Here is a 72,089-nt window from a genome sequence, read left to right as displayed (position 1 = left end):
TATGAGCCCCACATTAGACCACCAGGAATGTTCTATGAGCCCCACATTAGATACCAGGGATGCTCTATGAGCCCCACATTAGACCACCAGGAATGCTCTATGAGCCCCACATTAGACCACCAAGTATGTTCTGTGAGCCCCATATTAGACCACTAGGGATGTTCTATAAACCCAACATTAATCCACCAAATATGGTTTATGAGCCCCACATTAGACCACCAGGGATGTTCTATGAGTCCCACATTAGACCACCAGGGATGTTCTATGAGCCTCACATTAGACCACCAGGGATGTTCTATGAGCCTCACATTAGACCACCAGGGATGTTCTATGTGTGGTGCCCCTACAGCCTCAGGCGCCACAGGGTACTGGACCTCACTTGAGGTGCAATATTCATTGTGGATCAAAAATAAGAAAATAGTGTGCACACACTTAGAATTAGAAGTATGGGGGAGGTGCTAGTGTAAGAGGAACAAATCTCTGAAAAATCATATATAAATATAACACTGCACTCTCAATGGGCAAGAATGAATAAAGATATAACTCTTTTTCTCAATGCTAATAGATTTTTAATAAAGAAGGCAAGATAGCAACAATTAAAAGACACGTGACACTTGCGACAATTTTGTGACAATAACGTTTCGGTCCTCCAGGACCTTGATCACATTAGTCGCTGGGAAAAATGAAAAACACAGAGATCAGTATACACATCAATTTGTACAAACACTTCATGGAAAATACATTTTGTCATTATATACATATTTACAATAATATATACATGGTAAGTCCTTTGCATAAGGGCATATAGATAATCACAATATTTACAGTAAAAGGCACAAGGTTGTCAACAGCACGGAAGAAATTGGAAATTATAAGAGAGAAGAGTAGGCAGAGTGGGAGGAGTAGAGTAGAAAGAGAATGGTAATCTCACCTAAATTACTATGAAAAAAAGTGGAGGGAACAGGAAAAACCTCACCGTATTGCCATTTTTTTTAATTTCTGGTAATTATTCTTTTTCCTTGATAAGGAATCACCCCCTCATGTAGGACTATATTAACATGGCTTTAGTCAATGCGGTGACCTTGTCTCCACCAGACTGACCTCATTTCTATAGTTGAGGACTATTGCTGGGTCTTAGGGCGGCTTTGCACGTTGCGACATCGCACATGCGATGTCGGTGGGGTCAAATCGAAAGTGACGCACATCCGGCGTCACTTTCGACATCGTACTGTGTAAATGCTAGATGATACGATGAATGAGCGCAAAAACGTCGTTATCGTATCATCGTTGCATTCACCGACATTTCCATAATGCCGGTGCCGCGACAGGTACGATGTTGTTCCTCGTTCCTGCGGCAGCACACATCGCTGTTTATGAAGCCGCAGGAGCGAGGAACTTCTCCTTACCTGCCGCCGGCAGCTATGCGGAAGGAAGGAGGTGGGCGGGATGTTTATATCCTGCTCATCTCCGCCCCTCCGCCGCTATTGGCCGCCTGCCGTGTGACGTCGCTATGACGCCGCACGACCCGCCCCCTTAGGAAGGAGGCGGGTCGCCGGCCAGAGCGACGGTCGCAGGGTAGGTGAGTGCATGTGAAGCTGGCGTAGCGATAATTTTCGCTACGCCAGCTATCACACGATATCGTACCTGCGACGGGGGCGGGGACTATCGCGTGCGACATCGCAGCATCGGCTTGCGATGTCGCAACGTGCAAAGCCCGCCTTAATAGAGGCAAAAACATAACCATATATTAACTTTAACATTTCATGTTAACTAAACTATGTCTTCTCACATTAGGATGAACGTCTTTATACATATGCCTATGAGTAAGGAGGCTACTGTCTGTTAATCATTAAAGGAACCCCCAAAAAACACTTTTTTTCATAGTAATTTAGGTGAGATTACCATTCTCTTTCTACTCTACTCCTCCCACTCTCCCTACTCTTCTCTCTTATAATTTTCAATTTCTTCCATGCTGTTGACAACCTTGTGCCTTTTACTGTAAATATTGTGATTATCTATATGCCCTTATGCAAAGGACTTACCATGTATTTATTAATGTAAATATGTATATCAAAATGTATTTTCCATGAAGTGTTTGTACAAATTGATGTGTATACTGATCTCTGTGTTTTTCATTTTCCCAGCGACTAATGTGATCAAGGTCCTGGAGGACCGAAACGTTATTGTCGCAAAATTGTCGCAAGTGTCACATGTCTTTCAATTGTTGCTATCTTGCCTTCTTTATTACAAATCTATTAGCATTGAGAAAAAGAGTTACCGTATTTTTCGCTTTATAGACGCACTTTTTTTACCCCAAAATTGTGGGGAAAATAGGGGTGCGTCTTACAAAGTGAATGTAACTTACCGGGCAGTGATGCAGCGGTGGAGTGAGTCACAGGAGGCTGGTGCTGGTGCTGCCGCTGGAGCGGAGGCGGCCGCCATGGATCCCGCGGCAATCGGCTGTGGTGGCGGCAGCCATGGATCCCCCGGCAATCGGCTCTGGTGGCGGTGGCGGCCGCCATAGATCCCCCTGCAATCGCTGCGGTGGCGGCCGCCATGGATCCCCCGGCAATCGCTGCGGTGGCGGCCGCCATAGCCGAAATCTTTATCTGCGCCTGCGCTGCCTCCAACGCGACTTCCGGAAAATGGCGGAGGTGACGCAGGCGCAGATGGAGATCTCAGAGAAGCGAGATCTCCATCTGCGCATGCGCTGCCTTCCGTAGCCATTTTCCTGAAGTCCATCGCGTCGGAGGCTACGCAGGTGCAGATAGAGATCGCGGCTCTCGAAGATCGCGATCTGCGCATGCGCGGGCTCCATGTTAGATCTCCGCAGCAGACGGAGACTATCATAAGAAAGAGGAGAGAGAGAAGAACGATTCTCCCTCTCCTCGCTAGGGCTGGATGCTGATTGGTGGAGACAACTTCTGCAGAGCTGCCTCCACCAATCAGTGATCTGAGCCTGACAAAGTGTTGTCAGTTGAACGAAGGGTCCTAATAGGTGAGCAAAAAACACTGAAGGGGAACACAACCCCCATCATCAGCCTTCAGAATATACTGTATCAATCGGTGTATTCTGAAGGATGATGGGGGCTGTAGTCCTTTATTGTAAACACTCCAGGGAGGGACTAATATAGTGGCCAAAGTGTAAATGTAACTACAACCCCCTCATATTTCAGAATACAGCCATGTATGGTATACAGTACATGGGTGTATTCCTAAGGATGAGGGGGGTGGTAGTCCCAGATCCCCATAAAAGTGCATCATGCAGGTCCCCCATAGCCGTGTCATCCATGGATCCCACATAACAGTGCATCATCCACAGGTCCCCATAATAGTGCGTCATCCACAGGTCCCCCATAATAGTGCGTCATCCACATGTCCCCCATAATAGTGCGTCATCCACAGGTCCCCCATAGCAGTGCATCATCCACAGGTCCCCCATAGCAGTGCGTCATTCACAGGTCCCCCATAATAGTGCGTCATCCACAGGTCCCCCATAATAGTGCGCCATCCACAGGTCCCCCATAGCAGTGCGTTATCCACAGATCCCCCACAGCAGTGTCATCCACAGGTTCCCCATAGCAGTGCGTCATCCACATGTCCCCCATAATAGTGCGTCATCCACATGTCCCCCATAATAGTGAGTCATCCACATGTCCCCCATAATAGTGCGTCATCCACAGGTCCCCCATAGCAGTGAGTCATCCACAGGTCCCCCATAGCAGTGCGTCATCCACAGGTCCCCCATAATAGTGCGTCATCCACATGTCCCCCATAATAGTGCGTCATCCACAGGTCCCCCATAATACAACAATGCTGCTATTGACTCCTGTTGAGTCTAAATTGTTAAAATAATGTTATTTTAATTTTATTAAAATATTCTAGCACACTATTTGGCTCAATTTTTTTTTTTTAATTTTCCTCCTCCAAAACCTAGGTGCGTCTTATAATCAGGTGCGTCTTATAAAGCGAAAAATACGGTATATCTTTATTCATTCTTGCCCATTGAGAGTGCAGTGTAATTTATTTAATCGTATGAACGTATATCTTACCATCATATAAAAATAAACACCAGACAATAGACAGTGATTGAAAAATATCAAAAGGATAAAAATCAAATTTGAATATCAAGATTTTCTATATATGCAATAGCGTTATCATTTACAATATAGAAATCCTTCTTATCACCATGGTAGGATCTCAGGGGGCACTCCTCAACAATGTGTTGGATAGTTTGACGATCTGCTCCACAGTCACAGGTCGGAGAGTCAAATTTTCCCCACTTATACATAAAATCTGCACAGACGCCAAAGTTTGTTCTGATACGATTTAGAGTAACCCATGTTTTCCTTGGTAGATTGAAGCCTGGTGGAGGGTTTTGTAAATTAGGGAACATTTGGGGATCACCTTCTACTACATTGACCCAAAGTTCTCGCCAGTTCTCCTCTAAATTGAAGTTTTGTTCATGCAAGGTGATTGCAGTTCGGATGGGTGGATGTCTTGATTTCAATCGTTGTATTGTAACATCTCTGATATTTTGGTGTATTGGAAGTTTTTCATTATTCACTACTTTAGTGTACTCTTTAAGTAGGAGCTTTTGTCTTCTTAGATTTGCGGGTGCGATATGACCCAGCACAGGTAACCAGTGAACAGGTGTAGGTCTAATAGCACCAGATATTATACGCAAAGAGTTGTTCAGCTGAGTGTCAATTAAGTTTACATGACAGCTATTTAACCATGCTGGAGCACAGTATTCTGCAGCAGAGTACACCAGGGCAAGAGTAGATGTTCTCAAAACAGATGTTGTAATATTTATATATGATATTCATTGTGGATACGGAGGAGGTCGTCACTGGTAACAACCACAACCACACTCAACCAACACATAACATGGAGGTTATGTTACTGGGACTCGGCTAGGGTAGGTGCTGGGGTGGCCATCACTAGGTATGGGACCTCATATCCACTAGTTCAGGGACCCGGGAGGTGGGGCACCCACACAGGGGAAGGTAGGAGCCACCTCACAGAGACAAGGCAGTTAGCACCGGTCAGCGTCCAAGTCAGGTCGAACTCCGGAACGGACAAGCAAGCAAAGACACAGAAAGTTCGGGGCCCGTGGTCTGAAGCCGGAGGCTCTACTAGGGTTCTTAGGAAAGAAGGGGGATCCCAGGATTCGCGAGGAGTGCAGAAGGCACCCGTGACGGTTTCCACAGCCCAGGAGCTGGGGTGGAGGGAAACCATTGGAAGGAGATGCACAGAAGGAAGGTCTCATGGGGAGCCAGCGATGAAGAAGGAGTAAGAATGCCAAAGTAAGGTCCCTGTAAATAGTTTGATTAGAGGATCGGATAAGTGTTGAACGGACAACTGGGCCATCGGACTTGGAATGACCAGGACACTTGCTTGTAAATAGTTGCACTAGTTGTGCACCCTACCAGAATTAGCCAGACCAGAAAACCTGTCGGTGTGCTGAAGAGGAGAAGAAGGGTCCAGAACACTCTGAACACATCCAGAGCCTACGTAGGGGGTTCAAAGCAGGTTCCTCATACATATATAGTTGCTTCAAAATGTTTGCACTTAAATGTAATTGCACTTGAATGTAATGTGAAAAGTTTTAAATGACAAGTTTTATGCTGAAAATGTTTTATGCAACTTAGACGTTTTATGTGAAGTGAAGGTCTTAAGAGAAAGAGGAATGGTGAATTGCCCAAAAGTGAATGTCTTATGTTAATGATGTATGCATTTACAGTGTCAACCGCTTCCATGTGACAAATGTGAAATTTGTAATGTTTGTAACGTTTAAGAGTCTGTACCTCCCATAAAAGGGAAGAAAAGTTGTTGTTATTATGTAATACCAAATTTTGCAGTTTCCAATATGTCGCTTTGTTTACAGCCCGCGAACGTGCAGTGATTCGCTGTGGGGGTGTGTGGCGCCCCTGCGGCCTTAGGCGCCACAGGGCACTGTACCTCACCCGAGGTGCAGTATTCATCGAGTATACAGAGGAGGTCGTCACCGGTAACAACCACAACCACAATCAACTAACACATAGCATGGGGGTTCCGTCACTGGGACTGGGCTAGGGTAGGTGCTGGAGTGGCCATCACGAGGTATGGGACCTCATGCCCACTAGTTCAGGGACCCGGGAGGTGAGTCACCCACACAGGGGAAGGTAGGAGCCACCTCACAGTGACAAGGAAGTTAGCACCAGACAGCGTCCGAGTCAGGTCAGACTCCAAAACAGATAAGCAAGCAAAGACACAAAGTTCGGGGCCCATGGTCTGGAGCCGGAGGCTCGACCAGGGTTCTTAGGAAAGGAGGGGGATCCCAGGGTTCGCGGAGAGTGCAGAAGGCACCCGTGACCCATTCCACGGCCCAGGAGCTCGGGTGGAGGGAAGCCATTGGAAGGAGACGCACAGAAGGAACTACCGGCCACGATCTCCGAAGTATCTGAAGCCCAGCACAGCGTAGCCCGGTGCTCCAACGGCATTGTGTGACCAGTGAGTAAAAGACCTTGAACTGTTCCACCTGTGTCGTCCAGTTACTGCCGGTGCCATTCCCATCGTGCCAGCGCGCCATAGGCGAGTACTACTACCACCACCATCCTCCCTGGGGCCACAGCTCTGCCTGTGGAGAGCTGAACCAACAGAGCTACATTGTCATCCGCCCCAGCAGAGAAGTCCCGCAGCGGCGGCTAATACTGGCCGCACACCACAGGTGGCGTCAGAAACAACTACCCCCATCGTCCTCATCCCCAGCCTTTTATTGACACCCGGGGTCACGGAGCCAGGCAAGGCCACTGCGGTGTCCCAGGAGAAGCACCGCGGCCCGGTGACGAGTAACCCCCCGACCCCGTGGGCGCGTCATATATCAGCCCCACATTAGATCACCAGGGATGTTTTATGGGCCTCAGACCACCAGGGATGTTCTACGAGCTCCACATTAGAACACCAGGGATGTTTCTATTAGCCCCACATTAGACCACCAGAGAAGTTTTTATTAGCCTCATATGAGAAAACCAAGGATATTTCTATTACCCCACCCCAGAAGACCAGGAATATTTCTATTAGCCCCACGCCGGACTACCAGGGATGTTCTATTAACCATACACCAGAAACCAGTGATGCTTCTATTAGCCCCACACCAGACACCAGGGATCTGTCCATTAGCCCCACACCAGTCACCAGGGATGTTTCCATTATCCCCACACCAGACTCCAGGGATGATTCTATTAGCTCCATACCAGACACCAGGGATGTTCTATTGGCCCCACACCAGACACCAAGGGTGATCTATTAGCCCCACACCAGACTCCAGGGATGATTTATTAGCCCCACACCAGACTCCAGGGATGATTTAATTAGCCCCACACCAGACACCAACGATGATCTATTAACCCCACACCAGTCACCAGGGATATTTCCATTAGCCCCACACCAGACTCCAGGGATGATTCAATTAGCCCCACACCAGACACCAAGGATGATCTATTAGCTCCACACCAGACTCCAAGGATGACTCCATTAGCCTCACACCAGACACCAGGGATATTTCTGTTATCCCCACACCAGACACCAGGGATATCTGTATTATAGTCCCACACCAAACACCAAGGGTGATCTATTATCCCCACACCAGGGATATTTCTATTAGCCCCCCCCCCACCAGACACCAGGGACATTTCTATTAGCCCCCCCCCCAGTCACCAGGGACATTTGTATTAGCCCCACACCAGACACCAGGGATGTTTCCATTATCCCCACACCAGACACCAGGGATGTTTCCATTATCCCCACACCAGACACCAGGGATGTTTCCATTAACCCCACACCAGACACCAGGGACATTTCTATTAGCCCCCCCCCCCCCGACACCAGGGACATTTCTATTAGCCCCACACCAGACACCAGGGATGTTTCCATTAGCCCCACACCAGACGCCAGGGATATTTGTATTAGCCCCACACCAGACACCAGGGATGTTTCCATTAGCCCCACACCAGACACCAGGGATGTTTCCATTAGCCCCACACCAGACACCAGGGATGTTTCCATTAGCCCCACACCAGACACCAGGGATATTTGTATTAGCCCCACACCAGACACCAGGGATGTTTCCATTAGCCCCACACCAGACACCAGGGATGTTTCCATTAGCCCCACACCAGACACCAGGGATATTTGTATTAGCCCCACACCAGACATGTTTCCATTAGCCCCACACCAGACACCAGGGATATTTCCATTATCCCCACACCAGACTCCAGGGATGATTCAATTAGCCCCACACCAGACACCAAGGATGACTCCATTAGCCTCACACCAGACACCAGGGATATTTCTGTTATCCCCACACCAGACACCAGGGATATCTGTATTATAGTCCCACACCAAACACCAAGGGTGATCTATTATCCCCACACCAGGGATATTTCTATTAGCCCCCCCCCCCCCCCCCAGACACCAGGGACATTTGTATTAGCCCCACACCAGACACCAGGGATGTTTCCATTATCCCCACACCAGACACCAGGGATGTTTCCATTATCCCCACACCAGACACCAGGGATGTTTCCATTAACCCCACACCAGACACCAGGGACATTTCTATTAGCCCCACACCAGACACCAGGGATGTTTCCATTAGCCCCACACCAGACGCCAGGGATATTTGTATTAGCCCCACACCAGACACCAGGGATGTTTCCATTAGCCCCACACCCCCCCCAGACGCCAGGGACATTTGTATTAGCCCCACACCAGACACCAGGGATGTTTCCATTATCCCCACACCAGACACCAGGGATGTTTCCATTATCCCCACACCAGACACCAGGGATGTTTCCATTAACCCCACACCAGACACCAGGGACATTTCTATTAGCCCCACACCAGACACCAGGGATGTTTCCATTAGCCCCACACCAGACGCCAGGGATATTTGTATTAGCCCCACACCAGACACCAGGGATGTTTCCATTAGCCCCACACCCCCCCCAGACGCCAGGGACATTTGTATTAGCCCCACACCAGACACCAGGGATGTTTCCATTATCCCCACACCAGACACCAGGAATGTTTCCATTATCCCCACACCAGACACCAGGGATGTTTCCATTAACCCCACACCAGACACCAGGGACATTTCTATTAGCCCCACACCAGACACCAGGGATGTTTCCATTAGCCCCACACCAGACGCCAGGGATATTTGTATTAGCCCCACACCAGACACCAGGGATGTTTCCATTAGCCCCACACCAGACACCAGGGATGTTTCCATTAGCCCCACACCAGACACCAGGGATGTTTCCATTAGCCCCACACCAGACACCAGGGATGTTTCCATTAGCCCCACACCAGACACCAGGGATGTTTCCATTATCCCCACACCAGACACCAGGGATGTTTCCATTAACCCCACACCAGACACCAGGGACATTTCTATTAGCCCCACACCAGACACCAGGGATGTTTCCATTAGCCCCACACCAGACGCCAGGGATATTTGTATTAGCCCCACACCAGACACCAGGGATGTTTCCATTAGCCCCACACCAGACACCAGGGATGTTTCCATTAGCCCCACACCAGACACCAGGGATGTTTCCATTAGCCCCACACCAGACACCAGGGATGTTTCCATTAGCCCCACACCAGACGCCAGGGATATTTGTATTAGCCCCACACCAGACACCAGGGATGTTTCCATTAGCCCCACACCAGACGCCAGGGATATTTGTATTAGCCCCACACCAGACACCAGGGATGTTTCCATTATCCCCACACCAGACACCAGGGATGTTTCCATTAACCCCACACCAGACACCAGGGACATTTCTATTAGCCCCACACCAGACACCAGGGATGTTTCCATTAGCCCCACACCAGACGCCAGGGATATTTGTATTAGCCCCACACCAGACACCAGGGATATTTCTATTAGCCCCCCCCCCCCAGACACCAGGGACATTTGTATTAGCCCCACACCAGACACCAGGGATGTTTCCATTATCCCCACACCAGACACCAGGGATGTTTCCATTATCCCCACACCAGACACCAGGGATGTTTCCATTAACCCCACACCAGACACCAGGGACATTTCTATTAGCCCCACACCAGACACCAGGGATGTTTCCATTAGCCCCACACCAGACGCCAGGGATATTTGTATTAGCCCCACACCAGACACCAGGGATGTTTCCATTAGCCCCACACCAGACACCAGGGATGTTTCCATTAGCCCCACACCAGACACCAGGGATGTTTCCATTAGCCCCACACCAGACACCAGGGATGTTTCCATTAGCCCCACACCAGACACCAGGGATGTTTCCATTAGCCCCACACCAGACACCAGGGATGTTTCCATTAGCCCCACACCAGACGCCAGGGATGTTTCCATTAGCCCCACACCAGACGCCAGGGATATTTGTATTAGCCCCACACCAGACACCAGGGATGTTTCCATTAGCCCCACACCAGACACCAGGGATGTTTCCATTAGCCCCACACCAGACACCAGGGATGTTTCCATTAGCCCCACACCAGACGCCAGGGATATTTGTATTAGCCCCACACCAGACACCAGGGATGTTTCCATTAGCCCCACACCAGACGCCAGGGATATTTGTATTAGCCCCACACCAGACACCAGGGATGTTTCCATTAGCCCCACACCAGACACCAGGGATGTTTCCATTAGCCCCACACCAGACACCAGGGATGTTTCCATTAGCCCCACACCAGACACCAGGGATGTTTCCATTAGCCCCACACCAGACACCAGGGATGTTTCCATTAGCCCCACACCAGACACCAGGGATGTTTCCATTAGCCCCACACCAGACGCCAGGGATATTTGTATTAGCCCCACACCAGACACCAGGGATGTTTCCATTAGCCCCACACCAGACACCAGGGATGTTTCCATTAGCCCCACACCAGACACCAGGGATGTTTCCATTAGCCCCACACCAGACGCCAGGGATATTTGTATTAGCCCCACACCAGACACCAGGGATGTTTCCATTAGCCCCACACCAGACGCCAGGGATATTTGTATTAGCCCCACACCAGACACCAGGGATGTTTCCATTAGCCCCACACCAGACACCAGGGATGTTTCCATTAGCCCCACACCAGACACCAGGGATGTTTCCATTAGCCCCACACCAGACACCAGGGATGTTTCCATTAGCCCCACACCAGACACCAGGGATGTTTCCATTAGCCCCACACCAGACACCAGGGATGTTTCCATTATCCCCACACCAGACACCAGGGATGTTTCCATTAACCCCACACCAGACACCAGGGACATTTCTATTAGCCCCACACCAGACACCAGGGATGTTTCCATTAGCCCCACACCAGACGCCAGGGATATTTGTATTAGCCCCACACCAGACACCAGGGATGTTTCCATTAGCCCCACACCAGACACCAGGGATGTTTCCATTAGCCCCACACCAGACACCAGGGATGTTTCCATTAGCCCCACACCAGACACCAGGGATGTTTCCATTAGCCCCACACCAGACACCAGGGATGTTTCCATTAGCCCCACACCAGACACCAGGGATGTTTCCATTAGCCCCACACCAGACACCAGGGATGTTTCCATTAGCCCCACACCAGACGCCAGGGATGTTTCCATTAGCCCCACACCAGACGCCAGGGATATTTGTATTAGCCCCACACCAGACACCAGGGATGTTTCCATTAGCCCCACACCAGACACCAGGGATGTTTCCATTAGCCCCACACCAGACACCAGGGATGTTTCCATTAGCCCCACACCAGACACCAGGGATGTTTCCATTAGCCCCACACCAGACACCAGGGATGTTTCCATTAGCCCCACACCAGACACCAGGGATGTTTCCATTAGCCCCACACCAGACGCCAGGGATATTTGTATTAGCCCCACACCAGACACCAGGGATGTTTCCATTAGCCCCACACCAGACACCAGGGATGTTTCCATTAGCCCCACACCAGACACCAGGGATGTTTCCATTAGCCCCACACCAGACGCCAGGGATATTTGTATTAGCCCCACACCAGACACCAGGGATGTTTCCATTAGCCCCACACCAGACACCAGGGATGTTTCCATTAGCCCCACACCAGACACCAGGGATGTTTCCATTAGCCCCACACCAGACACCAGGGATGTTTCCATTAGCCCCACACCAGACACCAGGGATGTTTGTATTAGCCCCACACCAGACATGTTTCCATTAGCCCCACACCAGACACCAGGGATATTTGTATTATCCCCACACCAGACACCAGGGATGACTCCATTAGCCCCACAGCAGACACCAGGGATGCTCCGCTAGTGTGAGGATGTCACCTATCTCTGGGATCCCACGAGTGCCTCCTTGCATACTCTCTATCTCACACTCCACTCACTATGACACATGGAGGGGTGTGGTAGTGGGGAGAGACTTCAGCTCTCAGATGGGCGTGACTGCTTGGCTGCCGGCAGCATTTCATTCATGTGCCAGAGCCAGTGAACCGAGCACAGCGGGCGGCAGCGTGTACCGGAGCTCACGGGCGGCCACATCCCCACACCGGACCAGCCCAACGGCAGCGGAGCAGCACCCCGGTACCGGACTATCACCGTGTGCGGACCCCGCCGCTGCCTTCCCGGGATGGAGAAGCAATCTGAGAGCACGTCCTGTGCCGGCTTATTGGGGCAGGAGCAGTCCAAATCCATGGAGAAGGTACTTTACTACCTAATCTCTGTCAGGGGGACTCCCATCATCAGGGGACGGTGGGAGTGATTCCGGCATCACACTGTATAGCCCGCACTACATGTGACTGACTGCTCCCTGTCATTGAGGCAGGTCAAGTTCTTTCCTATGGCTGCCTGTCACAGACACTGTGTACTTTCCAGGGATGCACTAGTTTCCTATGGCCTTTCTGTCAGACTTCTGACGTGGAGACCTGTGGGAACATGGAGGGGCAATGCACAGTGGGTATCGGTGAGGGCACTGCATTCCTCTACATCCCTCCCTATTGTTCATTATTCCAGCATGGCAGAACAATAATGCTGTTTTATTCAAAAAGTATCAAGTCTCTTCCTGGCGCAATTCCCGGACGGTCACTATAGCAACCCCAGGCAGGAATTGTCCACAGTAACTTATCGCCGGCCGGTGACCTTGTGGGGCCAAGGAGGTATAGGAATGTGTGTAGATGGGCAACCACTGGCCAAAGCGGGCACGCCTTACTTTAGCCTAGTTGCTGTGGGCAAGCACAGCACTGTGTGTGTGTGTGTGTGTGTGTGTGTGTGTGTAATATGTGCATGTCCTATACTGATCAATGTGTGCATGTCCTATACTGATCAATGTGTGCATGTCCTATACTGATCAATGTGTGCGTGTCCTATACTGATCAATGTGTGCGTGTCCTATACTGATCAATGTGTGCGTGTCCTATACTGATCAATGTGTGCGTGTCCTATACTGATCAATGTGTGCGTGTCCTATACTGATCAATGTGTGCGTGTCCTATACTGATCAATGTGTGCGTGTCCTATACTGATCAATGTGTGCGTGTCCTATACTGATCAATGTGTGCGTGTCCTATACTGATCAATGTGTGCGTGTCCTATACTGATCAATGTGTGCGTGTCCTATACTGATCAATGTGTGCGTGTCCTATACTGATCAATGTGTGCGTGTCCTATACTGATCAATGTGTGCGTGTCCTATACTGATCAATGTGTGCGTGTCCTATACTGATCAATGTGTGCGTGTCCTATACTGATCAATGTGTGCGTGTCCTATACTGATCAATGTGTGCGTGTCCTATACTGATCAATGTGTGCGTGTCCTATACTGATCAATGTGTGCGTGTCCTATACTGATCAATGTGTGCGTGTCCTATACTGGTGCATATTTATACCATACTATCTCGTCCTGGAGTGGCAGCCGCCCCTGGGAGATCACTGTACATAGACACGTACTCACCACACATACTGTCTAGATGACATCCTCTATATTTCATATTCCTTCCCTCATTCACACTTGTGGATATGGCCAGAGAATACCCGTTTTGCCTATAGTGCAGCTACAAACCCAGATCAGATACAGAAATAAAATGGGCTGAAATAAGACGTGGAGTATTTTTAGGCTCCACTCTCTTCTTCAGAACTACCGTAGTTCTATTTTCCCTATAGAAAATATTGTCACATCCCCTTTCATTGTTAGAGTATTAAAACCTATTTGTAGACGCTGCTTATACAGTCACCCCACAATCTGACACAACTTACAGTACAATGTATGGGGGATGAGGTTTTCAAAACCTCATACTCAAAAAAATTAAATATGACCTTGTCCCCCGTCCCACAGGAGGTTATTAGGGGGCACTCTTTTCATGGTGATATAAGGAGGATTCGTATCGGTCCATCAAGGGCTGCGCCCACAAATCTGGGGCGTAAACTGTGACTGGAATATAAAGGGATGTCAGCTGTGCTTGGCTACAGCCGGAAAGGCACGATTCTCCACATGTTGAGTCAGATTTTAGTAACACTAATTAGAAAATGCACACCATATTTACCATTTAATTCAATGAGTGTGCGACTGTTGTATAATATCCATGGAGAAGTGTCATGCTCAATATTTCCATGGTGATGTAAATTAAGATTCATACATTTTGTAATTTCTGCAGGAATTACTATCGCACAGTAGTATATGGCGTACATCTATACATATCTGAAAGGGGATGTCCAGCGGGAGCAACACCCTTTCTAGTGGTTGCTCAACGGACGTCTGATTATTGGGGATCTGGCAGCTGGAAACTGTCAGTGATCACACTGACTTGTGACAAGCGACCACTACCATTCTTTGATGGGTGCATGTCGAGTACCAAGTATATTGGAAGTCAATGGGGGAAGTCCAGAAAAATGCTTGAGTTCCCCATTGAGTTCCATTATACTCAGTGTCACCCATCTGAGCATCCGTTACGAGTACAGAGCATGGAAGAGCTCGCTCATTACTATTGAAATGCTCGCGTTCCCCATTGACTTCCATTACTCACTACACGTGTCGCGTTCATCTGAGCATCCAACTGCTCATTAAAAGTACTGAGCATTGTAGTGCCCGCTCATCACTAGTGACAGCTATTCTCAACTTCTCCTTGGCTGGAGTTTTTTTTTTTTTTTTTTTTATAACAGAGCTTCTTCACGATAGTCAGTGGCCTTTTTGCCGAACAATCTCCGGTCTGCTTGCAGTTTTGCACTTGTTTTCACAACAGTCTTTTCCTTTATTTTCTATGATAGAGAGAAGGCAGCTTTGTTATGGAAAATGTTTCTTTTAACCAATCAAGGATTTCCGGAGCATGAAGTGGTTAAAAGTGATTATAAGCCAGAACATATGCACAGCAATGTCATTTTGACATTGCTGAGCATAATGTCCATTTTCTTGTGACACAGGCGGAATCCCTCTGGAAAAAACAACACATCATGTGCACATACCCCAAAATAAGTCCTTATGAAACAAAGGGTTGGTATTATGGCTGGAACACTTGGCCCCATCTGTGGTCCTAGTGATGGACCATGGGGCTCCGGATGTTGTATCCAGAATTCAAAGCGAAAATGTGTGGTGTGAGATAGGGGGAAGGAAATATACCTATTGTATATGGCTGTATCCACAGGCAGCCATTATTTACAAGGGAAATGTAACAATAAATAATTTGGGTTAGACTTGTATTATTGTCTACTATAGATCTAAACGCTCGGCCTAAGGTAGTTCCTGTGACATCAATGTGATAAGTACATCTTTACCTGTGCAGGACCCACTGTGTGTGGTGCGTCTACCCCCTGCATGGGAGCGGAAGTGGTCACCACAGTCTATGCAACAGTTTCCTCTGGTAGACGCCTACCATACAATAATAAAGCAGTAAATATTACATTATATCTTGCTCCATTTAATCCCAAATAGATTAAATAAATGCAGTCTATCGTTATATGTCCTGTATATACGTCACATACAGTATATTTTATCCCCTGCAATGCACGCTGTGACTTTTTATATCCTGTTTTTGGCAAAGCTGGGAGAAAGGGTATTAACATACCTGTGAGCTGAGAGCATGATCTCCCCTGATTTATATGTTCCGTATTGTACAGTATATCTTGTGTGGGTAAAAAGACCTCTATCCTTGACACATACATGTCTCTTTTTCTATACTAAAGGGCCGACAAGGGAAGCACAAGCTGTCCATATGCAGTAAAATATGTTATGCCATTGGTGGGGCGCCATATCAGATCACCGGTTGTGCCCTGGGATTCTTCCTGCAAATCTACCTCTTGGATGTGGTACAGGTAACATGCTCAGATATCATGTAATTTACATACATTAATTATCTCTGGTGTCATTTACACCTTCTTCCTTTAATTCTAGATGGCTCCATTCTATGCCTCCATCATTCTTTTTACTGGCCGGGTTTGGGATGCTATTACAGACCCCTTGGTGGGATTCTTTGTCAGTAAAAGTAATTGGACAGGATTTGGCCGATTGATGCCTTGGTAGGTGATATCAAAATCTATATTTCAGTTTTACAGATTTTTTTTTTTTTTTTCATTATTTTCGTATCTATATCAGCGTTCAAAATACTGCTGGTTACTAGTGTTGATCGAGTAGCTAACTATTTGTACTTGCTATGCTTTTAGTGAGTACTGTCCGCTACTATCATATCCATGATGAGTAGCGGGCACAATGTAAGTCAATGGGAAACACTTGCTAAATAGCGAGTAACCCAAAAGCCATACTATTCGCACGAAAAGTATGGCTTTCGGGTTACTCGCTACTTTGCGAGTATTTTCCATTGACTTATATTGCGCCCGCTACTCATAACGAATATGCGAGTAGCGGACAATACTCACTAACAGCATAGAAAATACGAATAATTAACTACTCGCTCAACACTATTGGTTACCATTACAATATGTTTGCTGTGAAATACTAGAAACCATTAGTGTTCTGGATCTAATATAGAAAAAACATTATATAACTCAAACTAAAGCAAATTATTTGTATCTTTGCTCAACATTGGATTTGGATTGCTTTGCAGTGGGGTGATTTTATTTTATCCTTCATAGCTAAGGGCTCGTTCATTTGTTTTTATTTTTTTTTCATGGTTAGAACTATTTTTCAGTGTTTTGAATGAGATTCTCATCAGCCTTTGGGCAGTGTGTTCATTTTTGTTGAATGATTTTTCCCAAATGCAAGAAAGAAATAATTTTTGCTCAGCTTCTCCTTTTAGAAAGTTAAACAGGACAGGACCTTTATTGTTGGAGGACAGAAGGACCCTACCATGCCTTTAGTTCAGGAGGGATATAGGCTGAACTACTAGGTGATTCTGGCAGCATCTCAGGGCTGTTTCGGAGATGTGAAACAGCCCTTAGAGAACACTGGAGCTAGACTGAGCATTCCTGTGTATGGGAGAGCGTTGGTTAAACAATCTTCGTCTGACAGCTATCTGTGTATGACCAGCTTAAAATGGCCTGCAGGACTGCAATCTTTAACATTTAACATTTACAGCTTTTTGTTTCTATACTAAGTGTCAAATCATCAGCAACAGATCAGTCAACAATAGGAGTCAAAATCTGAGGGGACCCCGAGTGTCAACTCTGGCAAAAGTATTGGGTGGCATGTCTTTATATTCCATAAATCAAGGAGAATAGAGTAAAGCTCTACAGGATTTGAATTGGTGACATCAGATAATAACATACCCTACTCATTATCACTTATTTATTTAGCTACAGATCCTGTATTCTGAATGAATGGGTAGTGTAGCAGTAAAGTCACAGGAGCTATTTATCAGGTGACTTGTTAGGTTCTCTTATCTACAGAAGGAGATCATTTGAAGACAGAGATATACTTTTATATTTACACAGCCTCGAAAGCATTACATGACTGTACATTAACAGTTTGTTTAATTTGTAGTATTGGAGGCAGCCTTGGGGTTCTCTGGATTTTTAGCAGTATGACATATGTGCCACAAAAAGCTGTGATGCCCAAGCACTAAGCATATGTTTGCTATTGCCTGAATATATATCATTCACGCTATGCATGCAATCCCAATGTTCAGACATCGAAAAATCGGCTTTTAAACAAGTGCTTGTGCATATGTGTATAACGTGTGGAAAATTGTGAACGTTCAGCTAGTGTGCACGTGTGTGTGTGTGTATACATTTTACAGATCTACATACATATGTATATCTATCATACTACACTATACACATCATAAGGCCTTGTGCGCACGCTACGTTTTTTGCCGCGTTTTTTGCCTGCAGTTTTGGTCCCAAAACTGCATTCATTTCCTTCCCCAGCAAAGTCTATAAGATTTCATTTTTGCTGTGTGCACGTTGCAGCTTTTTTTTGCCTGCATTCTTGTGGTGACCACAAACGTGCAGCATGTCGATTCTTTCTGCGTTTTTGCCAGCGTTCTTGAGCACTCTGTCAATAAATTAGACTTTAAAAAAAATGCACTGGGAAAAAACACTGTAAGGCTATGTGCACACGCTGTGTTTTTTTGACGCTGCGTTTTTGGCCGCTAAAAAACGCACAAACGCACCCGCGGCAAAAAACGCATGCGTTTTTACTGCGATTTGGTGCGTTTTTGGCTGCGTTTTGCTGCGTTTTTGATATCTGCGTTTTACCAATGCATTGCATGAGGGGAAAACGCAGAAAAACGCAGGAAAGAATTGACATGTCAATTTTTTTTTTTTTTTTTTTTCTCTAAGCTCAAAAACGCAGCTTAAAAAAAAGTTGTGTGCGGACAGCAAAAATGAAAACTCAGACTTTGCTGGGGAAGCAAAGTCATGCAGTTTTGAGGCCAAAAACGCACCCGAAAAACGCACTGTGTGAACTTACCCTAAGAAACCGCAGTAAAACGTGTCAAAAATGCATTCCGAGGGTGCGTTATTTTGGGACCACAAGCGTGCATCTCTGTGGTCCCCACAAAAATTCAGCGTGCACACAAAGCCTAAAGGTACATTTGTGCATCAGCCTTATACTGGAATACTCCAGGAATCTGATTTCCTTTATGCATTAGGAACTAAGCTTAAATGTTGCTTTAAAAGGACTATTTGTAGAAAAGCCCACAGATCTGTCATTCACATATGTTGTGCTGTTCTAAATGCTAGTCACAATGACATTATTGCTGATTATTCCCTCTTGCACAAGTGTAAGTGGGCATGTAAGCGGTTAATCATATAGGAGACGTGGTGCTGTGTGATTCTTCAGTGCACGCGGGCGCTTTTTTTGCCTGTGACGTGGCCCTCGCCTGATCAGATACAAAGGCATGGTTCAAGAATGAGTTAACGTACAAAAATGGAAAAAGGCGGTAACTTCATTAAAAGCACAACACACCACCTGTTTTAGCCAATGAAAACTCTGGGTGTGTGCAGCCGGGGCTCAGCCCACCCAATCAGAGGGCAGGGAGTGTTTAGCCAGTCAATGACAGCTGAGAGTGAGGTTACTACAGGGCACACAGGATAGAGTAGCAGTTACATACAGCAGATGTACGTTGGAGCTGCACACTGTGTACGCTGTATACTGTGTGCTACTGTTAGAGGAATATGATGCAAGAAACATACAGGTTTTTTTTTTTTGTTTTTTTATCTTGTACAGATTTCTTTTTCCTTTAGATCAAAATGATTTTTGCACTGTTCTTGTGTAGCAGTCATTCTGTTTAATTCCTGCCTTCTGACTGCACATATCATTCATGGTCAGATGTGGTGGATTTATTGTAAACGTTCATCATACAGTCACACCACAAATCTGACACAACTTACAGTACAATGTATGGGGGATGAGGTTTTCAAAACCTCATGCTCAAAAGAATCATATATATTTCTAATCTCTTTCCAAGTGGTATGCTGTAACTGTTCACATCCGCAGCATTGCGCCACTGTCATTGGATTGCATTGCAAAAAATGAAAACCACAGCAGATTTCCAGCAAAATTTGTATACAGAAAAATTAGCTTTAGTGTCTAAATATACCCTAAAGGGTATTTACACCCGACGACCAGCAGCACTAAACAACCGCCGATCGGTTACCTGTTGAGGCATGCAATGAGGTTTTATAGCAATGCTCGATCATGATAATCTTACAGTGTAAATAGACCTTTCTGGCTAATGTGTACATTACTGAATAAATGCCCTCTACTTATGTTATGTTCTATTGAAATCAAGTATTTGGGCTATAAATGTGCTTAGACATTAAAGTTTAAAGCATTTTCTCCAAAAGGAAATTGTATCTTTTCCGTATGTTTATATAAGCATTTTTACGGCTCTGTGCTCTTGAATATACAGTCAGCTCTTCCTCTTGTGACTCATTCCACGTTCAAATCTATAAAAGCTGATTTGTTATATCAGAGACTGTCATTGACGTACCGCCTGATTTTACTCTGTGACATAACAGGATTTCCTGCCTCTAATGACAATGGCACACAGCGTCCACACAACAGATCTCGAGATATTGGGGGGGGGGTGATAATTTCTTAGGAAAGATGCAATAAATTTATTAAAGGGGTTGTCTAGACTTGTGGCACAAAACTAAAGGTACCGTCACACATAACGAGATCGCAGCTGAGTCACGGTTACTGTGACGCAGTAGTGATCCCGTTAGCGATCTCGTTATGTGTGACATCTACCAGCGATCAGGCCCCTGCTGTGAGATCTCTAGTCGTTGCAGAATGGTCCAGGCCATTTTCTTCAAAGGCAATGTCCTGCTGGGCAGGACACATCGCTGTGTTTGACACTGTGTGACAGGGTCACAGTGACTGCTGAGATCGTTATACAGGTCGCTACTGCGACCTGTACTGTTCTGCATCGCTGGTAAGATCTGACTGTGTGACATCTCACCTGCGACCTCCCAGCGACTTACCAGCGATCCCAATCAGGTCGCATCGTTTTCGGGATCGCTGGTAAGTCGTTGTGTGTGTGACTGGGCCTTAACAGTTACAGACCTTGAAACCTCACAGCGGGCTGTGTGCGTACTGTCCAGATTCTGCTGTACCTGGATTTGCATGCAAGCGGTCACGTGCCGACTAGATATGCGTGGCCTTGCTCAGTACAAGTGAATTGGGTGAGGTCTGAATGTGGCTGGAAAAATGAATGTTGCATACTTGCAGTCACATTCTGGCACCAGAGAATCTTGACAGTGCGCAGAGTGACTGCGGACGTGGGCCACACACCTCTATAATAAACGTGGCACATCTTGGGCTATTGTTCGGCAGAAACCTAGGTCCGTAGATTATAGTAAATCTTGTTGGTGTGCTGGAAACGTTGGCCTTACACCTCCCACTCAACCATGCCCACAAGTGATTAAAAGGTGTTATATGGTAGAAAGACGAAAATGAGACCTATGCCAATTTTTTTTTTTTTTTGTTTTAAACTGTTCTAAATACGTTAAGCTTCCACCATTCTCCAAACCCTCGGTTGTCACTCAGAGCTTGGTCTACAGAGATGTTGACATCTACAGCGATGTGGACCTGAGTGATAATTGAGCAGCAGATTATGACAGATATGGATGGTCTTTATAGAAATATATTCAGCTTTTCTCTGTGTAGACCCCTATATTAAAGTGAATCTATCACCAGGTTTTTGCTGCCTCATCAGGGAGCGGCATAATGTAGAGAGAGACCCGAATTCCAGCGATGTGTCACTTACTGAGCTGTTTGCTGTCATTTTGATAAAATCAATGTTTTCTCTGCTGCAGATCTTGCAGTTGTGCATAGCTCATTTATATGCTGGACTATCTGGCAGCACGGCAAGTAGTCTTCTAATGATGATCTACCTCTGACGTAACAGTAATTTTGTCCAAACTACACTAAGCAGCCCAGTAAGTGACACATTGCTGGAATCAGGATCTCTGCCCCTACATTATGCTGCTCTCAGATTAGGTGGCAAAACCTGGTGACAGATTCTCTTTAATATCCGACCATAGACTATTGGCCAGCAGTCTCCTGAGTCCTGACCCAAGCGTGACAGCCACAAGCTCGTTCCTGGAGAGCCACGACTGGTCTGTTCTTTAGCAGTCAGTGATCCGACCGATTGGTATGGATGTACACACGTAAGCTTATATGTAGCATCCCATGGAAGAAAGCACATGTTGCCAGGAGTGTGAGATGAATATGTGAATTGGCTGAATGGTGTCATCTACTTGTGTACCTATAATCGGTGGCTTCAATTCCTGTGTTGTTGGGTTTGTATCGCTGCTGGTCAGAATTTTGGAAAATAATACTGTGAGAAAGGGAAGACATTGTAAAATGATCGCCTCCAGTTGGCGTCATCCAGTGTGTGCAGGCACGTTGGTTGGATTACAGTTTTACTATTCACCGCTCCAAAGTAATGATGGCAATATTACTGTATACAATCTCACCGCTTCTCATGTTCTCCTTTCTTTACACACAGGATTATATTGTCCACACCCTTTGCAGTCATCACTTACTTCCTCGTCTGGTTTGTGCCTGGATTCACCAGTGGTCACACCAGTGGTCAGATCTTGTGGTACCTTACCTTCTACTGCCTCTTCCAGACTCTTGTAACAGTAAGAATCATAACTTGATATTATAACTCTATGAATATATCAGACTTATCTTCCACCCATAGAATAACGAAATGTTCACGGTGACAGAAAGAAGCTTCTTTCCCCATTGTAGTATTGCATCCGAATGGCCATACACTTGGAATGGAGTGCATTATTATATTAATTGCCATGAATAAGGCTTGTCCCCCATCAGAAGAAAGTAAGAAAACTTTTCTAATACAGTGAAACCTTGGTTAACGAGAATAATCTGTTCTGGGACTGTGCTTGTTAACCAAGTTACTCGTTCAGCAAAGCAAGATTTACCATAGGTAATCATTGCAATGCAGACAATTCGTTCCACAGCTTGTTAAATGTCTCGTCCTGGTGCCCTATTGTGCCATTCCACACACGTACAAACACACACGCACAAACACAGATTATGCTCACTTTACCTTCCGTTCCCTCGCCAGTCTCCTGGAACTTGCAGTTCGCCCGTATAAGACATCTTTCTGGTAACCAAGGCGACTGACGCCGGACCCTCCGCACTAAGCACACTGACGTCAAAGGCAGGAGCCGCTTGCCTCTGATTGGCCAGTGCGCTGCCTTCGAGTAGCGCCTGACAGGGGAAGTTCCTCCCTCGTCGCGATGGTTACCGGATACACATCCTATGGAGGAGGACCTTCCCCTGTCAGCTGCTACTCAAAGGCAGCGTGCTGGCCAATCAGAGGCAAGCGGCTCCTGCCTTTAACGGCAGCGCGCTGGGAGCTGAAGGTCCGATATCGGTCGCCTTGGTTACCAGATACATGCAAGTTCCAGGAAGCAGACGAGGGAACAGAAGGTAAGGTGAGCATAGTGTGTGTGTTTGTGTTTGTGTGTGTTTGTATGGACTGCAAGAGCGGGTTAGAGCGCGGTGGATGTACGGAACCGGAATTGTGTGCGGTGAGTATTTTGCTCGTACAACAAGGCTTTCTCGTAAACAGAGTTACAAATTTACAGCAAGCTTTGCTCGTTAGGCGAAATACTCGCTAACTGGGTTACTCGTTAAGCGAGGTTCCACTGTATTTCCCTTTGTTGGGATGCAATGCTTTTGTAAGAGATTTTACATAGAACAAAAGTATAACCATGTGGCTTTTAGGGTTTATTCACACTATTGTATTATGGCTGCGATTCCCGACTGTGGTCATGTAGTAAACCAACATTAGACATATATGATGCTGTTAGTCCAGGTCACGAAATATGGTCAGGAGTAGTTATGGCCTTAGGCTAAGTTCACACTTCCGTTGTTTTGCATCAGTCACAATCCGTAGCCTTGAGGAATTACGGTATCCTGCAAAATATTTTGCAGGAATCCTGTTTTTCCCCATAGGCTTCTATTAGTGACGGATTGTGACTGATGATGCTGCGTTGCATCCACTGCGTCGCGGTCAGTCGTGTTTTTTAACTGACCACCGGGCGGGAACAACGCAGCCTGTAACGTTTTTTGAGCAGCGCGATCCGTAGGATTTCGCTGCGCATTCGCTCTCTGGCTCCCCGCCCCTGTAACCAGGATAAACATCGGGTAACCAAGCAATGCACTTTGGTTAGTTACTCGATATTTACAGTGGTTACGGGTGCAGGGAGCCCGCGCTAAGCGGTGCATGCTGGTAACCAAGATAAATATCGGGTAACCAAGCAAAAAGTGCTTTGCTTTGTTACCCGATATTTACCCTGGATACAGTGTGCAAGGAGGCCGACACTTCCCCACTCAGCTCCGCCCCCTCCCGCACTCCGCATGTGTACACACATACACTCACACTCACATACACTCACTTGTCCCCAGCGCTGCAGTCCCCGCGGCTCTGACGTCCTCAGCTCCACGGCCCCGCTTGGCTCCGCCCCCTCACGCTTTGCCCCCTCCCGCACTCCGCATGTACACACACACACACACACTCACCTGTCCCCAGCCATGCAGACCGCGGTACCAATGTCCTCAGCTCCGCCCCCCCCGCATACAACGGAGTCCGACAAAGAAATTCTTTTCTTTGTCACCGTTGTCATCCGTTGTACAACGCATCAGTCACATGCGTCAAGCAGCGCATGTGACTGATGCAAAACAACGGAAGTGTGAACTTAGCCTTACTATTGTGACCTTCAGCTTACTACTGTGCTCATCCCACTACGTTTTCTATTCTCACACCTGTTTGTATTTTTCAGTGTTTCCATGTGCCTTATTCAGCGCTCACAATGTTTATCAGTAAAGAGCAAAGTGACCGGGACTCCGCCACAGGATACCGTACGTATATTCTTTATTAGGCCAACTAGCAAGCCCTTATGAATCTGCGGCTGGAAAGTTTGCCATTCTCTTTTTCATTACTACTATCGTTCTTTTAGGTATGACTGTTGAAGTATTGGGAACTGTCCTCGGTACAGCAATTCAAGGACAGATTGTGGGTAAAGTGGAAGACTCGTGTGTGACTAACTCCTTCCAAAACCAGTCACTAGAAAGTGTTAACGAGTCTCCTCAAGATCTAGAGTCTCTTACCAGCATGGTGAGTCTCATCCCTTACCATTCAACATGTAAACATGGCTTCTCAACATCCTTTGTTTAAAGATATATATTTTTTTTTTTCTTGGTACACTTTTATTATCCAAATTTTATCAGTATTCTTTTCCTTGTATTTGACTGTATAATTTATATTAAAGAGTGCAAAACCTCTGCATGTAATTTAAGGTGTACAGTTGATTCGAACATCGCCATCAAGATTTACTGATAAATGCATGTTAATGGTAGCGTCTCCCTAGATTAAATGGAACCTGTCGCCACTTTTTTGGCCTATAAGCTGCAGCCACCAGCAGCGGGCTCTTATATACAGCATTCTAACATGCTGTATATAAGAGCCCAGGCCGCTGTGACAACATAAAAAACACTTTATAATACTTGCCTAACGGTTGCTCGGTGGGCCATATGGGCGTCTCCGTTCTCCGGTGCCGACGCCTCCTTTTTCGGCCATCTTCGTCCTTTTTCTGACTCCTGTGTGCATGACGCATCCTGTGTCATACACACTCACCGGTCCTGCGCAGGCGCACAACAATACTTTGATCTGCCCTGCTCAGGACCTGAATGCCGGCGAGTGTGGATGACGTCGGACGCGTCATGCACCGCAGCTAGAGAAGGAGGACGAAGATGGCCGAAAGAGGCGGCACCGGAGAATGGAGACACCCATCTGGCCAACCAAGCGACCGTTAGGTAAGTATTTATAAATTGTTTTTATGTTGTCACAGCGGCCTGGGCTCTTATATACGGCATGTTAGAATGCGTATATAACAGCCCGGTGGTGGTGGCTGTAGTTTATACACCAAAAAAGGGCTGACAGGTTCTCTTTAATAGCAGTTAAGTGTTTTGCTCTGAAAGGCTATGGTGTTTTAGAGAAAACAGTTTGAAAAGCCAGACCGTCCAAATGGAGAAATCTTACTAGTCTTGCGCCACCCCAGGCCGTCTTGTACCCATCTGCTGACAGGCGTCTTCATATGTACACACATGGGAAAGATATGTCAATCAAATCTAGCTGGGTAGGGACAAGCTAGCCAGGGTCCAGGCCAGACTAGTCTCTATTGCTTTTCAAACAACGTCTTCCCAAACACCACAGCGGTTCAGGGTAAAATATACCTGCAGTCGCGCCACTAGGTTCTGATTTTTGCTGCACATGGTTCAGGGGTATGAATCTAGTGACTGGCTCCCTATAAACAGTGATGTCTTTTATTACAACCAAAAATCTTGGGAAGTGATGTCAATAATCTTGCATTATAAGACTTGTTTTTAGCCAGTCATTTATCCAGTATCACATGAACCCTTATTTGAAGTGGACAAAGATTGACTACTAAATGTTTTCTCAAATAATCGGCATTGACTGTTCGCTTGTGATTGTGTTATTGAGGATGGGGTCTGTATGTGCCAGGAGCAGTGTAATGGTGTTAGGAGAGGATTGGATTTATCAAATAGCATGATTCTTTCATTCAGTATTGGGGCCCTGGTCATACTAGTTTTAACACATCTTGTGAAGTATTGGTAAACTTCTTCATTCTCTTACTGTGAAATTCACAATGAACTATTTCTGTCCACAGAGACATGCCTACATGATTGCTGCAGGGGTCATCTGTGCCATTTATGTACTATGTGCCATTGTTCTTTCTCTTGGAGTGCAGGAGAGGAGAGGTATGTAGTTATTAGTCCTAGATCTGATTTCACTTCTGTTTGATTATAATCCTACACATATATTTGAGTTTACCATTGCCAGTATTACATCAGTCTTTGTTTCTTCTGCAGATTCATGTGAGCTCCTGACTGACCAGCCCATATCCTTCTGGCAAGGCTTGAAGCTAGTAATGAGTCATGGGCCCTACATTAAACTTATCACTGGATTTCTTTTCACTTCATTAGCTTTTATGGTAAGTCCAGGCATTATACAAATATGCTGTGTATACATAGTCATGTTCATGTGTACATTATATTTTATTTAGTTGTCTGTCCTACTTCCTCAATTCCTTTCCTAGTCACCAACCTAACTTGCTCTGAATCCTATGTACTCCTGCAGCCCAAAGTATGGGCAGCCTGAATCTGACAAGCTCTCATTAGAAAGAATTACGCTTTAGTCGTCAGCACTGCAGCATTTCTGAGAAAAGACAGCTTTCTTTGTCGCTCCATTGGGAGACCCAGACAATTGGGGTGTATAGCTACTGCCTCCGGAGGCTACACAAAGTATTACACTTTAAAAAGTGTAACCCCTCCCCTCTGCCTATACACCCTCCCGTGCATCACTGGCCCATCAGTTTTATGCTTTGTGTTGAAGGAGGCTGACATTCACACAATGCTCCACATTTTAGTCAGCAGCAGCTGCTGATTATATCGGATGGAAGAAAAGAGGGCCCCTAACAGGGCCCCCGGCATGCTCCCTTCTCACCCCACTGAGTCGGCGGTGCTGTTAAGGTTGAGGTACACATTGCGGGTACACAGGCAGGAGCCACATGCCGTTTTCCTTCCCCATCCCTTAGGGGCTCTGGGTGAAGTGGGATCCTAAACCGGTCATCCAGCCACTGGGACCGGGCTCCCTCCGCAGCCCCAGGGGGAATCTGCCGGACAGGAGACGGAGTATCGTCAGGGACATGGCCCTGCATCTACAGGTACTCTGTGTCCCCTTTGGGACGGTGCATGAAGCACCTTGGCCTCAGACGCTGCAGCGACTGCGGTGTGGATTTTTTGACCGGGACTACCGCGCCGACCGTGCCTGTTTGCCGGCCGCGGTTTTTACTTTAGTCCCCGGCTTTTGCGGCCTAGTATATTACATTCTCGCCCCTGGGCCTGCCAGTCAGGGGGAAGGGCGGGACGGTCGGTATGACGCCGCCCTCCTCCTCCCCCCTCACTGTTCACTATGGGGCGCAGATTCCCGCACTTTTGTGGTTCCGCCCTCGGCTCCCTCCTCCCCTCGGAACGCCGGCAGCCATTGTTATATGGCTCTCAGTATGATTCTGCCGGTGGAGAATCTCAGAATGTGCTCTGCAGCTAATGGGAGAGGGGGTTCCTAACCGGTCGCCATGCACTGGGACCGGGCTCCATCCGCAGCCCCTGGGGGATTCTGACGGACAGGAGACTGGACATCGTCAGGGACAGAGCCCTGCATCCATAAGGTACTCTGTGTCCCCTTTGGGGACGCTGCATGCAGCACCTGGGTTGCAAACGCCGCAGTGGTTGCTGTGTGGTTTGTGAGACCGGGACTACCGCGCCTGCTTGCCGGCCGCGTTTTTAACTTTAGTCCCCGGCTCTTGCGGCCTAGTACCATATACTCCCGTTCCCGGGCCTGCCAGTCAGGGGTAACGACGGGACGGCCGAATGTACGTCGGCAGTGAGGGCTGGAGCATACTTGGTATCCTCTTACCCCCCTCACTGTGCACTGTGGGGCACCAGTTTCCCAATCGGGTGCTGGCCACCCTTGGGTGCCGAAGTGTATGTATGTATATGTATATGTATATATATATATATATGTATATATGTATATATGTATGTATATATGTATGTATATGTATGTATGTATGTATATATATATATATATATATATATATATATATATATATATATATATATATATATATATATATATATATATGTGTGTATGTATATTTATATGGTATATGATTTCACTGTTCGGCAGCACTATTGCTTTTGGCTATATACCCTCGCTGATTACTAAGAGGTGACAACAGCAGGTCGTCCGCAAACAGTAAGGGTGCCAGGGCACAGGCTTTCTTTGCAACCTGTACCTCTTGTGCGGCTATATTGCCGGCAGGTTACACCTATCATTGCAAATGCATGGCCCCTGGGGCACTCACTCAGCCGGAGCCTCCGGCACTGGTGGGACCCTTGGCTCAGGTGGTACTACTGGTTTCCACTGCACAGATGGCAGGGACAGAGTTGGCACGTTTGACTGAGCAACTCTCTGAGTCGCTTTCACATTCCATGGCCCAGTCCATGAACAGAGGGGCTGCTAAGATACTGGAAGCTTTGCAGTCCAGACCGGTAACACAGGGCCAGGGCGCTGTGAGTTAATCGCTCCCAGGCCCCTCTGGGTCGGTACAACTGGGGCTCCTGGGGTAACACCCAGATCCCACGGTGAGAACTCCGACACGGACCGCGGCCTCAGACAGGCTAACCGGGCTCGCTGGGAACCTTCCACGACTTCATCACGCTGTTCGGGGTCTCAGCTTGACGACTCTCGGGAGAATGAAGCGGAGGTCGCAGCTCAGGGCTCTGAACCTGATGTTGCTCTCAATCTGGATACACCTGAAGGGGACGCCATAGTAAATGACCTTATAGCGTCCATCAACCAGGTGCTAGACCTCTCTTCCCCATCTTCTCCTATGGAGGAGTCGGCTTCACATTGGGAGAAACACCAGTTTAGGTTTCCCAAATGTACACGGAGTGCGTTTTTTTTCGATCAGTCTAACTCCGGAGAGGCTGTCCAGAAGCACAGAACTTTCCGGACAAGCGCTTTACTAAGCGCCTTAATGACACACGTTACCCTTTCACCCCCTGACGTAGTTAAGGGTTGGGCTCAGTGTCACAAGGTGGATCCTCCAGTCTCCAGACTGGCGGCTAGATCCGTAGTATTAGTGGCAGTTGGTTCATCTCTCATGGATGCCACTGACAGGCAAATAAAGCTTATGATGAAATCCATCTATGAAGCCATAGGCGCATCTTTTGCTCCGGCCTTCGCAGCCGTGAGGGCACTCCAAGCTATCTCAGCTTCTCTGGCTGAGATTAATGCGGTCGTCGGCCGCCCCAAGCCGCATCCTCGGTCGGTGGCAGGCTCTCCTGCTTTTGCGACGCCTGGTGGCCACATTTCCAAGACCGATGGGTGAGAGACATTCTGTCTCACGGTTACAGGATAGAGTTCAGCTCTCGTCCTCCGACTCGTTTTTTTCAGAACATCTCCGCCCCCCGAACGGACCGTTGCGCTTTTTCAGGCGGTGGACACTCTGAAAACAGAAGGAGTGGTGATCCCCGTTCCCCTTCAGGAACGCGGTCGCGGTTTTTACTCCAATCTGTTCGTGGTGCCAAAAAAGGACGGCTCATTCCGTTCCGTTTTGGACCTCAAATTGCTCAACAAACATGTGACAACCAGGCGGTTTCGCATGGAATTCCTCCGAGCTGTCATCGCTTCGATGTCCCAAGGTGACTTCCTAGCATCAATCGACATCAAAAATGCCTATCTCCATGGCAGATCGCTCAAGAGCATCAACGCTTCCTTCGTTTCGCCATCAGGGACGAACACCTTCAATTTGTGGCACTGCCTTTCGGCCTGGCGACAGACCCACGGGTCTTCACCAAGGTCATGGCATCCGTCGTAGCGATCCTACACTCTCATGGCCACTCGGTGATCCCTTACCCAGACGATATCCTAGTCAAGGCACCCTCACGGGTGGCTTGTCAACACAGTCTGACCGTTGCTCTGGAGACTCTCCAGAGGTTCGGGTGGATCAGCAATTTTTCCAAAGTCAAATTGGTCTCCGACCCAGTCACTGACGTACCTCGGGATGGAGTTTCATACTCTCTCAGCGAGGGTCAAGCTACCGCTGGACAAACAGCGGTCGCTGCAGACAGGGGTGCAATCCCTTCTACGGGCCCAGTCGCACCCCTTGAGGCGCCTCATGCACTTCCTGGGGAAGATGGTGGCAGCAATGGAGGCAGTTCCATTTGCGCAATTTCATCTGCGTCCTCTCCAATGGGACATTCTCCGCAAATGGGACAAGAGGCCGACGTCCTTGGACAGGAACGTCTCTCTGTCTCTGGAAGCCAAGACCTCACTTCAGTGGTGGCTTCTCCCCACTTCTCTGTCGAAAGGAAAATCCTTCCTGCCCCCATCCTGGGCTGTGGTCACGACGGACGCGAGACTGTCAGGATAGGGAGCGGTTTTTTCTCCACCACAAGGCTCAGGGAACCTGGACTCCGAGATCCGCATACAGTCGGACAACGCCACGGCGGTTGCGTACATCAACCACCAGGGCGGCACTCGCAGTCGTCAAGCCTTCCAAGAAGTCCGGCGGATTCTGCTGTGGGCGGAGTCCACAGCCTCCACCATCTCCGCGGTTCACATTCCGGGCGTAGAAAACTGGGAAGCAGACTTCCTCAGTCGCCAGGGCATGGACGCGGGGGAATGGTCTCTCCACCTGGACGTGTTTCAAGAGATCTGTTGCCGCTGGGGACCGCCGGACGTCGATCTCATGGCGTCTCGGCACAACAACAAGGTCCCGGCATTCATGGCACGGTCTCAGGACCACAGAGCTCTGGCGGCGGACGCCTTAGTTCAGGATTGGTCGCAGTTTCAACTGCCTTATGTATTCCCTCCTCTGGCAATGCTGCCCAGAGTGTTGCGCAAGATCAGGTCCGACTGCCGCCACGCCATTCTCGTCGCTCCAGATTGGCTGAGGCGGTTGTGGTACCCGGATCGGTGGCATCTCACGGTGGGGCAACCGTGGGCGCTACCAGACCGACCAGACTTGCTATCTCAAGGGCCATTTTTCCATCTGAATTCTGCGGCCCTCAACCTGACTGTGTGGCCATGGAGTCCTGGCTCTTGGCGTCCTCAGGGTTGTCTCAAGATGTCATTGCCACTATGAGACAGGCCAGGAAACCAACGTCCGCCAAGATCTATTACAGATCTTGGAGGATCTTCTTAGCCTGGTGCTCTGAGAGGGGGTTTACCCCCTGGCCGTTTGCCTTACCCAGGTTTCTTTCCTTCCTTCAATCGGGTTGGACAAGGGTTGTCTCTCGGCTCCCTCATAGGTCAAGTCTCGGCGCTTTCCGTGTTTTTTCAAAAGCGTCTAGCCAGGCTTCCGCAGGTCCGCACGTTCCTGCAGGGAGTTTGCCACATAGTCCCGCCTTACAAGCGTCCGCTGGAACCCTGGGATCTCAACATGGTTCTACGGGCTCTTCAAAAAACCACCTTTTGAACCGCTGCGGGATGTCTCTCTATCACGTCTTTCGCAGAAGGTGGCATTTCTAGTGGCGGTTACTTCACTCCGTAGAGTGTCAGAGGTTGCAGCGCTGTCATGCAAAGGCCCTTTCCTGGTATTTCACCAGGATAAGGTGGTTCTGCGTCCGGTCCCGGACTTTCTCCCTAAGGTGGTGTCCACTTTTCATCTCAATCAGGATATTTCCTTACTTTCATTTTGCCCTCATCCAATTCACCAATGTGAAACGGATTTGCATTTGTTAGATCTAGTGAGAGCACTCCGGATCTACGTGTCTCGACTCGCACGGCGCCAATGCGCCGCTCTGATGCGTTCTTTGTCCTTGTCGCTGGCCAGCGTAAGGGGTCGCAGGCTTCCAAGTCAACCTTGGCTCGGTGGATCAAGGAACCGATTTTTTGGAAGCCTGCCCTTCTTCTGGGCTTCCGATTCCTTCAGGGCTGAAAGCCCATTCTACCAGAGCCGTGGGTGCGTCCTGGGCATTGCGGCACCAGGCTACGGCTCAGCAGGTGTGTCAGGCGGCTACCTCGTCGAGTCTGCACACTTTCACGAAACACTATCAGGTGCATGCCTATGCTTCGGCAGATGCCAGCCTAGATAGGCGAGTCCTTCAGGCGGCGGTCGCCCACCTGTGAGAGGGGGCCGTTGTTTTCGGCTCTTTTTATCGAGGTATTCTTTTACCCACCCAGGGACTGCTTTTGGACGTCCCAATTGTCTGGGTCTCCCAATGGAGCGACAAAGAAGAAGGGAATTTTGTTTACTTACCGTAAATTCCTTTTCTTCTAGCTCCTATTGGGAGACCCAGCACCCGCCCCTGTTCCCTTCGGGCTGTTTGTTCTTTTGTGTACACATGTTGTTCATGTTGAATTGTTCTTTTGGTTCATGGTTTCAGTTCTCCGAACATCCTTCGGATTGAGTTTACCTTAGACCAATTTATAAGTTTCCTCCTTCCTGCTTTGGCACCAAAACTGATGGGCCCGTGATGCACGGGAGGGTGTATAGGCAGAGGGGAGGGGTTACACTTTTTAAAGTGTAATACTTTGTGTGGCCTCCGGAGGCAGTAGCTATACACCCCAATTGTCTGGGTCTCCCAATAGAAGCTAGAAGAAAAGGAATTTACGGTAAGTAAACAAAATTCCCTTCTTTAACAAGAGCCAGGCATGGGAAGAACTCTGCTGGGCAGCTTCCTTTTAGGGTCTCCCCACCCTGCTCCTTTATGTGCGAATTTTCATAACGTCATGGCTCGGTTGTTTGTAGTGTAGAAGATAAGCGGTGTTTTAGGTGCTAGGCAGTTGCTTAACGGCCTAGAAATTCCTCTGAGTAAGATTCATAACGGCATAAAAATCTGTCTACTGACCTGATGGTTATCAACAGTGTATCAGTGCAGGGAAAATGTATCCTCCTGGAGTCTCTGCTGTTTGTCTAAGGCTCTGTGCGCACTGGGAAATGGAATTTTCTTGTGAAAATTCCGCATGTCCTCAAAAATTACCGCACCCGCGGTAAAAAACCGTGGGAAACCGCATCCGAAAACCGCATGCGGTTTGCCGCGGTTTTACCGCGGTATTATTTGCGGTATTGCCGCGGTTTTGCTGCGTGCGGGTTGGGATGTGCTTTATTGCATTCAATGCAATAAAGCACATTGAAGAAAAAAGAAAAAAAAAAAAAAAGTCCTTTAATTCTGAGATGGTAGTAGATCAGGGGTGGGGAACCTTTTTACTGCCGGGGGCCATTTGGAATGTCCTACTAACCTTTGGGGGCCGCACAACATTATCAACCTGAAAAATAACCCTGCTATATTTGGTCAAACGATTCTCACCCCTATTGTGGTGGCCGGAGCTGCTTCTCTTTGGTGCGATTGTAATGTTCGGTGATATTGATCATCTTGTTTCTCACAGCTGCTTTTCCAGGTTTGTCTCTGTCTGGAGATGTTGGGGGCATACACATCACAGGAGGGGCCAGGGCGCATAAATTACAGGAGACACTGGGAGTACACATCACAGTAGGGGCTGGGGCATATACATCACAGGAGGGGCTGGGGCATATACATCACAGGAGGGGCTGGGGCATATACATCACAGGAGGGGCTGGGGCATATACATCACAGGAGGGGCTGGGGCATATACATCACAGGAGGGGCTGGGGCATATACATCACAGGAGGGGCTGGGGCATATACATCACAGGAGGGGCTGGGGCATATACATCACAGGAGGGGCTGGGGCATATACATCACAGGAGGGGCTGGGGCATATACATCACAGGAGGGGCTGGGGCATATACATCACAGGAGGGGCTGGGGCATATACATCACAGGAGGGGCTGGGGCATATACATCACAGGAGGGGCTGGGGCATATACATCACAGGAGGGGCTGGGGCATATACATCACAGGAGGGGCTGGGGCATATACATCACAGGAGGGGCTGGGGCATATACATCAGTAGGGGGCATGGACAGCCCTGGCGGTGGCACAGACATGACTGGGGACACGCACTGCACTGGGTGGCAGCACGCACTGCACTGGGTGGCAGCACGCACTGCACTGGGTGGCAGCACGCACTGCACTGGGTGGCAGCACGGACTGCACTGGGTGGCAGCATTAGGGAGACAGACAGGTCTGGGGGAACATAGACATCAATAGGAGAGCACGGACTGGGGAGCATAGAAAGCAGTGGGAGGGTACAGACAGCAGTAGCGAGTTAAGAGCACTGAGGGGTGGCACACAGCACTGGGGAGCATGGACAGCATAAGGGGGACACAGGCAGCACTCACCGTGGCATGGACAGCACTGGTGGCAGCATGGACAGCATTAGGTGGTGCGGACAGCACTGGTGGGGGGGCATAGACATCACCCAGGGGGTACAGACAGCACTAGGGGGGGCACGGACAGCAGTGAGGGGTTACACCGCGCTGAGGGGGTACACAGCACTGGGGTGTACACAGCATTAGGGGGTACACACAGCACTAGGGGGTACACACAGCACCTGGGGGTACACAGCACTGGGGGGTACACACTGTACTAGGAGGTACACAGCATGAGGGGGTACACACAGCACGAGGGGGTACACAGCACGAGGGGGTACACAGCACGAGGGGGTACACAGCACGAGGGGGTACACAGCACGAGGGGGTACACAGCACGAGGGGGTACACAGCACGAGGTGGTACACACAGCATTAAGGGGTACACAGCATTAGGGGGTACACACAGCATTAGGGGGTACTCACTGTACAAGGGGGTACTCGCTGCACTAGGTGGTACACACTGCACTAGGGGGCACATAGCACGAGGGGGCACATAGCACGAGGGGGTACACACAGCACTGGGGTGTACACAGCACTAGGGGGTACACACAGCACTAGGGGGTACACACAGCACCTGGGGGTACACAGCACTGGGGAGTACACACTGTACTAGGAGGTACACAGCATGAGGGGGTACACACAGCATGAGGGGGTACACACAGCACGAGGGGGTACACACAGCACGAGGGGGTACACACAGCACGAGGGGGTACACACAGCACGAGGGGGTACACACAGCACGAGGGGGTACACAGCACGAGGGGGTACACAGCACGAGGGGGTACACACAGCATTAAGGGGTACACACAGCATTAGGGGGTACACACAGCATTAGGGGGTACTCACTGTACTAGGGGGTACACACTGTACTAGGGGGTACACACTGCACTAGGGGGTACATACAGCACAAGGGGGTACACACAGCATTGGGGGGTACATACAGCACGAGGGGGTACGCAGCACGAGGGGGTACACACAGCATTGGGGGGTACATACAGCATTGGGGGGTACACACAGTACGAGGGTGTACACAGCACTGAGCGGGGGGGGGGGGGCAGCGATGGGTTGAGTACTCGCAGTGAGGGGGAGGGAGAGTCACACACACAGCACAGTTTCGGGAGGCTGGTAAACCTGCTGCAGCTCTTCTGTGTGACTTTATCGCAGCTTGCTGCTTACCCGCCCACCAGAGCACACAGGCCGGGGATAAGCCTAGAATGTATGGGCTGCAGTCAGGTCCTGGAAGTCAGGATCTGGAGAGAGCCCGTACATTCTAGCATCTACCCACAGGGCATCAGGCTGTGGGATTTAAAGGGCCGGCAGCCGGGAAAAGCGCGGCTGCCACCAAAGCACAATGGTCCCCGGGAATGTGCCCGGGGGCCGCATAAAAAGTCGTCACGGGCCGTATACGGCCCGCGGGCCGGAGGTTCCCCACCCCTGTAGTAGATAGACAGAAGAATAGATAGAGGGATAGATAGATAGACAGAGGGATAGATAGAGGGATAGATAGATGACAGATCGCTGCATTTCCCACGGTCGGCAGTGAGTTCACATTACCGGCCGTGGGAAATGACCGGTAATTACCTCTGCTGTCTGCTGCATTCAGCGCTGTGTCTGTGACAGTCGCGGCTGGATGTCAGCAGTGCAGGACCCTGTGGATTACGCCGGAGCTTTGTTTGGGGGGGGTTAATAAAAGGGTGAACGAGGCTTGTTTGTTTTATTTAAAATAAAGGATTTTTCGGTGTCTGTGTCTTTTTCACTTTACTTACGGGTTGATCATGTCAGCTGTCACATAGACGCTGCCATGATCAAGCCTGGAGTTAATGGCGGTGGTCCCCCATCACCATTAACCCCTTGTATTACCTTGCCACCACTGCTACACGGTGGCAAGAAGAGCCGAGGACACGCCGGTATTGTCGCATAATACATGCGACAGTGCCGGGGCAGCTGCGGCTGATATTCTCGGCTGCCGGAGGGGGAGTGAGGCGGGGGACATTACCCCTGCCCCTCTCCCTCCCCAGCCTGAGAATACCGGGCCGCCGCTGTGTGCTTACCTCGGCTGGACGGTAAATATGCAGCGGAGCCCACGTTCTTCTTTTTTTTTTTTTTTTTTTTTTTTTCTATATTTCCGTTTTCTTTCTATGTGTGTTCTATGTGTCTGTGTCTATGTCTGTGATGTCTATGTGTGTGTGATGTGTGTGTGTTTACTCTGCACGGCTTCCTCTTCCTGTAATGACATCACTTCCCTGCAAAACCGCAAGCAAGTGATGCACATTACCGGAGGTAAACCGCGAAATACCGCAGGGAATAACGCAGGAAAACGCAGTGAACCGCACAGAATTTGCTGCCTGCGTTATTCCCTGCGGGATTTCATGATTAACATTGAGTCAATGGAGGGAAATCCCGCAGCGATGTGCGGAAAAGAAGTGACATGCACTTGTTTTTGCTGCGGGAATCTCGCAGCAAAACATGCAGCTGTCAAATTCCGCCCAGTGCACACAGGATTTTTTTTCTCCATAGGATTTGCTGGTGATTCACTGCAGAGATGTTATGAACATTTTCTGCAGCGAAACATGCAGCAAATCCGCGAAAAATCCGCGGCAAAATCCGGTAAGTGCGCACATAGCCTTAGGCTGCTTTCACACATCAGTTTTTTGGTATCGGGCACGATCCGGCGAAAAAATTGATGTGACGGATCCAGTGAAAAAACTGATCAGTTGCATCAGTTTTTTCCATCAGTTCCTTCAGTTTTTTGACAGATCCGGTGTGATTCTGAGCATGCTCAGTTAAAAAAAAAACAAACAACTGATCCGGCGTCCATATCCGTTTTTTGCACCATTACGCCGGATCCGGCGTCCATAGGCTTCCATTATAAAACACGCCGTACGGCGCCGGATCCATCGCGATCCGTTTTTTTTTTTTTTGCCGGAAACAAACGTTCACTTCAACGCTTCATCCGGCCGCCGGACAAGTAAATTTTGCTGGATCCTGCAAAAAAACAGATGAAACGCAAGGCCTTCCGGCACAATCCGGTGCTAATGAAAGTCTAATAAATGAAAGTTTTTTTTGGGTTTTTTTTTTGTCAAGTAGTGTATTGACGTCGTTAGGTGCGGATAACATGCGTTTTGGGGGTTTCCGCTATGTAAACGCACCAAAATATGTGACTTTTACCTTCGGATTTTCCGCATCTAATGCAAGTGTATGGGGAAAATCTGCACCGAAATAAGATAAATTGACGTGCTGCGGAATGGGAAAACCCACCATAGGTGAATTTACATAGCGTAAACATGCACAGTAGACATGCAATTTCTTTTAATCCCATCCACTTTGCTTGTACTGTACTATGCAGCGTTTTGGACGTAGTGAAAATAAGCTGCCTCCAGAACGCTAGTGAGACAAATCGTGAGAATGTACCCTTATAGATAGGCTTAATGTAAGTATAGCAGACTTCTAGCAGAAGAAGCATAAGCATACATTCACAAGCAGCAGAATTTGTGCAGAAATGTCTATGCCTTTATCATCCATTTAGGGCATGCATAAATCCAATGTTGTAGAAACAAGCCATTTAGATAAATGGAACTTTCAGGGTTATTCCCAAATGGAAAAAAGTTATCCCCTACCCATTTGAATAGGGGATATCACTATCTAAGGATCTAAACCCTAGAGATTGGGGCTTTAGAACCCCCAAGACACAGGGATCTGAAACTCCTTCCTGAATGGAGCATAGGTGGCTATATACCGCCTCTGTTCCATTCATTGTCTATGGGTCTAACTGAGTGCTGCACTCGGCAGCTCCATAGATAATAAAGTGGAGGCTATAATTGTGCACCTATGCTCCATTCAGAATAGGGGTGCACAATGGTTGGTTTATTATTTGACTAACCCTTTAAATTCCATTTGCTGAAATTTTAGGAAAAAATTGTCCTCTACCAAACATATCCTTGGGTCTGGCAAAGATTTTAACCCTAGAATGCATACCTGGGGCCTCGCAGGCCTGCTAGGTCATTTGTTTTCTATGGTAGATTGAATTGCTTGCGCGTTCTAGGGTTAACCTCTGCATGTAAAGCAAAATGTTACAAGTAATTCATAGCAAACTATGATGAAGAAATGATGAAACTGACATTCTAATAGCTCTTCATGATACAATGATCAAAAGCATTGCTCAGCATTGTGTGTGTTCTGGAGAACTGTAGGTAGCATGTATTTCATTCTGGACAATATTAAATCTGTGGATTTAATAGAGCTCTAGTTAAAGGGAATCTGTCACTGTGTTTTTGCCACCTAAGCTGAGAGCAGCATAATGTAGGGGCAGAGATCCTGATTCCAGGGGTCTGTCACTTACTGGGCTGCTTGGTGTAGTTTTTGATAATCACTGATTAATCAGCAGTAGGTTTTATCATTAGAGGACTACTTGGCATGATGCCCGATAGTCCAGCATATTCATGAGATCTGAATAGCTGCAAGATCTGCAGCAGAGAAAACACTGATTTTACTAAAATGACAGCAAACAACTCAATAAGGGACATCACTAGAATCAGGGTCTCTGTCTCTATACTGATCTCAGATGAAGGAGCAAAAACCTGGGGACAGATTCCCTTTAATAACCTAAGGAAGTCACCTTGGCTGCTGATGGTACATAATATAACACTTGTTCCAATTCTGTCCCCCATGTGCTGATCTGCAGGAAGGCCAGTGTTGGTTTACATAGCGCCTGTCATTGCTGATGACTGTATGGGCCATACATCATAGATCTAGAGTGTGAACATGCCATCCCTTTCCATTTCCAGCCTGCTGCACTGCCTGTTTATACTCTGGAATGTCCGCACTCCACTTTCAGTTATGGCAGAGCACCAGATATAGTATGTATAGTGCTTGGCATCCCAGCTGACATTTTTCTTTACTTTTCTGTATTCAAGCTTCTGGAAGGAAACTTTGCCCTCTTCTTGAAATATACACTGCAACATCGCAAGCACTTCCAGAATATTCTGCTCGTCATAATGGTGAGTACATGGCACACATTATATAACCGTTGCAGAATCTCATTTGACCACAATAAAGGCTTCCTGCTATGTAGGTTACTGTCTCAGCATGTATAATATTTTATAATAGTTGGTAATGCGGATGGCTGTTAGAAATGCCAAGCACACACTGCTTCTTTTGTCCTGCCAAGACAGAAAGCTTTTGTAAGCTGGAGAATATATTTATTCCTGTGCCTCTCCTCCATTCTTTCCCTGGAAGATGAGTGAAGCATGTGCGCACTGTAAACTGCTATTACTTCAGAACACCCTTCAAACAAACAGAAAAAAACTTATTGTTTTATGTATTTTATTGGATTCCTGGTTTCATTCATTTTGGTCCTCCTTTACACCTAGATTTCTGCTACACTGACAGTGCCATTCTGGCAGTGGTTCTTGACTCGGTTTGGAAAGAAAACTGCAGTCTATTTTGGGATATCGGTGAGTAAAAGTAGAGTAATGTAATCTAACCAGCATAAGTATGGAAGAAGTGAGACTATACTTGGCAGAGACTTGATGGAAAGTCAAGTCCTCTAGATGCTGAGCTTTTGACGCCACCTACTGGTAGACTATTAGAAAAAGGTGAATCTACATTCAACACACAGGACTATAAAATTCCTGGGACATTCACATGTTCCTCTTCCAACGTGGTATACTTAATCCTGTGTATATATATATATATATATATATATATATATATATATATATATATATATATATATATATATATATATATATATATATATATATATATATATATATATATATATATATATATATATATATATATATATATATCCTATTGGGGGCCTCTATGTTGGAGAAACAGGACATCTCACCGCCACACAATTACAGACAACAAAAATCCATTTACCTGTGGCCAAACATTTGTGTTTCAGGACACAATATAAGGCCCGTTTCACACGTCAGTGAAAAACACTGACGTTTTTCACTGGCGTGTAAAACACGCATATGTCCCTACGTGTGCCGTCAATCACGGCACACGTGGGTTGTCTAAGTGCAATCCGGGCTCCGTTTTCCGTGGCCCGTGATTGCACTTGGAGATTAACTCGCCTGTGCCCGCTCCCGCTCTCCATGGTGCTGAACGCTCCCGCGGTGCAGCATCCGGCCGGCGCTGACCCCCGCAGCAGCTGCTTCCGGGTCGGCTGTGTCGTGCATCATGACTATGCGCGACAGTAATGAGCCGGCTCAGAAGCAGCAGGCAGAACGGGCTGCAGAGGACATCGCTGGAGCCGGGTGAGTAAAAATGATTTTTATTTTAAAAGCACGTTTTTTTTTCTGGCACGTGTTTCACGGACCACACCACTGCGTGGTCCGTGGGACATCAGTGATGCCAGAAAAAAATGGACATGTCTCCGTGCGGCAATCACGCACACGCGGGTACGTCGTACGGAGACACGTGCAGTGAAAAATCACTGATGTGTGAGCAGACCCATTCATTATAATGGGTCTGCGTATGTCAGTGATTCTGGTACGTTTAAAAAAAAGCACAAACGTACCAGAATCACTGACTTGTGAAACAGGCCTTAAGCACATGAAAGTTGTCATATTAAAAGGCAACTTCAGATCAAAGAGCCATCGCAGGGTCTGGGAATACAAATTCATCACAATGTTTAAAGCTGGGGTCACACATAACGACGACGACAACGACGTCGCTGCAACGTCACCATATTCTGTGACGTAGCAGCGACGGAGCAGCGATCATAGCGACGTCGACTGTCGTTGTGTGGTTTCAGACATAGCGTAGCGTCGCTGCTGCGGTGGCAAACACAAGGATTATCAGCTTATCAGCATGGCGCAGCGGGATAGCAGCGATCAAAAAATGACTTCGAGCATTCAGGAGCGAGCAACGATTTCGCAGCAGGGGTCTGATCGTTGTTATGTGTCACACACAGCGACGTCGCTGTTGAGGTCGCTGCAACGTCACAGAATATGGTGACGTTGTCGTCGTCGTTGTGTGACACCAGCTTAACTCTGTGGACACAGGACTCAACCTGTCAGAAGGAGTTATGACTCATTACAAAATCTGAGACGTCCGCTCCAGAGACTCACCAGACCTCTGATCCTACATGGATATTGGGACAATAAAACTCACACCACTAATCAAAGCTAACTAAGGATTCACTTTCTAAGCTCAGTGTTTATTTAAATGTATTTTATTATGCCATGCCTCTGCTCTGTTTGTGCATATATTTGTGTTTCTTCAGATATTTTGTCATACCATGCCTGAGGAAGAGCCCTGAGATGTCTCGAAAGCTTGCTTTATAACATCATCACATATTTAATTTTAGTTAGCCATTAAAAGGTATCACAACTACAAAATTAAAATTTTAATTTTGTTTCGCTCACTGAGAGCAATCAATAATTCTACATTCAACAGTACAGTGCCTTGCGAACGTATTCGGCCCCCTTGAATTTTTCAACCTTTTCCCACATTTCAGGCTTCAAACATAAAGATAAAAATTTTAAATTTTATGGTGAAGAATCAACAACAAGTGGGACACAATTGTGAAGGTGAACGATATTTATTGCTTTATTTTAAATTTTTGTAAAAAATAAATAACTGAAAAGTGGTGCATGCAATATTATTCGTCCCCTTTAAGTTAATACTTTGTAGCGCCACCTTTTGCTGCGATTACAGCTGCAACTCGCTTGGGGGTATGTCTCTTAGTTTTTCACATCGAGAGACTGAAATTCTTGCCCATTCTTCCTTTGCAAACAGCTGGAGCTGAGTGAGGTTGGATGGAGAGCGTTTGTGAACTGCAGTTTTCAGCTCTTTCCACAGATTCTCCAGTGGATTCAGGTCTGGACTGTGACTTGGCCATTCTAACACCTGGATACATTTATTTGTGAACCATTCCATTGTAAATTTTGCTTTGTTTGGGATCATTGTCTTGTTGAAAGACAAATCTCTGTCCCAGTCTCAGGTCTTTTTTGCAGACTCCAACAGGTTTTCTTCAAGAATGGTCCTGTATTTGGCTCCATCCATCTTCCCATCAATTTTAACCATCTTCCCTGATGCTGCCACCACCATGTTTGACAATGGGGATGGTGTGTTCAGGGTGATGAGCTGTGTTGCTTTTACGCCAAACATATCATTTGGCATTGTGCCCAAAAAGTTCGACTTTGGTTTCATCTGACCAGAGTACCTTCTTCCACATGTTTGGTGTGTCTCCCAGGTGACTTGGAAAACTTTAAATGACATTTTTTATGGATAACTTTGAGAAATTGCTTTCTCCTTGCTGATCTTCCATAAGGGCAGATTTGTGCAGAGTACGACTGATTGTTGTCCTATGGACAGACTCTTCCACCTCAGCTGTAGATCTCTACAGTTCATCCAGAGTGATCATGGGCCTCTTGGCTGTATCTCTGATCAGTCTTCTCCATGTTTGAGATGAAATTTTGGATGGACGGCCGGGTCTTGGTAGATGTGCAGTGGTATGATACTCCTTCCATTTCAATATGATCGCTTGCTCGGTGCTTCTTGGGATGTTTAAAGTTGTGGAAATCTTTTTGCAACCAAATCTGGCTTTAAACTTGTCCACAACAGTATCACGGACCTGCCTGTTGTGTTCCTTGGTCTTCATGATGCTCTCTGTGCTTTAAACAGAACATTGAGACTATCACAGAGCAGGTGCATTTATACGGAGACTTGATTACACACGGGGATTATATTTATCATCATCAGTCATTTAGGACCACATTGGATCATTCAGAGATCCTCAGTGAGCTTCTGGAGGGAGTTTGCTGCACTGAAAGTAAAGTGGATGAATAATATTGCACGCCCCACTTTTCAGTTATTTATTTTTTTTAAAAAAATTTAAAATAAGCAATACATTTTGTTCAACTTCAATTGTGTCCCACTTGTTGTTGATTCTTCACTATAACATTAACATTTGTATCTTTGTTTGAAGCCTGAAATGTGGGAACAGGTTGAAAAATTCAAGGGGGCTGAATACTTTCACAAGGCACTGTATCACATGTAGATTATATCTTACTGAAATAATTAGGGATGTGTTAATTGGGGCTCTGCCACTTCTTCTGTAAGTGAGTGGGCTGTCCTCTATGTGACCTGCAGACCACCTTTCATAATCCCTATATGTTACAGCAGAGCTTTTTGTTTTGGTTTTTTTTTGTTGTTTTTTTTTAACTTTTGTTTATCTTCTCATTCAATTCTAGTCTGTTATTCCTTTCCTTATTGTTGCTGGTGTGGTGCAGATCAATCTCATAGTAACCTACGTTGTTGCCATTGCTGCTGGACTCAGTGTCGCTGCCGCGTTTCTCCTGCCATGGTGAGAATTAGTTTTTCTAGCTTATTTTTCACATACCCTGGATGTGTCCTTCACTATAGTAAAGCAATGCTTGCACTGAAATGTAATATTCGAGTTTCCTTACATAAAGTATGGTTTCAGTGACTTGTATACACTGTCCATTTCCCAAATGGATGTGCAAGGGCAAACGCTACTTTCCTAGGTCACAAGATAAAAAATGCCAACATAGCAAATCTGCAACAGATCTTATTTTAATGTATGATCTAATTTGTGTCTTTCCCTGTCTGTCAGGTCCATGCTTCCAGATGTAATAGATGACTTTGTTTTGAAGAACCCAGAGTCTCCCGGACATGAAGCCATTTTCTTCTCGTTTTATGTATTCTTCACCAAATTTGCATCTGGGGTATCATTGGGGATTTCCACGCTAAGCTTGGAGTAAGTGTACTTTCTATTCTGATGAACAAGTCAAAACCTGACCCAAGAGTTTACCTCTACTAACTTTTTCTTTTTACTGTTGAAATGCTCCATAAAAGCAGTTGTGGGGTCAATTTACTGGAGCGCAACTCAATGGCAAGTGATTAATATGAATTACCCTCCTCCATAGCATGTTTTGCTGCAGGTCTTGCCTGGAGATGAGCATTTATTGCTGTGATGTAATTTGATTTTAATTATCTTTCTATGATGTACAGTATTGTTAAGTTATTAGGAAAGTGTGGAAAATACTGGAAAGTAAGATTGTTTTCTTAAAAAAAAAAGTGTTTTTTGTTTTTTTTTTCTTAAATTTACATTGATCATTTTAACACCATTCAAAGTGAAGAAAATTTAATCCATATTGAGTGTGACCACCCTTTGCTGTGAAGTTGGTCTTAATTCTTCTGGGTACACTTACACAGATTTTGAACGAACTCAACAGTAGAGATGAACAAACTGTAAAGTTCAGGGTTTGTACTGAACGGCGGGTGTCCGTGTCTCGGACTTGAACGCTGATCTTTATTTAAAAAAAAAAAAAAAAAGTCCATGTCAGAGGTCAGGTAGTGTTTTGTATGCTAACCAGTCTAACAAGTATTTCTGTGCTCTGCATAGTGCGAGCCACTTCCAGTCTCTGGCTCTTGCTGGGAGTAAAAGCTTTTTTAGATGTGGTCTACAAAAAAAAAACCTCCATGCACCAGAAATGCTCTGTTTTCTGGTTGAGCAGAGTGCAGAACTACCGGATCAGTGACTTATATGGGGTTCAGGGCAAGTCCGGGTCTCAAACTAAACTTTTAACGGAAGTCTAACTTAACCCAAAAAACCCAAACTTACATGGGTCCACTCATCTAAACTCAACCGGGAGGTTTTCCAAACAACTTGGAGAACTAACTACAGATCTTCTGTGGATGAAGAATTGTGCAGATCTTTTTTTCCCTCCCACCCACTTTCTTCTTTAAGTAATCCCAGAGACCTGATGTTGAGAGCAAGGCTCAGTTGGCGCCATATCAACACTTCCAGAACCCCTTGTTGTTTACGCTGAAGATGGTTTTTAAAGACATTAGCTGGTGGCTATTTTCCTTCTACAGAATAAATTTGGAATATATATAATATATAATAATTATATATATATATATATATATATATATATATATATATATATATATATATATATATATATATATATATATATATATATATATATATATATATATATAATAATTATACACACATACACTTATATATATATATATATATATATATATATATATATATATATATATATATATATATATATATATATATATATATATATATATATATATATATATATATATATATAATAATTATTATACACACATACACACATATATATATTATATATATATATATATATATATATATATATATATATATATATATATATATATAATATATATATGTGTGTATAATATATATATATATATTATATATATATATATATATATATATATATATATTATACACACATACACTTATATATATATATATATATATATATAATAATTATTATACACACATACACATATATATATATATATATATATATATATATATATATATATATATATATATATATATATATATATATATATATATATATATATATATATATATATATATAATATATATATATATATATAATAATTATTATACACACATACACACATATATATATATATATATATATATATATATATATATATATATATATAATATATATATGTGTGTATAATATATATATATATATTATATATATATATATATATATATATATATTATACACACATACACTTATATATATATATATATATATATATATATAATAATTATTATACACACATACACATATATATATATATATATATATATATATATATATATATATATATATATATATATATATATATATATATATATATATAATATATATATAATATATATATGTGTGTATGTGTGTATAATAATAATTATTATATATATATATATATATATATATATATATATATATATATATATTATACACACATAAACATATATATATATATATATATATATATATATATATATATATATATTATATTATATTATATTAGTGTGTGTGTATATATATTTAAATAATATAGTATCATTTTTTTTTTTTTTTTTTTTGCACCACAGTTCCTATGTTTTCGTGCATAGCTGAGCTGCTTTACCTTGTTTCCATGTAGTAAGACACTGGCCACAATTCTTCCATGAAAACCACTTCTGGTCAGACTTTTCAGAAACCAGTTTCACCAGGGTACACCAATGTTCAGACAATTCTGAGTTAAAGGGAGCCTGTCACCAGATTTGGGGCCTATAAGCTGCAGCCACCACCAGTGGGCTCTTATGTACGGCATTCTAACATGCTAATATAAGAGCCCAGGCCGCTGTGTAGAATGTAAAAAACACTTTATAATACTTAAACAGTCGGCGCGGAGAAGATGGGTCAGATGGGTGTCTCTGTCCTCCGGGTGCGGCAACTCCTTTCGGCCATCTTTGTCCTCCTTCTGAACCTAGTGTGGATGACGCATCAGACGTCATCCACAATAGTCGGCATTGAGGTTCTGTGCATGCGCACTACAATACTTTGATCAAAGTGCGCCTGCGCGCAGCACCCCAGTGTCGGCTTTTGTGGATGACGTAGGACGCGTTATCCACACTAGCTTCAGAAGATGGAGGACAAAGATGGCCAAAAGAGGAGGCGCCGGAGAATGCAGACACCTATCCGACCCATCTGCTCTGCACTGACCGTTAAGGTAAATATTCTAAAGTGTTTATGTTCTACACAGCGGCCTGGACTCTTATATACAGCATTCTAACATGCTGTATATAAGAGCCCACTGGTGGTGACCGCAGCTTATAGGCCCCAAATCTGGTGACAGATTCATTTTAATGACACTGTTGGACGATCTTCTGATTACAAAGGGAAGTAAGCATGAGGTGTCTCAATCTACTGCACTGAGTTCCTGTGATCGACTGCTGTGTTTATAGTCCTCAACATTTGCCATTTTTGGTGCTTTTTAAAATTTCTTTTAACAGCATTTCTAAAACCCCGGTTTGCTTTTAAATCTTTGCTTTGGAGAGACCTTTTTGTTGCAGTATAGCTACCTCGTGTCTTGTTGCTGACTTCAGTCTTGCCATGGTGTAGGACCTGTGATACTATACCAACACAAAGTAGGAAGTACCTGTGAAGTATAAAGGAAATAATGCAAGTTTTTCTAAATATTTAAAAAATCTGAAAATTGTGACATGCATTTGTATTCAGCCCTTCCTGAGTCATTACTTTTGTAGAACAGCCTTTTGCTGCAATTACTACTCAGTCTTTTGGAGTATCTCTCTATTGGCCTTGCTCATTCTTTTTTGCAAAATAGCTCAGTAAAATTGGATAAAGAGCATCTGTGACAATATTCAATCTTGCCACAGATTCTCAATTGGATTTCAGTCTGGACTTTGACCGGGCCATTCAAACACATGAAATGGTTTAATCAAAAGGATATTCATTGTAGCTCTGGCAATATGTTTAGGTTTGATGTCCTATTGAAAGGTGAACCTACACACCCAGTCTCAAGTCTTTTGCAGCCTCTACCAGTTTTTCTTACAGGATTGCATCCACCTTCCCATCATCTCTTACCAGCTTCCATGTCCCTGCTGAAGAAAAGAATCCCCACAGCATGATACTGCCACCACCATGTTTGATGGTGGGGACAGTGTTTTTCAGGGTGATTTTTGTGCCGCCACTGCAGCGGTCAAACCGCTTGGATCCGGGCTTTGCTGCTGTTGTGGCTCGAGGGTCTTACGGCCACTTCAAATGAAAAGGGGGTATTTATAGGGGATAATAGTTTGTGACGCCACCCGTGGTTCGCGGTAAGGGAAGTACCGCCGCTGCCGATGGGAGTACCCAGGGGAGATGGAGTGGGGGCAGCCAGATGACGTTTCCCTCAACGGGTAGGGGAGACCCCGGGACTCTGGATGGTGGTGTGCAGGGGAGCGCGGGGCTAGGCAGTAGCATTGGATGACCATGTACTCACTCAGACACAGTTTGTGATGAAAAGCAGACTTTGATAACAAGGTAAACCAAGTCTCTGGGTGCCGCTGCCCTCTTGAGGGGAGCTCGTCCGGGTATCCGTCCCCTACAGTACTGCCTGATGGTCTGGAGCCTGCCTCCATGCAAAAATTTAGAAGTGTTCAGTTGGCCCATTGGCATAAAGCTGTCCAGGCCCCGCTGCCTACTATTGGTAGAGGAGCTTTGCTCTCAAGGGCTTACGCTTGGGATTTCAGTCGGCTGCTTGGGTTGGAAAGCCCTATCCCCCCCCTCATTGCGCTAGTGCCCCTGATCTCTGAGCTTTGTGGGGACAGTCCATAAAGTCACTATCTTCCGCAGGTTAATTGCCGGTTTGCTTGAAGCTACTACCCGATCTAGGGTCCAGTACCCCCCCGCCATGCTTTCGGTTCCGGACCGGCTATTGAACTTGAGCTGCTGACTGTCCTCCAAGACTAGGTCCAGGCACCCAGTCCCAATATCCCACGACCGGGTGTCAGACTCCTCCGGGTCCAGACCACCGTCTGCAACCCAACCTTTTACTCAGCTTCACTGGGAGCTCCAACCCCCAGTTTCCTCTCCCTTTTGAGAGCTACTACTTCCCTTCCTCTCACTTTGCTCCCCTGGAACAGACTACTGTGTCACCTCCCACCAGTCTGCCTGACCCCTAGGTGGGCGGCCCTATTACAGCTCAGCAGCCCACGGGTGTGTGGCAGGGTGTGGTGTAAGGTGTGATTGGGATTTTGGATGCTGATGGAGGCAGTACTATAGGTTGGGAACCCAGAACCATGGGGGGTTGAGTCCTGCACTAGAGAGAGCGCGTGCAGTACCCTGTGACGACCTGACTAGTCCAGGGGCGTCACAATTTCAGTCTTAATCTCTGCATCACATAGCATTTTGCATTTAGCTCAAAAACTTCTACTTTAGTCTCATCTGACCAGAATATCTCCTTCCACATGCTAGCTTTGTTTCCTAAATGGCTATGTCCTGGTTTTTATTATGCTGTTGTATCCCCAATGATCTCAAACCTCGGAGGCATTCACAGAACAGCTGTAGTTGGAAGAACCTCCCTGCTGAGTTCCTTCAAAAATGATGTTCAAGTATGCCTAGAAGAATTGATGCTGTTTTGAAGTCAAAGGGTGGTCACAACAAATTATATATATATATATATATATATATATATATATATATATATATATATATATATATATATATATATATATATATATATATATATATATATATATATATATATATTAGTATGTATAATTTTTTTTTTTTTTTTTAAAGATCATAACTCCTATTTTTTAAAGCCTCTTTAAATTTGCAGCATTGTTCCACAGTTGCCTAAAACATTTGCACAGCCATGTATTTCCACATATTTTGTACCGTAAGTTTAGAATAAAGCACAGGATACATACAGTAAATATGTACTCTGCACAACGTTCATATTATATCTGCTGATCATGAAGTTATGCTGTGCTGTGGTTTATGGGAATATTCTATAACTAATACTCTTGAGAGATATATAGATATGGAGAGAGATACACCGTCTGCAGAATTATTAGGCAAGTTGTTATTTAGGTTTGTTTTATTGATCAACAACTATGTTCTCAATCAACCCAAAAGACTAAATATCAAAGCTTAATATTTTTGGAAGTTGGAGTGGGTTTTTTTTAGATTTGGCTATCTTAGGAGGATATCTGTTTGTGCAGGTAACTATTACTGTGCAGAATAATTAGGCAACTTAATAAAAACCAAATATATTCTCACTTGTTTATTTTCACCAGGTAAACCAATATAACTGCACAAAATTTAGAAATAAACATTTCTGACATGCAAAAACAAAACCCAAAAACATTAATGACCAATATAGCTACCTTTTCTTTATGATGACACTCAACAGCCTACCATCCATAGATTCTGTCAGTTGCTTGATCTGGATACGATCAACATTGCGTGCAGCAGCCACCACAGCCTCCCAGACACTGTTCCGAGAAGTGTACTGTCTTCCCTCCCTGTAGATCTCACATTTTATGAGGGACCATAGTTTCTCTATGGGGTTCAGATCGGGTGAACAAGGGGGCCATGTCATTATTTTTTCATCTTTTAGACCTCTACTGGCCAGCCACGCTGTGGAGTAGTTGGATGCATGTGATTGAGCATTGTCCTGCATGAAAATCATGTTTTTCTTGAACGATACCGACTTCTGCCTGTACCACTGCTTGAAGTTGTCTTCCAGAAACTGGCAGTAGGTGTGGGAGTTGAGCTTCACTCCATCCTCAACCCAAAAAAGTCCCACAAGTTCATCTTTGATACCAGCCTATACCAGTACCCCACCTCCACCTTGCAGGCGTCTGAGTCGGAGTGGAGCTCTCTGCCCTTTACTGATCCAGCCTCTGGCCCATCCATCTGGCCCATCAAGAGTCGCTCTCATTTCATCAGTCCATAAAACCTTTGAAAAATCAGTCTTAAGATATTTGTTGGCCCAGTCTTGACGTTTTATCTTATGTTTCTTGTTCAAAGGTGGTCATTTTTCAGCCTTCGGCCATGTCCCTAAGTATGGCACACCTTGTGCTTTTTGATACTCCAGTAATGTTGCAGCTCTGAAATATGGCCAAACTGGTGGCAAATGGCATCTTGGCAGCTTCACACTTGATTTTCCTCAATTCATGGGCCGTTTTGTGCCTTTTTTTTCCGCGCTTCTTGCGACCCTGTTGGCTATTTGCCAAGAAACACTTTGATTGTTCGGTGATCACGCTTCAAAAGTTTGGCAATTTCAAGACTGCTGCATCCCTCTGCAAGACATCTCACAATTTTTGACTTTTCAGAGCCCGTCAAATCTCTCTTCTGACCCATTTTTCCAAAGGAAAGGAAGTTGCCTAATTAATTTAAGCACACCTTATATAGGGTGTTGATGTCCTCACACAAAACCCCTCCTTATACTGAGATACACATCACCTGGTTTACTTAATTGGTAGTTGGCTCTCAAGCCTATACAGCTTGGAGTAGGACAACATGTATAAAAATTATCATGTGATCAAAATACTCATTTGTCTAATAATGCTGCACACTGTGTAGCTGGGGGGAGAGATAATATAATTTTTTTTTTTTTTTTTTTAACAAAGTCCATTTCTTCTTTTTAGTTTTGCAGGCTATAAGACTGGTACCTGTGAACAGCCAGGCTCCGTGGATTTAACTCTGAAGTTGCTGGTGTGTGCTGCCCCCATTGTAATGATATTTATTGGGCTCTTACTCTTTAAACTATACCCGATTGATGAAGAAAAGAGGAAAGAAAACAAGAAAGCTCTGCAGCTCATAAGGTAATTTATATGCAACCACCGGATTCATGTCTGTGTGCTATCTAACTTTTTATAGTGAGGATTTGGATTTGTTCTGTCACTTATGTTTCTAATGTGCATGCTTCGGTTTGTGTTTGGATATACAAGTACTCCTTTTAACCAGTGACATTTCTTTATGATCTACAGAGATTCTGACCGGGACTCTGATTCTGACTCCATGGAGCTCGCAAGCCAAGTAGTATGACCCAGGCAGAGTGCCTAGCTGATGTTTACACACAGGAGATCTAGAGACATTCAGTTTACCCCCATGGGGGTAGGTATTCGCCAATGAATGACTTTTCTGCACTGTGGAGTCAAGAACCATGTCATCTTTTGGGGGCATGACTTTGCTCCCTGGTGCTATCTGTGCTTGGCACACTGAATGCTGCAATCCTACTGAAAATTGCACTAACATAGGGTAAATGTATTAACTGTAAATTTGCAGAATGGTTTTGTATATACGGACTTCACAGACGTGGGGAACAGATAAAGTAATTATTTCTGTTATTATATTGACTTCCTAAATTATCTTAGCAGGTAGTGGATGCCTGCGAAACGCCAATCCTTGATTCATTAATGTATGTACATAAATATTGGCGTTTGTGCTCCTAATAAATGTATATAATGCTGTATATGTTTTATGTTTCTGTTGCCATGTACAAAGATGTGAGTAATGTATATTCAACCAAAACATATTGTCCTGTAGATCTAATATGGCTTATTTATAAGGAGGCATGATTCAAGGTTCTTAGAATATCGGCATCATGCACAGGGACTTTTATACATTCTTACATTTATTTAAATGTGTCAAGAAGAAGAATATTGCCAAAATTATCATTTGGCCACAAAACTCTTTGATTATTTCTACCAGAGCTGGACCATGAATGGCCAAATTATGCAAGTTTTAAAGCATGGATACGTGTAAGATTTATTTTACTTAGGTTCTTGGCAACACAATGACCTTGGAGGAAAAATATAATCCCAGGCACAGTATCGACTGTGCATAGCGGATCTCCTTCTGCTCATCTGCCTTATTACTGGGGAGTGCCGCCGAGCGTACGTGTGCCAGAGCACAACTGATATGACCTCCATGTCTACATACAGAAGCCTTTAACAGTATTCAAAGTGAAATGGTTAGCTTATTTTCGAGACAATGACCTAGGAGCATGACCTTGAGTCTTCCCATCATCCCTATTGTAGTACCTCTTTATGGAGATGAACTTTCCTGAAACAGAAGGTAGTACATTGCTGCTTCTACTTGAATTCTGTGTTCCGTAATCCATAGATCTGTGTTTTTAGCATTATATTCCAGGTTACAGCATTAACGTAATGTCTTCTGTAGAATTTTGTTAACCTTTTTTAAAGTATATGACGCAATAGCACAAAAAGGAAGCTGCTGTTTCCTGACATTTCAACACACACAGAAGCCCGGCAGAATGATGGACTTTTTTGTAAAGCTATGGAAATGTTTCTATTGAATGTTACGTCCATATTATGTTTTTAATTTTTTGTATTCCCGTTTGGTGATTTTTATACAACCAGTATTTCAGAAGACATAAGGATGTGCATTGTAGTGAAAAGCTGCTTACAGTTTGTGACTATGACATTCATTAACTTCACCTTAAATGTGAAAATCGAGCCAGAGGAAAGTTAAAGAGCAGAAATCGCTTATTCAGTCAGTGATTTACAGTACAATAGATTAGTCCTGCTTAATAAAGAGGCTTTACAGTGCTTGGAAATGCGAAAGAATAAAATGTACTTGATACTGAAAAACAGCTAAAGGCATTTGTGTGGGGATGTCTGGTGCAGCATTTCATAATGGGACACATCAGCAATTCGATGGTATATATGGAAGAACCACACAATGCTTTCTCCTTGCTGATGTTTTAGCACAGTTATTACTCATTCACTTTGGTATCGAAAAATCAGACCTTAAGTGTGTGTTTTACAGGTCATGTCCTCTGCTTGTTTCTTCTTGTGTAAACTGTTTCTCTAAATGTAGACCTGTCTCCCCAGTGTGCCGCCCCAATATAAACACCCGTGAAGTTCTCCAAGTGCTGCCCAGCTCCTGCCACATACCCATCTGTGCATTACCATTGTATTACATTTATACTGCATTGTATGAGATTGTTTAATCTTAAGGTCATTGTACTGGTTCATTTTTGACAAACGACTGAAAATTTTCAGCTAGTGGACAATAGATCCTGTGATGGACCCCTTTAAAATATCCTTGACACTACAAAAGTGCTTTCTGCTGACGAAAATAAAGGCGTTGTCAGAAATTAGAGAAGTAAAGGCCTCCTTTTTTTTTTTTTTTTTTTTATTTATTCTTGTACCCCTTGAAACTGTAATGCTCTTGCCCATGGCCTGTGACGAATATTGCAGGTCTGCTGTATTGTCAGTACTAGACATAGCTCATGGGCAATTGTGGCACTATGGTGGGGTCACATTTTCTCATTTTGAGGATTAAAATTGAATATTTTCAGTGGGACATTCTCCTCAATATTTAAAAGGGGGAAAAAAAACCTTTAAAAATCCTCCCGTTCCTTGATAGTAGAGAATAGGCTATAAATGTTTTTCCATGTGGATGTTCACTTCTGTCATGTCTCATAAATGTCCATAGATCTATTCACTGAACATGATCATTACCCTAAGGTTGGGGCAACACTGAGACTTTGGCCGTTACACATGTTGTGTGACCAATAGTATTTGTACTACTGCTATATTGCAGGCAAATGGGTTCACAATGCTACATTTAAGGTTCTAAAACAAGAAAGTCACAAAAATCCAAACTGGGTCTCTTTTTGCAACATGCTTGTCCCTGTCAAGGTAACCCTAGGAGTTATAGGTGAATGGGGTCACATTGTGTTATGCTGCGTTGTACGGTATCTGCAACACATCTTTGGTTAAAAACAGGTTGAGCGGCCAAAGTCACCATGTAGTCCCAACATAACAGTAAGTTACTAGTCTCGGATGCATATAAACCTAAGTACGGTATCTGTCCAGCGGTCTTTTGCACTTATCTACTCTGGAGGACCATTACTGTGATACTGTATAAAATTCTAGAGAACCAGTAGCTACTAGAGCATGCAAATGTTTTGTATGCATAGTAAATCTGTAATATTGAACTAGTTGGAAGAAACCTTTTCTTATTTTTTAATCTTATAAGGGCTATTGGGATAACTTTTATATGACCGTTACTTGATATGTGTCCCTTTTTATAGGCTGTGTATCTTCCCAAATGGTGGTTTGGGGGTTTTTTTCTATTACCCCTTTAAAACTACAGTTGTTGTTTTATAAGTGTGCCCATCCTACATATTATGTTTTAATGTATTTTTTATTATGGTAACTTATGCTTTGTCTGCTAAAGTGAATGTGTTAAGTGAATGAATACATTCTGTATTGTACATATGTCCCAGCTCCATGGTATGGATTTTAAACAGTGTGTGATTTTGACTCTCACAGGCCATGAAAATGTTAAACTGAGATTATTCTGTAATTTTAAAATAAATCTAAACTGTATTTGAAAGATACGTTTCTGACTAGTTTATACCAATCTATGCCAGATAAACCAATTTGAGGCCATTATTAACATAGTTACTTGGAATGTGTCAGCATATACTCAAAAAACCAAAGCCGCAGCGATATAGCAACAGGGTATATCAGACAAATAAACCTCAAAAACCCTGTTAAATTTTAACTTTTAACAGATACACTTAAAATTAGAGCCCGAAAACGGACCCACATATTTATTATTGTATACAAATAGCAAGGTACTTGAATAGGTCATGGGACAGTACTGGTTAAAATGATTCTATTCACATTCCAAGTACAGTACTAATACATATATATATCTCCCTACACAAGACAGCTGTAATAAATAAGATCAAAGAGATGGACAAATCATCTCCGATATTAGTCCATCCTTACAGTACCAAGATATATAACTTGACATATTAAACAGCTTTAACAGAATAAGGTAATACCACTTCCATCCACTAGGCGGTCTGTGTATAATAACCTCAACAACTGACCTTAATGAGCCCTAGAGGTCCCTACCTAGCATTGGAGGGTATGACACCGTAACTGTTTTGGGTGTCCCCATTGACCGTCGGGAAGCCCTAGAGTAACCTTAAGATGACTCTGCTCAAAACTACAGCACCAATCACCAGAATTGTAAAAAGATTCCAGGTACTTATCTGAACGGTCATATCAGTGATGTAACATAATGACCAATCCCATGGCGTCCCGACGCGTTTCTTCCCAGTAGCAGATACATCGGGGTTCATCTGGGGACATTAAGAGGGGTCTAAGGTCCAGAGACTCCCAGAAAAAAAGCTGTGCCAAAGTCTGAGGATGATACCTGAATGTATATGAATGTAAACAGTCCACACCCCTCTTATTTACTAAAGCTTTCTTGTGTAGTGATATATATATTTACATATTACTGTACTTGGAACGTGAATATAATCACTCTTTCTATTTAACCAGTACTGCCCCTTGACCTATTCAGGTACCTTGCTATGTGTATACAATTTTAATTTAACTATGTGTATCTGTTTTTGGGCTCTAATTTGAAATGTATTAAAAGTTACATTTTTACAGGGTTTTTGAGGTTTAATGTGTCAGCATATACCCTATTTGGGAGTTCTGAGAGGGGGGGTCCCTGTCCAGGATTCTCATTTAATGGTCCATGTGGAGAGCAGCTGCAAAAAAAACCAAAAACCTCTTCTGAAAGACCCTCCATGATCTTCATAGACACTTAATGGTGAGATAATTGTCTTACCTGTTTTTGTCTAAAGCGTACAACCCCCTCCAAGTTTAGTGCAAATCCTAACGGGGACTTCGTATGAGCAGTAGGCTGTAAGTGCTTTTGCATAATTATAACTATATACTTGCTAAAAACTGCTTGCCACTTCCTGGATTTAGCTGCCAACCGAAGTGGTCAAGCTTATAACAGACAGAAGAAGGAAGAGCTGTCTGTACAGTTTTCAGTAAAGATGTGCTTTAATTGTGTACATTCCCCAGGTGTTTGGTTACATTGTGCCATTGATTTGAGAATTTTCTTTGCCTAGATCCCCATATTTGACACTAATGACTACTTATGAAATCTTCATTATATAATTGATTTTAGAGGTAACCCAAAGACTGAACTACAATTCTGTTACATACAAGTATGCTCAGTTGTACTGTATAAGGCCTTGCTCACACTACATTTATGCAGGGCATCCAGGGTTTCTGTAAATACCTACTAAAAGTAAGATTCAGATGAGCCTGTTTGACCTGGTGCAATGGATTCTCTAAACTTCAGATCAGGGTGAGCAGCACAGGCTGGAGTGAGTAGTGTATCAATTGTAGGTCTGATTGAACAGCATATGGATCAGCGAGGACTAGGCCAGCGGGAGTATAGAGAATGATGGAAAGACCAGCAGAACAGGAAGCGCCAGAAGAAGCAGTTCCAGGTGTACAAATACGTGTGTGTGTGTGTGTGTGTGTGTGTGTGTGTGTGTGTGTGTGTGTGTGTGTGTGTATAGTAAATGGATAGGTAATCGGATAACTTGCTTGCAGAGATGCAGTCATACACTGGAATACTAGATATTTTAGCCAAACCATAGTCTCCTATAAAAAGTAGCTTGCAAAAAAGATGCAAAAACTTAAAGGAACAGAAGAGTTGAGTGTAGGGGCAGCATAGTTATAGGGGAGACTAATAATAACTTGGTACAAAGAAGTGAACAGCACCAGAATTGCTAAGGATGAGTTTATCAGGTACCTTGCTGCAGCATAGTTGAGACTGCACTAAAAGGATTCACAGGACCAAGCTAGGAATTAATTGCAGATTGATGGATAACAGACAGCGTTTCTTGGAGAGACACTTGGCTTTAATTGAGAGAAATGGATGTTGAAATAAACTTCTGTAAACTATGTAACTGGGAGCTATTCTTCCTGAATACTCAGGCACCTGACACCTGCTCAAAGAGTCCTAAAAGGGCCTATGGTGATCATGTTAAAGGTGTTTACGAAGTTACCAGAGTAACCCCCACATGGGGTGCAAGACCCTGTGCTGGAGCTGGGACAGGTAAGTAACAGAGCTGTATACTGCTATAACATTAAAGGATCCCAAATTAACTCCGTTTTGTGCTTTTTTTTTTTTTTTTTTTTTTTTCTTCTGAAACTGTCCATCTTTTCAGAGAGGAAGTAGACTAACTCTAGTGCCACATATTGGAAGTAGCAAACCTAAGTGACCCTTTTAACAAGCTTTGTCATATGACTTGGGTTCTGATCTGGCATAAATCCTAAATTGGCAGACAGTGTTTTGGGGTGATTTGCCCCTTGTCAGTGCAAAGTATGAGATCTGATCTGGGGATCTCATACTTTGCACTAATGAGGGGCAATCGCCCTGAAAACAGTGTCTGCAAATTGAGATTCGAATCTGTTGTAAATCATCTCATATGACAAGGCTCATTAAAGGGTCAATTTGACTTTCAGGATTGCTACTTCCAATAGATGGCACTAGAGTTTGTCTACTTCTTCACTGAAGAAACAATTTGCATATTTCCCAGAGGAGCATTGCAGCTAAAAGTTTCCTCACTGGGATTCCAAATTGGTGTGTCAGTCTTTGCAAGAAGAAAAGTTTTCCCTTTAGGCTGGACTCACATGAGCATATGGCATCTGATGCGAGAGCATCGGATACGATATGCTAATGACCCCCGGCTCAGGCTCTGCTGCGTGAGCCGAGTGTCATGCAACTGTGACCCGATCTTGCGATCGGGTCACAGCTGTGAAGCTGAGGGCGGGCACTGCAGAGGAGAGGGAGAGGTTAATTCCCCCCCCATCTCCTCCATTGTCAGCCTGTGTGTATATCACACTGCACTGGGATAACATCCGAGTGCAGTCTGATGTATCTCTCACACCCATTCACTTGAATGGGTGCGAGAGATGCAGCTCTCACAGAAAATCTCAGCATGCTGCTACTTTTCTCGCATCCAGAATCTGGATGCGAGAAAAGCTGACCAACTGCTCTCCCTCATTGACTAGCATTGGTCAGAGTGCAATGCGAGATTTTCTCGCATTGCACTCGTCCGATTTTAACGTTCGTGTGAGTGTACCCTTAGACCTCTTTCCAGCGAGAGTCATAGGAACACATCAAACTTTATTTTTTGTGCCTCTCTGAAGAGAAGCACTATCAGCTTGTTGGATCCCCGTTTTCAAGATTGATGTTTGTTCTGTATACGCTAGTAAAATTAGTTATTCTTTACAGGCTACTGCCAGCAGAGGGTAGTATAGTTTTTCTGCAGAGTACAGAGGTTTCCGGGTATGGCTGTCGCATAACTTAAGGTGCTTATATACCTTATAAGGCTATGTTCACAACACGGAATTTTATGTCTTAGGGCTGTGCATGGACAAAACTCTCGGACTAATGGGCTGTTCAGATGACCCGTTTTTGTTTTTTGGAGGGGGGGGGGGGGTTATATTGACTGTTTGCCTGAAAAACATTGCAGCATGCAGTATTCTCTTTGGATTGGGAGAGTCTCATTCAAAATACTAGTCTATGCATGCACAAAAGAAATGTGGTCTCTTTACTGAGCATCCGTGTAGCATCTGAGACAGATAGTTATATCTATCATAGATTCACGGCAAGTCTTCACATGGGAAACTATATTTTGTCTTGTAAATGTTATTAGCTGCTGACAAGAGTGCCTTGCAGATGAAGAGAATTTTTATACCCTTATGTAAATTTAGTTTCAAACCAAAAACTCATTTGACTGATCGCTATCTCTCTCGGCTTCATACGCATAAATGTTGAGCTTGGTCAGGCATTTATGTGCTCTATGGAGAAAGGTAAGTAATTCACTGCTCTGGCGACTTACATGCCTGGAAAACAAAATTATCAGGTGTTTGAATTCAAACCGATTGAAAAATAGTGGTGGACGCCTGGATATAGACAGGGCGCTCTACACACATCAGCTGGTCGAGTAATACTACCGAAATCAACTGCTTTAACAACTTTAACCCCTTTACCACTTAGTGATTTTATTGTTTTGTTTTTTTTTTTTTTGTTCCTTCCTTTCTTCAGAGTCATAACTTTATTTTTCCATCAATATTGTCATATGAGGCCTTGTTTTTTGCAGCACGAGTTGTACTTTTTGAATTACACCATTTTACCATATAGTGTACTGGTGGAAACATAAAATTCCAAGTGCCATGAAATTGTAGAACAAGGGCAATTGCACGTTTTTGTTTAATTTACCAAGTTCATTACATGGTAAAACTGACCTGGCAATATGATTCCTCAGGTCAGTACGAGTTTGTAGATATCAAATACGTTTTAGTTTTATTGAAGTGGTGAAAAATAAATTATTCAGAAGTTTTGTAAAAAAAAAAAAATAAAGTAATATATATTGCACCTTTGTCGCCATTTTCCAAGACCCTCATTTTTCAGCATCCCTCTGAACAGCAGAAATGCTGATCTGCTGTGAATGCTAGCACTCTGCTGACCTTCACAGAAAGTGAGTTGTGACAGTGGTCATCAGCTGACCCTGCGCTGTCATGGCAACTAATTGGTGCCCCGTGTTCGCATCACAGGGCCACCGATTGTGGGAAACAGCGCTGTGCCTGCCGCAGCGTATTAGATTATGCTGTCGGAGTTTGACAGCACAATCTAACTAGTTAACCCCTTCAGCCCCCGGGCACTTTCCGTTTTTGTTTTTTGCTCCCCTTCTTCCGAGAGCCGTAACTTTTTTTATTTTTCTGTCAATCTTGCCATATGAGGGCTTGTTTTTTGCGGGACGAGTTGTACTTTTACATGAAAGCATAAGTTTTACCATATACTGTACTGGAAAACAGCAAAAAAAACTTCAAGTGTGGAGAAAAGGCAAAAAAAAAGTGTGATTGCGCAATAGTTTTTGGGATGTTTTATTCAGTGTTCACTATATGGTAAACTGATGTGTGGGTGTGATGCCTGAAGTCGGTGCGAGTTTGTAGACACCAAACATGTATAGGTTTACTTGTATCTAAGGGGTTAAAAAAAAATTCACAAGCTTGTCCAATAAAAGTGGCGTACGTTTTGCGCCATTTTCTGAAACCCCTAACGTTTCATTTTTTGTGATCTATGGCTCAGTGATGACTTATTTTTTGCGTCTCGGGCTGACATTTTTAATGGTACCATTTTTGCGCAGATGCTACGTTTTGATCGCCTGTTATTGCATTTTGCGTAAAACCTGTGGCAGCTAAAAAAATTTAATTTTGGCGTTTGTAATTTTTTTGCCACTACTCAGTTTGCCAATCAAATCAATTGATTTTATATTTTGATCGGGCATTTCTGAACGCGGCGATACCAAATATGTGTATATTTATTTATTTTTTAACCCTTTAATTTTCAATGGGGTGATTTGAACTTTTTTACTTTTTTTTTTTTTATTTTATTTTATTTTACTAGTCCCCCTAGGGGGCTATATGAATCAACAATCCGATCGCTCTGCCCTATCTGCTGATCACAGCTATACAGCTGTAAACCGCAGATATGATCACTTCCTGATTCATTCGGCTCCAGGCCGTGTGAAACTGAAAGTGACTCGTCATAGCTACAGGCGTCATCACATGACCCTGTGCTACCATCGCAACCACCGTAAGTCATGTGATAACGCACGTGACTTCCGGTGGGCGCGGCGGTAAGTGAAAATCATGGCCGCGCGCATATACATCTCGCTGCCAGATTTTGGCAGTGAGATGTAAGGGGTTAAATGTTGCGAGTGGAAGCGATTCCACTCATAACATGCAGGCACACATGTCAGTTGTTGAAAACAGCTGATATGTGCGTGGATCGCGGCAACCTGTCCGCGGCAGGGGGCGGGGCATAACATCACACGCTGGATAGATCCGTCAAGGGTCGTGAAGGGGTTAACAGGCGCGTGAAGATCGCTGAGCCACCCACGCCTGTTAGCAGCACAGGTCAGCTGATCAGAAAAGCAGATACCTTTTAGAATATGTCATCAATGTCTGATCAGCCGGGGTCCACACCCTAATTTACTTTTTTTTTTTTTTTTATTACCGTATTTTTCGTTTTATAAGACACACCGGATTAAAACAAGGTAAAAAAAAAAAATGGGGCCTGTCTTATACTCCGATGTTGTCTTACCGGAGGGGGGCAGCAGCGGTGGTGGAGCGAGGTCACAGGAGGCAGAGGATGTGCTGGCAGGAGCGGTGGCGGCTCAGTACTGGCAGCGGCGGTGGTTGTGTGGTGGAGCAGGCTGGTGTGGTGAGTATCCCAGATGCTCTGTCGGTGGTTCGGGCTTCAAAGAAGTGGCGCATATGCAGATGAAGCTCTCATCCAAGAGCTCCATCTGTGCACGCGCTGACTCCGGGCGCCATCATTTGAAGCCCGGACAATGGACAGACCATCTGGGACCCCCGCCTCACAGCCACCACAATCCGCACAGGCAGCCGGCCACCCGCACAGAGTGGCAGCCAGCAGGCCACCAGCACTGACAGGCACCTGGCCAGCCGCACAGACAGCCCCCTGCCGGTTCTCCACCTCCGGGTAAGCTATATTCGGAAAAGTGCATCTTATAATCTGAAAAATACGATATATATTATATATGTATATTCCATATACTGTATTTATTCTTCTTTCATTCATATAATTTAATTATATTATTGCATAATTGCATTTTTTTTTCTGTTCCTCCAACCTTCTTACACATCGATTCACATTGTTTTTTTATAGCTCACTGTATCCAACTTCATAGTAAATATACCCCTTTCTGATAATACGGGTTTGTTTCCCGAAAATCACAGTTTCCCTTAATTTTTCATTGTATTTTTTAATCACTTATTTAAAATAGGATACCTAATCTACATCTCTTTTAAATATTTTCATTGTATTTCTTATACAGACTTTGATGGTTCATTTGAAATTTTATTGTTCCGAATATATGGTGAACTCTGCCATCTGATGCACACAGTTGAAACCATTTTTTAAATAGAAAAAGCAACAAAAAGAGAGATAAAATCTGCTCCAAAAATTCAGCAATTATTTTCGTATCACCATGATCGACAGCACTCACAGAGAGGGATCTGCCCCATGAGGATAGGAAACCTATATATATATATATATATATATATATATATATATATATATAAAAAAAAAAAAGGGCGGTCCCTCTCCCTTATCAGTTTTGGTTTCCTGTCCTGATGGATCGGAACCTATGGAGTACCTGGGCTTCAGTAGTGTCCGTGCGGTGTCTGTGGGAACGTCGGAACTCCTCCCCTTGTGGACTCCATCCTCCAGTGTTCTGCGTGGTTTTCTCCGGTCCGGGTGAAGCCGCCGGGGAAACAGTGTCTGCGGGAGGGTAAGTTGCTGTGCCATACTGTGCTGTGCCACGGGGTCGGTGTGCGGTCAGGCGGATGCTCTCCCTGCTGTGGCGCGCAATGTGTGTGTCACTTCCGGGTCGCGGCTCGTCGCTGCACACGCGCAGGGAGAACGTTCACGCCTGCCGGGCCGCGCATGCGCATTACCCAGCCACCGCAGTAATGCCCCTGAAATGCATGGGAGCACTTCTGGGGTGACTGATCCAGAGGAGGCGACGCTGGAGGGGAGCTGTGGTGGTCCTCCACCTTTTAAAAAGTGGAGTTGACTCAGAGAGCGGTGCTTGCTCCGGCCCTCTCCAGCACTGGATAGCCCGAAGTCACCCCAATCCCGGGCATCATACCAGAAGTCGTCCCAGGGCAAAACCAGGAAGAGCAGCAGTGCAGATAGATGACTCTGCCGCACGGAAGGCGAAGAAGGATCATGCCGGATCCAAACCCTCTAAAGCCCGCCAGATGATTATCTCATCTCCGCCTCCAGCTCTGGTATCCGTCTTTCTCTGGCTATGGGTGAGTGATCTTTGTGAATGTGCCCCAATAGCTAATGTCCCCCTTCTTTTCCATAACTGTGTTGAGGTCCATAAGAAATGTCCGGCAAAACAGAAACATAAGGAATGTGCGTTGTGCACACAGGAACTGCAGCACTCATGCCAAAAAAGGCTGTGTGAATCCTGTATCCAACAGGCTGTACGGGATGAAGACCCTACATCCTATATTCCCGCAACAGATCTTAGGGAATTAATCTGTTTTGAGGAAAGGAAAAAAACATAGGAAAGTGGTTGCACGTCCCGATTCTTCATCATCCCACAGTACTGAAGCCGGGTCGGATGTTTCTTCTACTGACAGTTCTTCCTCCTCATCAGATGAGGCAGGGAAATCATGCTTTCCTCTGGAAGGGATGGATGGTCTTGTTAGGGCTGTTCGCTCCACCATGGGAATTCATGATGCAAAACCTACAAAATCGGCTGAGGAGGCGATGTTCTCAGGCCTCTCCCAGAAAAAACGGAAGTCCTTTACAGTTAATGATACCATTTAGGCCCTGATAAGAAAGGAATGGCAGAGACAAGATAATCGAGGGTTCCTTCCATCCTCCTCTAAGAGGAGATATACCTTTGAAGACAGTGATCTCTCTTAGTGGATGTAGCGGTGGCAAAGTCTTCAAAAAAAATCTGCGCTCCCCTTTGAAGACATGGGTTTCCTGAAGGACCCTCTGGATAGAAAGACAGATGCCTACCTGAAAAGGACTTGGGAGGCATCGACAGGAGCTCTAAAATCGGCTATATCAGCAACCTGTACTGCCAGGTCACTCTTGGTTTGGGTTGACCAATTAGAAAAACAGATAAAATCTGGTTCTTCAAGAGCCAATTACTTACATCTCTCCCACTCCTTAAGGACACCGCTGCCTACCTGGCTGATACCTCTGCGGACTCTGTGCATTTGGCGGCCAGATCAGCGGGCCTATCTAATGCTGCTTGACGGGCACTATGACTGAAGTCATGGAAGGGGGATATATCCTCAAAAGCCAAAATGTGCACATTACCTTGTCAGGGTGAGTTTCTCTTTGGGCCTGAGTTGGATGATATTCTAATTAAAGCCGGGGATACTAAGAAAGGTTTCCCTAATACCTACATTCCTACCTTTAGGAAACCCTATAAAAAAACGTCACTTCCAGTCCAATAGATCAGAACGCTGGGAAAAATATGACCCTCGTGCCTCAGATTCCAAGGGCTCCATGTTTGGTGGTACATCGTTCAGGGGACGACCACATAAGCAGTGACATTGACCCACCTGTAGGGGTAAACTCCATTTTTACAGTAACATCTGGAGTTCTATTACCTCCAGTTCCTTCATCTTGAAAGTCATTTCTGAAGGTCTTCAGCTAGAATTCACTTCCCTGCCTCCGCAACCTTTATTCTAACCCCTACTAGGAAAGACTTGGATCAACACAATGCTTTAGTGGCCGAAATTCTCACGCTAGTAAAAAAAAAGAGGGTCCTAGTAGCGGTCCCTACTCACCTAAGGGGCTAAAGGTTCTATTCTCCTCTATTTTTGATTCCTAAACCAGATGGCTCTTACAGAACAATCATTAATCTGAGGAAACTAAATCTTTTTCTCAAGTATCGACCATTCAAGATGGAGTCAATCCAGTCAGCTATTAAACTTCTCTTTCCCAACTGTTACATGAGTTTTAGATTTAAAGAATGCATACTATCACATCCCCTTCCACTCACATCATCAAAAATATTTACGGGTAGCAGTTCTAATTAATGGCTCCATTCAACATTTTCAGTTTGTCGCCATGCCCTTCGGAGTTTCTCTGGCCCCTCGTATTTTTACAAAGGTCATGGCGGAGGTCACGGCACATTTATGGGAACGTCAGACCTTGATAATTCCGTACCTGGATGACCTCATCATTGTGGGAAGAACAGCAGCTGAATGTGCAGCTCGCCTAAATCATACTATGTCTACCCTTCAGCACCTGGGATGGATGTTAAATTTGCAAAAATCTTGACTAACCCCAACCACTCTTCAGTCTTTTATAGGTATTCTCCTGGACTCTCATCAACAGCGATGTTTTCTCCCAGACACACAGATTGCAAGACTTCAAGAAAAAATCCGACATGTGCAGGGTCACCCGTCACTATCCTTAAAAACACCATGTCCTTGTTAGGGTCCCTAACCTCCTGTATTACAGCAGTTCTGTGGGCACAACTACACACCAGAACTCTCCAATGGGGGGTCTTGTCAGCAGCAGAAACCCTCCGGGGCTCCCTCGACTCCAATATGACTCTTACCAGATCAGCTCAGGAGTCCCTCATCTGGTGGATGGTGGAGGCCAACCTAAATTCAGGCAAACTGTGGCATGTTCATCCTACCAACATAGTGACAACAGACATCAGCCCATGGGGGTGGGGAGCTCATTTGAGGGACACTATTGCACAGGGTCTCTGGTCCAGCCAGGAACTAGACACTTCCTCCAACCTCAAGGAACTTCAAGCAGTGGAACAGGCTTTAGTGACCTTCCTTCCTCTCCATCAGCAGACCCATGTCCAAGTCCTTTCTGGCAATCAGACAGTGGTTTCTTATATAAATCACCAGGGAGGGACGAGGTCTCGTTCACTCATAACAACGACTGCCCGGGTGTTGAATCTCGCCGAGCAACACCTTCTTTCCCTATCAGCTCTTCATATCCGAGGAGTAGACAACAACAGAGCAGATTTCCTCAGCCGACATACTCTACATCAAGGGGAATGGAAACTGAACCCAGAGGTGTTTCTTCAGATTGTTCATTGGTGGGGCCGACAGATAATCGATTTTGTTAGCCACCAGGGAGAACAGATAAGTGGAACAGTTTGGTTCTTTGAACAAAGCAGACAACCCAACAGTTCTGGATGCTCTTCAAATTCCTTGGACCTTCTACCTGGCCTATGCCTTTCCCCTGATGATCCTACTTCGACAGTTCTCAGGAAAATCAGGGACGAACGGGCGTGAGTCATCTTGATAGCGCCCTTTTGGCCCAGATGCCCCTGGTTCTCCCTTCTCACAGGAATGTCAATTACAGACCACTGGGTTCTCCCGTCCAGACCGGATCTGCTGTCCCAAGGGCCTTTCCATCATCCACACGTCAAGGGCTTGAACTTGACAGCGTGGAATTTGAAAGAGAGTTATTAGCTTCTCATGGGTTTTCACAAAAATGAATAAATACGCTTCTTCACAGTAGGAAGCCAGTAACAACTAAGCAGTATGGTAGAGTCTGGAAAAAATTTCTGGAATTTTCACCTTCCTCCTCTCCAGGGGTGGCACCCATATCATCTATTCTGGAATTTCTCCAGAATAGTCTGGATATGGGTCTTTCTCTAAACACACTCAAGGTTCATATATCAGCTTTAGCAGCCCTTTATGATTCTAATATTGCTGGTAATCACTGGATCATGCGTTTTGTTAAGGCGTGTGAACGCAGTCAGCCAGTTCATATTCCCAACCTTCCCCCTTGGGATCTCAATCTAGTGTTAGACGCCCTGACTGATGCTCCCTTCGAACCCTTCAGTCTGCTTCAGATAAGCTAGTTTCACTAAAAACCTGCCTCCTGGTAGCCTTAACTTCGGCCCATCGAATTAGTGATATACAGGCTCTATCTATTGATCCTCCATATATGCAGGTCTTCCCGGAAAAAATAGTTCTGAAAACAGACCCTGCTTACTTGACCAAAGTAGCCTCCCATTTTCACAGGAGTCAGGAAATTATTTTACCTTCCTTTTTTCCTAATCCTGTCACACCTGAAGAATGTAGGTACCATACTTTAAATATGCAAGATGTGTTGCTCCAATACATTGCTAGGACAGCCTCCTGGACACATCATAAGTTCTTGTTTGTAGCCTTCCAAGCAGCTAGAAAGGGACACCAGGTGTCAAAAAGCACACTAGCTAGATGGGTGAGGGAGGCAAGCTCTCTGGCATACTCAGCTAAAAATGAGCCATTGCCACAAAGCGTAAGGCTATGTCCGCACGTTGCTTTTTACCTGCTTTTTTGCTGCTTTTTCAACTGTAGCGTTTAATGCCAAAATGGTTGTGTTCTGCTTTTCAAGCAAAGTCTATGGGAATTTGGGTTTCTTGTCCGCACTATGCAGTTCAAACTGCAGCCTTTTTGTTGCAAAACTTTGGTCAAAAACTCAGCTTTGCAGTGCAAAACCCAAATGGCAAAAACAATTGACATGTTGCTTCTTTGAAAAGCTGAGTTTTTGACCAAAGTTCTGCCACAAAAAGGCAGCATTTTGAACTGCATAGTGTGAACAAGAAACCCAAATTCCCATAGACTTTGCTTGAATAGAAGAACACATCCATTTTGGCATTAAACAGCGCAGAAGAAAAAGCAGCAAAAAAAAGCAGGTAAAAAGCAGGTAAAAAGCAACGTGCGCACATACCCTAAGAGCTCATTCCACTCGAGCAATAGAATCATCCTGGGCAGAGAAGGAGGATGTATCCATCGCTCATATATGTAAGGCTGCTACATGGTCTTCACCTTCCACCTCCTATAATCACTACAAGTTGGATCTTTCCTCTGCTACAGACCTTACCTTCGGGAGATCAGTGTTGCATGCAGTGGTCCCTCCCTAGGTGGCGTTGTCTCTGAAAGTCTCTCAGTGGGTGCTGTCATGGCGATAGGAAAAAACTAAATTACTTATCGGTAATGGGATTTTCCGGAGTCCACGACCGCACCCGCACACCACTACCCTTATTGACTCTTTCACTCCTTTGGTAGATGTGGTATTCTTCTGGTGCTCTTCTTTTCTTAATGTCATACTAATACGGTGCGGTTCCTCTCCAATGCTCTGAAATCCAAACTGATGAGGGAGAGGGACCGCACTTTTTTAATAGGTTTCCTGTCCTGATGGGGTGGATCCCTCTCTCAGTGGGTGCTGTCGTGGACTCCGGAAAATCCCATTACCGGTAAGTAATTTATTCTTTACAGCAAATAGAGGGCAGCAGTTATAACCTGCCCAGGCCAAGGAACTAATGCACTAGCAGGATGCAGCTAGACACCCAATAAGGTGGAGGCATCACAGGTGCAAAAGAAGCAAATCACTCACACACTTCCTATCGATGGAGGGGGCAATTGCTGGATAATAAAATTGCACACAAGTGGCTTGTATAGGGCGCCGTTCACACATGTAGATGCACAGTATCTGGCTAACAGGCTATTAGTCACGCCCATACTATTCGACCAGGCAGGCTGCGCTAGTACTATCCAAGTACACCATACAGGGATGGGAACTACAATATACAAGGCCTAACATTTATTATTTAGATATCAGTGTAGGGACCCACAAGCATGAGGACCTGTGACGTGGGATGTGGACAACCGTATTCTGGCCATAATACCAACCAATACCTCATATATATTTTATATATGTTTTTGCACATAACATTTTATACAGGATGCAGCCAGTTCCCTTAATGTTAGGCCTGATATATTGGAGTTCATGTCCCTGTATGGTGAACTTGGATAGTACTGGCTCAGCACGCCTGGTCAAATAGTATGGGCGTGACTAATAGGCTGCTAACCAGTTACTGTGCACCTACATATGTGAACGGCGCCCTATACAAGACACTTGTGTGCAATTTTATCATCCAGCAATCTCCCGCTCCATCGATTAGAAGTGTGTGAGTGATTTGCTTCTTTTGCACCTGTGATGCCTTCACCTTATTGGGGGTCTTGCTGCATCCTGCTAGTGCTGGTCAGGTTATAACTGCTGCCCTCTATTTGCTGTAAGTAATTGCTTTTTGCTGTCTGGGAAAGAAAAAGCTAAGAAGACGTTAGATAAGTTTGAAGCATGTAGAATAAACCAAATTTGATTTATTGATGTTTCCAGGACTCTTCCATCTTGAAGTCTTCTGCAGGCAGTAAAAATATCTTTTTAATCTTTCTTTATTGCCTGTACAATGCACATAAATTGTGAAAAACTCCCAGCACTGATTAGGCTAAAAAAAAAAAAAAAAAAAATTAGGTCGGCAGCATAACTTGACCCTGAGCTTTACCCAGAACAATGAACCTCATATAAGTCTATGGGGTCCCAAACATGTGTGCTGTAAAATCATGCTAGTAAGGGCTAGGGGGGTGCAAAGCATGAGAACTATACATACCGAGTCTCCTGCCAGGCTGTCACACTGTTTCTTGGGTCTGATGTTTAGATTTCATACATATTCACGGCTTCCCCCGCACACCTTCTGTGACTGTTGTGTCCCATGAATGGGAACAAACTGTTGTTTATATTTCTTGCATTGCATATTTTTCCTCCTATCAGGAAATTCCATATTGTTACTAGGTAGATTTAGACTGTATGAAGTTTGTCCCTATGTTCCTCCCTTACTTGGCTTCTGTATAGAATGCTCCTCCTTTTCTTCCTCAGTTTAGTCTAGAGAGGAACCATTGCTGAAGACATGTCTACAACCCTGTACAGATTATTCCTTTTCACCTGCCTTTACTTTGTACTTAATACAAGATTCTAGAAGAAAACTACAGCGTTTCTCCTTGTCTTTCTACAAGTCATCGTTGGGCTGAGTTAAAACTATCTGTTGATGCCGGAAGTGTGAGTACAATCATACAGTTATCTAAGGGACTGATTAGAGCGCTTGGGATTCACAGCTTCTAGGAAGAGACAGAATAGTGACAGCGTCTATGATTAGTTGCAGTCAGACTGCCAGCGTGCCAGTGTATGTGATTGGTTGTGGACTGTAAAAATAAATGGAAAAAAACGGCGCAGGGTCTCTCATATATTGATGCCAAGTGCATATAAAGCAGACAGCTACAGGCTGCAGCCTCAGCTGTGTGTGTTATCTTCGCTGTGTATCAAAATACGAGGGACGACATGCAGCTTTTTTTTAAATTATTTAAATAATTTTAAAAACCAACATGCAGTCTTGCCCAATTTTTATATCCAGCCAAGATAAAGCCAACAGCTGGGGGCTGGTATTCTCAGGCTGGGCAGACCCATGGTTTTTGGGTCCCTCCTCCAGCGTAAAAATAGCAGTATGCATCTCCCCAGCCATGCATTTTGATGCGGTTTTGTATTTTTTTGCCCGAAGATGTAAAAATTTGTGCACCCAAATACTCTGAGCACACATTGCCTAATCCGATAATCCAGCATTCAGTTCAATAACTTCATTTGAGGTAAGGTCAATGAGCTCACCTCAGGTCAGTTCACCTGAGGTCACAGCTGGGGTATCGTGCAACCTCCTGCTGTGACGTCAGGTTAACTCAGTGATGTCACCGCTCAGAGCTGCGTCGCAGTGAGTGGTCACGTTTTCTAATGTGATTGCATACTGCGACCTCAGGATGTAGCACAGGTAGAATAATCATGGGACCACGTGTGGATTACGTTGGACCTGCAGGGTGTTTTGGGGTTAATAAATTGGAGAAAGAGGGTGTTTTTTCATTTTTTTTTAAAGGATTTTTCTCTGTGTTTTGTATTTACTTATTTTGACTTACAGGGATAGTAATGGGGGATCTCATAGACCCCTCCCCATTACTATCCTTGGGCTTGATAACAAATGTGATTTTTTTTGGCAAATCACAGCTGTCACCCCCTTAAATTACTCCGCTTTCCACCACACCAGGGATGAGCTGGGTGAAGTGCCGGAATTTTCGACAATTCTGGGGTGGCTGCAGGCTGATATTTTTAGACTAAAGGGAGCCCAATAACCATGGGCTTCCCAAGCCTGAGAATACCAGCCCCCAGCTGTCTGCTATTCTTTGGCTGGGTATCAAAATTGGGGGGAACCTCTTGCCATTTTTTAAATTATTAATTTAAATAATTTCAAAAACATGCATGGGGTTCACTCGTATTTTGATACTCAGCCAGGATAACACGCATAGCTGAGGCTGCAGCCTGTAGCTGTCAGCTTTATCTGTGCTGGGTATCAATAAATGTGCTCTTTTCCACTAGGACCAGAGTTCATCAATTAAACCGTTTCCTCTGTCCTGTTTTTTCTTCACACGAATCGGGCTTTCGGTGCAATTGCAGCATGCTGCGTTTTGCACCAAGTCTTGGCTCACGTGTGTGAAAAATCACACTGCGCTCGCATCTTATGCGAGTGCAGTGTGGTGCACGCAGAGACAGACAACGGAGCAGATGGGAGAAAGTGCTCCCTCCCTCTTCTCCGTAG

General features: G+C 45.0%; 1 protein-coding gene across 1 annotated transcript; it reads left to right on the top strand.

The window, feature by feature from the left end:
* The first annotated feature begins 12,497 nt into the window (after positions 1-12,497).
* Positions 12,498-55,584, top strand: MFSD2A (MFSD2 lysolipid transporter A, lysophospholipid). Its single transcript, XM_075336213.1, has 14 exons — positions 12,498-12,731; positions 16,202-16,330; positions 16,410-16,534; positions 22,432-22,567; positions 24,740-24,818; positions 24,917-25,074; positions 26,648-26,738; positions 26,850-26,971; positions 39,761-39,844; positions 40,217-40,300; positions 44,060-44,172; positions 44,443-44,586; positions 51,868-52,044; positions 52,210-55,584. Exons 1-14 carry the CDS (start codon positions 12,660-12,662, stop codon positions 52,265-52,267), a joined length of 1,572 nt encoding a protein of 523 aa, XP_075192328.1. The 5' UTR covers positions 12,498-12,659; the 3' UTR covers positions 52,268-55,584.
* The last annotated feature ends 16,505 nt before the right edge of the window (positions 55,585-72,089 follow it).

This window comes from Anomaloglossus baeobatrachus, chromosome 2 (assembly GCF_048569485.1).
Source record: "Anomaloglossus baeobatrachus isolate aAnoBae1 chromosome 2, aAnoBae1.hap1, whole genome shotgun sequence".
Taxonomy (NCBI): domain Eukaryota; kingdom Metazoa; phylum Chordata; class Amphibia; order Anura; family Aromobatidae; genus Anomaloglossus; species Anomaloglossus baeobatrachus.
The sequence above is the reverse complement of the archived record's forward strand: the minus strand, read 5'-3'. Positions and strand labels throughout refer to the sequence as shown.

Excerpts from the sequence above, each read along its gene's own strand:
- MFSD2A (XM_075336213.1), top strand. The coding sequence starts at position 12,660 with ATGGAGAAGCAATCTGAGAGCACGTCCTGTGCCGGCTTATTGGGGCAG. Across the intron at positions 40,301-44,059 it reads CAGTCTATTTTGGGATATCG|TCTGTTATTCCTTTCCTTAT; the intron begins GTGAGTAAAAGT and ends ATTCAATTCTAG. Across the intron at positions 44,173-44,442 it reads GCCGCGTTTCTCCTGCCATG|GTCCATGCTTCCAGATGTAA; the intron begins GTGAGAATTAGT and ends CCTGTCTGTCAG.